The sequence below is a fragment of the Procambarus clarkii genome, chromosome 3 (genome assembly GCF_040958095.1).
Source record: "Procambarus clarkii isolate CNS0578487 chromosome 3, FALCON_Pclarkii_2.0, whole genome shotgun sequence".
Lineage (NCBI taxonomy): Eukaryota > Metazoa > Arthropoda > Malacostraca > Decapoda > Cambaridae > Procambarus > Procambarus clarkii.
Genome location: NC_091152.1, coordinates 49,756,092 through 49,823,078, shown reverse-complemented (window position 1 = coordinate 49,823,078; position 66,987 = coordinate 49,756,092). Strand labels below are relative to the sequence as shown.

General features: G+C 44.1%; 1 protein-coding gene across 3 annotated transcripts; it reads right to left on the bottom strand.

Annotated features, from left to right (window-relative positions):
• Window positions 1-16,119: 16,119 nt before the first annotated feature.
• On the bottom strand, window positions 16,120-65,831 carry LOC138367908 (leukocyte elastase inhibitor-like). Of its 3 annotated transcripts, none has more exons than XM_069330196.1 (7): window positions 65,683-65,831; window positions 57,035-57,206; window positions 46,005-46,328; window positions 45,730-45,868; window positions 40,775-41,018; window positions 34,651-34,904; window positions 16,120-17,983 (listed from the first exon to the last, which is right to left on the bottom strand). In XM_069330196.1, exons 3-7 carry the CDS (start codon window positions 46,325-46,327, stop codon window positions 17,717-17,719), a joined length of 1,227 nt encoding a protein of 408 aa, XP_069186297.1. In that variant the 5' UTR covers window position 46,328; window positions 57,035-57,206; window positions 65,683-65,831; the 3' UTR covers window positions 16,120-17,716. The 3 variants fall into 3 exon arrangements, with proteins under 3 accessions (XP_069186297.1, XP_069186303.1, XP_069186290.1); XM_069330202.1 differs by having other exon boundaries at window positions 57,035-57,079; XM_069330189.1 differs by lacking the exon at window positions 57,035-57,206 and having other exon boundaries at window positions 65,683-65,825.
• Window positions 65,832-66,987: the final 1,156 nt, after the last annotated feature.

Genomic DNA, 66,987 nt, shown 5'->3' with positions numbered 1-66,987 from the left:
CATAGCATTTCACCAAATCACCTCATTCTTTGGGGCACACGTGAGGAACACAAATGCGAACAAGCCTGAATGGTCCCCAGGACTATATGCGACTGAAAACTCACACCCCAGAAGTGACTCGAACCCATACTCCCAGGAGCAACGCAACTGGTAACTATAGGGCGCCTTAATCCGCTTGACCATCACGGCCGGACAAAAGGAAGTGATAGCCAAGGCTATTTGAACCACTTCCCCGCCGGCAACTCGGATGGTAATCTTGGGCATAGCATTTCACCAAATCACCTCATTCTTTGGGGCACACGTGAGGAACACAAATGCGAACAAGCCTGAATGGTCCCCAGGACTATATGCGACTGAAAACTCACACCCCAGAAGTGACTCGAACCCATACTACTAGGAGCAACGCAACTGGTAACTATAGGGCGCCTTAATCCGCTTGACCATCACGGCCGGTCAAAAGGAAGTGATAGCCAAGGCTATTTGAACCACTTCCCTGCCGGCAACTCGGATGGTAATCTTGGGCATAGCATTTCACCAAATCACCTCATTCTTTGGGGCACACGTGAGGAACACAAATGCGAACAAGCCTGAATGGTTCCCAGGACTATATGCGACTGAAAACTCACACCCCAGAAGTGACTCGAACCCATACTCCCAGGAGCAACGCAACTGGTAACTATAGGGCGCCTTAATCCGCTTGACCATCACGGCCGGACAAAAGGAAGTGATAGCCAAGGCTATTTGAACCACTTCCCCGCCGGCAACTCGGATGGTAATCTTGGGTATAGCATTTCACCAAATCACCTCATTCTTTGGGACACACGTGAGGAACACAAATGCGAACAAGCTTGAATGGTCCCCAGGACTATATGCGACTGAAAACTCACACCCCAGAAGTGACTCGAACCCATACTCCCAGGAGCAACGCAACTGGTAACTATAGGGCGCCTTAATCCGCTTGACCATCACGGACGGACAAAAGGAAGTGATAGCCAAGGCTATTTGAACCACTTCCCCGCCGGCAACTCGGATGGTAATCTTGGGCATAGCATTTCACCAAATCACCTCATTCTTTGGGGCACACGTGAGGAACACAAATGCGAACAAGCCTGAATGGTTCCCAGGACTATATGCGACTGAAAACTCACACCCCAGAAGTGACTCGAACCCATACTCCCAGGAGCAACGCAACTGGTAACTATAGGGCGCCTTAATCCGCTTGACCATCACGGCCGGGCAAAAGGAAGTGATAGCCAAGGCTATTTGAACCACTTCCCCGCCGGCAACTCGGATGGTAATCTTGGGCATAGCATTTCACCAAATCACCTCATTCTTTGGGGCACACGTGAGGAACACAAATGCGAACAAGCCTGAATGGTTCCCAGGACTATATGCGACTGAAAACTCACACCCCAGAAGTGACTCGAACCCATACTCCCAGGAGCAACGCAACTGGTAACTATAGGGCGCCTTAATCCACTTGACCATCACGGCCGGACAAAAGGAAGTGATAGCCAAGGCTATTTGAACCACTTCCCCGCCGGCAACTCGGATGGTAATCTTGGGCATAGCATTTCACCAAATCACCTCATTCTTTGGGGCACACGTGAGGAACACAAATGCGAACAAGCCTGAATGGTCCCCAGGACTATATGCGACTGAAAACTCACACCCCAGAAGTGACTCGAACCCATACTCCCAGGAGCAACGCAACTGGTAATTAAAGGGCGCCTTAATCCGCTTGACCATCACGGCCGGACAAAAAGAAGTGATAGCCAAGGCTATTTGAACCACTTCCCCGCCGGCAACTCGGATGGTAATCTTGGGCATAGCATTTCACCAAATCACCTCATTGTTTGGGGCACACGTGAGGAACACAAATGCGAACAAGCCTGAATGGTTCCCAGGAATATATGCGACTGAAAACTCACACCCCAGAATGTGACTCGAACCCATACTCCCAGGAGCAACGCAACTGGTAACTATAGGGCGCCTTAATCCGCTTGACCATCACGGCCGGACAAAAGGAAGTGATAGCCAAGGCTATTTGAACCACTTCCCCGCCGGCAACTCGGATGGTAATCTTGGGCATAGCATTTCACTAAATTACCTCATTCTTTGGGACACACGTGAGGAACACAAATGCGAACAAGCCTGAATGGTTCCCAGGACTATATGCGACTGAAATCTCACACCCCAGAAGTGACTCGAACCCATACTCCCAGGAGCAACGCAACTGGTAACTATAGGGCGCCTTAATCCGCTTGACAATCACGGCCGGACAAAAGGAAGTGATAGCCAAGGCTATTTGAACCACTTCCCCGCCGGCAACTCGGATGGTAATCTTGGGCATAGCATTTCACCAAATCACCTCATTCTTTGGGGCACACGTGAGGAACACAAATGCGAAACAAGCCTGAATGGTCCCCAGGACTATATGCGACTGAAAACATCACACCCCAGAAGTGACTCGAACCCATACTCCCAGGAGCAACGCAACTGGTAACTATAGGGCGCCTTAATCCGCTTGACCATCACGGCCGGACAAAAGGAAGTGATAGCCAAGGCTATTTGAACCACTTCCCCGCCGGCAACTCGGATGGTAATCTTGGGCATAGCATTTCACCAAATCACATCATTCTTTGGGGCACACGTGAGGAATACAAATGCGAACAAGCCTGAATGGTTCCCAGGACTATATGCGACTGAAAACTCACACCCCAGAAGTGACTCGAACCCATACTCCCAGGAGCAACGCAACTGGTAACTATAGGGCGCCTTAATCCGCTTGACCATCACGGCCGGACAAAAGGAAGTGATAGCCAAGGCTATTTGAACCACTTCCCCTGCCGGCAACTCGGATGGTAATCTTGGGCATAGCATTTCACCAAATCACCTCATTCTTTGGGGCACACGTGAGGAACACAAATGCGAACAAGCCTGAATGGTCCCCAGGACTATATGCGACTGAAAACTCACACCCCAGAAATGACTCGAACCCATACTCCCAGGAGCAACGCAACTGGTAACTACAGGGTGCCTTAATCCGCTTGACCATCACGGCCGGACAAAAGGAAGTGATAGCCAAGGCTATTTGAACCACTTCCCCGCCGGCAACTCGGATGGTAATCTTGGGCATAGCATTTCACCAAATCACCTCATTCTTTGGGGCACACGTGAGGAACACAAATGCGAACAAGCCTGAATGGTCCCCAGGACTATATGCGACTGAAAACTCACACCCCAGAAATGACTCGAACCCATACTCCCAGGAGCAACGCAACTGGTAACTACAGGGCGCCTTAATCCGCTTGACCATCACGGCCGGACAAAAGGAAGTGATAGCCAAGGCTATTTGAACCACTTCCCCGCCGGCAACTCGGATGGTAATCTTGGGCATAGCATTTCACCAAATCACCTCATTCTTTGGGGCACACGTGAGGAACACAAATGCGAACAAGCCTGAATGGTCCCCAGGACTATATGCGACTGAAAACTCACACCCCAGAAGTGACTCGAACCCATACTCCCAGGAGCAACGCAACTGGTAACTATAGGGCGCCTTAATCCGCTTGACCATCATGGCCGGACAAAAGGAAGTGATAGCCAAGGCTATTTGAACCACTTCCCCGCCGGCAACTCGGATGGTAATCTTGGGCATAGCATTTCACCAAATCACCTCATTCTTTGGGGCACACGTGAGGAACACAAATGCGAACAAGCCTGAATGGTCCCCAGGACTATATGCGACTGAAAACTCACACCCCAGAAGTGACTCGAACCCATACTACCAGGAGCAACGCAACTGGTAACTATAGGGCGCCTTAATCCGCTTGACCATCACGGCCGGTCAAAAGGAAGTGATAGCCAAGGCTATTTGAACCACTTCCCCTGCCGGCAACTCGGATGGTAATCTTGGGCATAGCATTTCACCAAATCACCTCATTCTTTGGGGCACACGTGAGGAACACAAATGCGAACAAGCCTGAATGGTTCCCAGGACTATATGCGACTGAAAACTCACACCCCAGAAGTGACTCGAACCCATACTCCCAGGAGCAACGCAACTGGTAACTATAGGGCGCCTTAATCCGCTTGACCATCACGGCCGGACAAAAGGAAGTGATAGCCAAAGCTATTTGAACCACTTCCCCGCCGGCAACTCGGATGGTAATCTTGGGTATAGCATTTCACCAAATCACCTCATTCTTTGGGACACACGTGAGGAACACAAATTCGAACAAGCCTGAATGGTCCCCAGGACTATATGCGACTGAAAACTCACACCCCAGAAGTGACTCGAACCCATACTCCCAGGAGCAACGCAACTGGTAACTATAGGGCACCTTAATCCGCTTGACCATCACGGACGGACAAAAGGAAGTGATAGCCAAGGCTATTTGAACCACTTCCCCGCCGGCAACTCGGATGGTAATCTTGGGCATAGCATTTCACCAAATCACCTCATTCTTTGGGGCACACGTGAGGAACACAAATGCGAACAAGCCTGAATGGTTCCCAGGACTATATGCGACTGAAAACTCACACCCCAGAAGTGACTCGAACCCATACTCCCAGGAGCAACGCAACTGGTAACTATAGGGCGCCTTAATCCGCTTGACCATCACGGCCGGACAAAAGGAAGTGATAGCCAAGGCTATTTGAACCACTTCCCCGCCGGCAACTCGGATGGTAATCTTGGGCATAGCATTTCACCAAATCACCTCATTCTTTGGGGCACACGTGAGGAACACAAATGCGAACAAGCCTGAATGGTTCCCAGGAATATATGCGACTGAAAACTCACACCCCAGATGTGACTCGAACCCATACTCCCAGGAGCAACGCAACTGGTAACTATAGGGCGCCTTAATCCGCTTGACCATCACGGCCGGACAAAAGGAAGTGATAGCCAAGGCTATTTGAACCACTTCCCCGCCGGCAACTCGGATGGTAATCTTGGGCATAGCATTTCACTAAATTACCTCATTCTTTGGGACACACGTGAGGAACACAAATGCGAACAAGCCTGAATGGTTCCCAGGACTATATGCGACTGAAATCTCACACCCCAGAAGTGACTCGAACCCATACTCCCAGGAGCAACGCAACTGGTAACTATAGGGCCCCTTAATCCGCTTGACCATCACGGCCGGACAAAAGGTAGTGATAGCCAAGGCTATTTGAACCACTTCCCCGCCGGCAACTCGGATGGTAATCTTGGGCATAGCATTTCACCAAATCACCTCATTCTTTGGGGCACACGTGAGGAACACAAATGCGAACAAGCCTGAAGGGTTCCCAGGACTATATGCGACTGAAAACTCACACCCCAGAAGTGACTCGAACCCATATTCCCAGGAGCAACGCAACTGGTAACTATAGGGCGCCTTAATCCGCTTGACCATCACGGCCAGACAAAAGGAAGTGATAGCCAAGGCTATTTGAACCACTTCCCCGCCGGCAACTCGGATGGTAATCTTGGGCATAGCATTTCACCAAATCACCTCATTCTTTGGGGCACACGTGAGGAACACAAATGCGAACAAGCCTGAATGGTCCCCAGGACTATATGCGACTGAAAACTCACACCCCAGAAGTGACTCGAACCCATACTCCCAGGAGCAACGCAACTGGTAACTATAGGGCGCCTTAATCCGCTTGACCATCACGGCCGGACAAAAGGAAGTGATAGCCAAGGCTATTTGAACCACTTCCCCGCCGGCAACTCGGATGGTAATCTTGGGCATAGCATTTCACCAAATCACCTCATTCTTTGGGGCACACGTGAGGAACACAAATGCGAACAAGCCTGAATGGTCCCCAGGACTATATGCGACTGAAAACTCACACCCCAGAAGTGACTCGAACCCATACTCCCAGGAGCAACGCAACTGGTAACTATAGGGCGCCTTAATCCGCTTGACCATCACGGCCGGACAAAAGGAAGTGATAGCCAAGGCTATTTGAACCACTTCCCCGCCGGCAACTCGGATGGTAATCTTGGGCATAGCATTTCACCAAATCACCTCATTCTTTGGGGCACACGTGAGGAACACAAATGCGAACAAGCCTGAATGGTCCCCAGGACTATATGCGACTGAAAACTCACACCCCAGAAGTGACTCGAACCCATACTACCAGGAGCAACGCAACTGGTAACTATAGGGCGCCTTAATCCGCTTGACCATCACGGCCGGTCAAAAGGAAGTGATAGCCAAGGCTATTTGAACCACTTCCCTGCCGGCAACTCGGATGGTAATCTTGGGCATAGCATTTCACCAAATCACCTCATTCTTTGGGGCACACGTGAGGAACACAAATGCGAACAAGCCTGAATGGTTCCCAGGACTATATGCGACTGAAAACTCACACCCCAGAAGTGACTCGAACCCATACTCCCAGGAGCAACGCAACTGGTAACTATAGGGCGCCTTAATCCGCTTGACCATCACGGCCGGACAAAAGGAAGTGATAGCCAAGGCTATTTGAACCACTTCCCCGCCGGCAACTCGGATGGTAATCTTGGGTATAGCATTTCACCAAATCACCTCATTCTTTGGGACACACGTGAGGAACACAAATGCGAACAAGCCTGAATGGTCCCCAGGACTATATGCGACTGAAAACTCACACCCCAGAAGTGACTCGAACCCATACTCCCAGGAGCAACGCAACTGGTAACTATAGGGCGCCTTAATCCGCTTGACCATCACGGACGGACAAAAGGAAGTGATAGCCAAGGCTATTTGAACCACTTCCCCGCCGGCAACTCGGATGGTAATCTTGGGCATAGCATTTCACCAAATCACCTCATTCTTTGGGGCACACGTGAGGAACACAAATGCGAACAAGCCTGAATGGTTCCCAGGACTATATGCGACTGAAAACTCACACCCCAGAAGTGACTCGAACCCATACTCCCAGGAGCAACGCAACTGGTAACTATAGGGCGCCTTAATCCGCTTGACCATCACGGCCGGACAAAAGGAAGTGATAGCCAAGGCTATTTGAACCACTTCCCCGCCGGCAACTCGGATGGTAATCTTGGGCATAGCATTTCACCAAATCACCTCATTCTTTGGGGCACACGTGAGGAACACAAATGCGAACAAGCCTGAATGGTTCCCAGGACTATATGCGACTGAAAACTCACACCCCAGAAGTGACTCGAACCCATACTCCCAGGAGCAACGCAACTGGTAACTATAGGGCGCCTTAATCCACTTGACCATCACGGCCGGACAAAAGGAAGTGATAGCCAAGGCTATTTGAACCACTTCCCCGCCGGGAACTCGGATGGTAATCTTGGGCATAGCATTTCACCAAATCACCTCATTCTTTGGGGCACACGTGAGGAACACAAATGCGAACAAGCCTGAATGGTTCCCAGGACTATATGCGACTGAAAACTCACACCCCAGAAGTGACTCGAACCCATACTCCCAGGAGCAACGCAACTGGTAATTATAGGGCGCCTTAATCCGCTTGACCATCACGGCCGGACAAAAAGAAGTGATAGCCAAGGCTATTTGAACCACTTCCCCGCCGGCAACTCGGATGGTAATCTTGGGCATAGCATTTCACCAAATCACCTCATTGTTTGGGGCACACGTGAGGAACACAAATGCGAACAAGCCTGAATGGTTCCCAGGAATATATGCGACTGAAAACTCACACCCCAGATGTGACTCGAACCCATACTCCCAGGAGCAACGCAACTGGTAACTATAGGGCGCCTTAATCCGCTTGACCATCACGGCCGGACAAAAGGAAGTGATAGCCAAGGCTATTTGAACCACTTCCCCGCCGGCAACTCGGATGGTAATCTTGGGCATAGCATTTCACTAAATTACCTCATTCTTTGGGACACACGTGAGGAACACAAATGCGAACAAGCCTGAATGGTTCCCAGGACTATATGCGACTGAAATCTCACACCCCAGAAGTGACTCGAACCCATACTCCCAGGAGCAACGCAACTGGTAACTATAGGGCGCCTTAATCCGCTTGACAATCACGGCCGGACAAAAGGAAGTGATAGCCAAGGCTATTTGAACCACTTCCCCGCCGGCAACTCGGATGGTAATCTTGGGCATAGCATTTCACCAAATCACCTCATTCTTTGGGGCACACGTGAGGAACACAAATGCAAACAAGCCTGAATGGTCCCCAGGACTATATGCGACTGAAAACACACACCCCAGAAGTGACTCGAACCCATACTCCCAGGAGCAACGCAACTGGTAACTATAGGGCGCCTTAATCCGCTTGACCATCACGGCCGGACAAAAGGAAGTGATAGCCAAGGCTATTTGAACCACTTCCCCGCCGGCAACTCGGATGGTAATCTTGGGCATAGCATTTCACCAAATCACATCATTCTTTGGGGGCACACGTGAGGAATACAAATGCGAACAAGCCTGAATGGTTCCCAGGACTATATGCGACTGAAAACTCACACCCCAGAAGTGACTCGAACCCATACTCCCAGGAGCAACGCAACTGGTAACTATAGGGCGCCTTAATCCGCTTGACCATCACGGCCGGACAAAAGGAAGTGATAGCCAAGGCTATTTGAACCACTTCCCTGCCGGCAACTCGGATGGTAATCTTGGGCATAGCATTTCACCAAATCACCTCATTCTTTGGGGCACACGTGAGGAACACAAATGCGAACAAGCCTGAATGGTCCCCAGGACTATATGCGACTGAAAACTCACACCCCAGAAATGACTCGAACCCATACTCCCAGGAGCAACGCAACTGGTAACTACAGGGTGCCTTAATCCTCTTGACCATCACGGCCGGACAAAAGGAAGTGATAGCCAAGGCTATTTGAACCACTTCCCCGCCGGCAACTCGGATGGTAATCTTGGGCATAGCATTTCACCAAATCACCTCATTCTTTGGGGCACACGTGAGGAACACAAATGCGAACAAGCCTGAATGGTCCCCAGGACTATATGCGACTGAAAACTCACACCCCAGAAATGACTCGAACCCATACTCCCAGGAGCAACGCAACTGGTAACTACAGGGCGCCTTAATCCGCTTGACCATCACGGCCGGACAAAAGGAAGTGATAGCCAAGGCTATTTGAACCACTTCCCCGCCGGCAACTCGGATGGTAATCTTGGGCATAGCATTTCACCAAATCACCTCATTCTTTGGGGCACACGTGAGGAACACAAATGCGAACAAGCCTGAATGGTCCCCAGGACTATATGCGACTGAAAACTCACACCCCAGAAGTGACTCGAACCCATACTCCCAGGAGCAACGCAACTGGTAACTATAGGGCGCCTTAATCCGCTTGACCATCACGGCCGGACAAAAGGAAGTGATAGCCAAGGCTATTTGAACCACTTCCCCGCCGGCAACTCGGATGGTAATCTTGGGCATAGCATTTCACCAAATCACCTCATTCTTTGGGGCACACGTGAGGAACACAAATGCGAACAAGCCTGAATGGTCCCCAGGACTATATGCGACTGAAAACTCACACCCCAGAAGTGACTCGAACCCATACTACCAGGAGCAACGCAACTGGTAACTATAGGGCGCCTTAATCCGCTTGACCATCACGGCCGGTCAAAAGGAAGTGATAGCCAAGGCTATTTGAACCACTTCCCTGCCGGCAACTCGGATGGTAATCTTGGGCATAGCATTTCACCAAATCACCTCATTCTTTGGGGCACACGTGAGGAACACAAATGCGAACAAGCCTGAATGGTTCCCAGGACTATATGCGACTGAAAACTCACACCCCAGAAGTGACTCGAACCCATACTCCCAGGAGCAACGCAACTGGTAACTATAGGGCGCCTTAATCCGCTTGACCATCACGGCCGGACAAAAGGAAGTGATAGCCAAGGCTATTTGAACCACTTCCCCGCCGGCAACTCGGATGGTAATCTTGGGTATAGCATTTCACCAAATCACCTCATTCTTTGGGACACACGTGAGGAACACAAATGCGAACAAGCCTGAATGGTCCCCAGGACTATATGCGACTGAAAACTCACACCCCAGAAGTGACTCGAACCCATACTCCCAGGAGCAACGCAACTGGTAACTATAGGGCGCCTTAATCCGCTTGACCATCACGGACGGACAAAAGGAAGTGATAGCCAAGGCTATTTGAACCACTTCCCCGCCGGCAACTCGGATGGTAATCTTGGGCATAGCATTTCACCAAATCACCTCATTATTTGGGGCACACGTGAGGAACACAAATGCGAACAAGCCTGAATGGTTCCCAGGACTATATGCGACTGAAAACTCACACCCCAGAAGTGACTCGAACCCATACTCCCAGGAGCAACGCAACTGGTAACTATAGGGCGCCTTAATCCGCTTGACCATCACGGCCGGACAAAAGGAAGTGATAGCCAAGGCTATTTGAACCACTTCCCCGCCGGCAACTCGGATGGTAATCTTGGGCATAGCATTTCACCAAATCACCTCATTCTTTGGGGCACACGTGAGGAACACAAATGCGAACAAGCCTGAATGGTTCCCAGGAATATATGCGACTGAAAACTCACACCCCAGATGTGACTCGAACCCATACTCCCAGGAGCAACGCAACTGGTAACTATAGGGCGCCTTAATCCGCTTGACCATCACGGCCGGACAAAAGGAAGTGATAGCCAAGGCTATTTGAACCACTTCCCCGCCGGCAACTCGGATGGTAATCTTGGGCATAGCATTTCACTAAATTACCTCATTCTTTGGGACACACGTGAGGAACACAAATGCGAACAAGCCTGAATGGTTCCCAGGACTATATGCGACTGAAATCTCACACCCCAGAAGTGACTCGAACCCATACTCCCAGGAGCAACGCAACTGGTAACTATAGGGCGCCTTAATCCGCTTGACAATCACGGCCGGACAAAAGGAAGTGATAGCCAAGGCTATTTGAACCACTTCCCCGCCGGCAACTCGGATGGTAATCTTGGGCATAGCATTTCACCAAATCACCTCATTCTTTGGGGCACACGTGAGGAACACAAATGCAAACAAGCCTGAATGGTCCCCAGGACTATATGCGACTGAAAACACACACCCCAGAAGTGACTCGAACCCATACTCCCAGGAGCAACGCAACTGGTAACTATAGGGCGCCTTAATCCGCTTGACCATCACGGCCGGACAAAAGGAAGTGATAGCCAAGGTTATTTGAACCACTTCCCCGCCGGCAACTCGGATGGTAATCTTGGGCATAGCATTTCACCAAATCACATCATTCTTTGGGGGCACACGTGAGGAATACAAATGCGAACAAGCCTGAATGGTTCCCAGGACTATATGCGACTGAAAACTCACACCCCAGAAGTGACTCGAACCCATACTCCCAGGAGCAACGCAACTGGTAACTATAGGGCGCCTTAATCCGCTTGACCATCACGGCCGGACAAAAGGAAGTGATAGCCAAGGCTATTTGAACCACTTCCCTGCCGGCAACTCGGATGGTAATCTTGGGCATAGCATTTCACCAAATCACCTCATTCTTTGGGGCACACGTGAGGAACACAAATGCGAACAAGCCTGAATGGTCCCCAGGACTATATGCGACTGAAAACTCACACCCCAGAAATGACTCGAACCCATACTCCCAGGAGCAACGCAACTGGAAACTACAGGGCGCCTTAATCCGCTTGACCATCACGGCCGGACAAAAGGAAGTGATAGCCAAGGCTATTTGAACCACTTCCCCGCCGGCAACTCGGATGGTAATCTTGGGCATAGCATTTCACCAAATCACCTCATTCTTTGGGGCACACGTGAGGAACACAAATGCGAACAAGCCTGAATGGTTCCCAGGACTATATGCGACTGAAAACTCACACCCCAGAAGTGACTCGAACCCATACTCCCAGGAGCAACGCAACTGGTAACTATAGGGCGCCTTAATCTGCTTGACCATCACGGCCGGACAAAAGGAAGTGATAGCCAAGGCTATTTGAAGCACTTCCCCGCCGGCAACTCGGATGGTAATCTTGGGCATAGCATTTCACCAAATCACCTCATTCTTTGGGGCACACGTGAGGAACACAAATGCGAACAAGCCTGAATGGTTCCCAGGACTATATGCGACTGAAAACTCACACCCCAGAAGTGACTCGAACCCATACTCCCAGGAGCAACGCAACTGGTAACTATAGGGCGCCTTAATCCGCTTGACCATCACGGCCGGACAAAAGGAAGTGATAGCCAAGGCTATTTGAACCACTTCCCCGCCGGCAACTCGGATGGTAATCTTGGGCATAGCATTTCACCAAATCACCTCATTCTTTGGTGCACACGTGAGGAACACAAATGCGAACAAGCCTGAATGGTCCCCAGGACTATATGCGACTGAAAACTCACACCCCAGAAGTGACTCGAACCCATACTCCCAGGAGCAACGCAACTGGTAACTATAGGGCGCCTTAATCCGCTTGACCATCACGGCCGGACAAAAGGAAGTGATAGCCAAGGCTATTTGAACCACTTCCCCGCCGGCAACTCGGATGGTAATCTTGGGCATAGCATTTCACCAAATCACCTCATTCTTTGGGGCACACGTGAGGAACACAAATGCGAACAAGCCTGAATGGTCCCCAGGACTATATGCGACTGAAAACTCACACCCCAGAAGTGACTCGAACCCATACTCCCACTAGCAACGCAACTGGTAACTATAAGGCGCCTTAATCCGCTTGACCATCACGGCCGGACAAAAGAAAGTGATAGCCAAGGCTATTTGAACCACTTCCCCGCCGGCAACTCGGATGGTAATCTTGGGCATAGCATTTCACCAAATCACCTCATTCTATGGGGCACACGTGAGGAACACAAATGCGAACAAGCCTGAATGGTTCCCAGGACTATATGCGACTGAAAACTCACACCCCAGAAGTGACTCGAACCCATACTCCCAGGAGCAACGCAACTGGTAACTATAGGGCGCCTTAATCCGCTTGACCATCACGGCCGGACAAAAGGAAGTGATAGCCAAGGCTATTTGAACCACTTCCCCCGCCGGCAACTCGGATGGTAATCTTGGGCATAGCATTTCACCAAATCACCGCATTCTTTGGGGCACACGTGAGGAACACAAATGCGAACAAGCCTGAATGGTTCCCAGGACTATATGCGACTGAAAACTCACACCCCAGAAGTGACTCGAACCCATACTCCCAGGAGCAACGCAACTGGTAACTATAGGGCGCCTTAATCCGCTTGACCATCACGGCCGGACAAAAGGAAGTGATAGCCAAGGCTATTTGAACCACTTCCCCGCCGGCAACTCGGATGGTAATCTTGGGCATAGCATTTCACCAAATCACCTCATTCTTTGGGACACACGTGAGGAACACAAATGCGAACAAGCCTGAATGGTCCCCAGGACTATATGCGACTGAAAACTCACACCCCAGAAGTGACTCGAACCCATACTCCCAGGAGCAACGCAACACAATACTAGAACACAATACTCGGCCTACTATGCAAGGCTCGATTTGCCTAATAAGCCAAGTTTTCTAGAATTTCAATGTTTCTATCATTTTTTTCTTATGAAATTGTAAAGCTATTCATTTAATTACGTATTAGGTAATTTTTCGTAAATATGAGTTAAAACTAACGTAGATATATGACCGAACCTAACCAACCCTACCTAATCTAACCTAACCTATCCTAAGACTGGAGTTTTTCTAGGTTCCCAGCCATATTGGTGTGTCCTTAAATGAGCGTGTGGATGCTGCCACTAAGGAAGCTATCCACAATTATTCCATCTCCCGTAAAGGTGTTCCTTATTCTGACTTCTACTCAGTTATTCATTTCTCAATCCTTGCCCGTTGGCAGGGTCGTTGGTCGTCTGTTACTGGTAACAAACTGCGTGAACTTAAGGGTAGTGTGTCCCCATGGCCTTCCTCCTACCTCCGTAACCGGGGGTGGGAAACGGCTTTGGCAAGGTTACATATTGGCCATACACGTTTAACTCACGGGCACTTAAAGAAGCGCCGCCCTGCTCCTTATTGTCCAAACTGCATTGTTCCTGTCATGGACGTGGTTATCCTTGTTGAATGTCTTGTCCTCCTGGACGTGCTTTCATCTTGCTTCCCAACTGTCCCTCGCGGTCACCTGTCCCTATATAGCATCCTTGGTGAATCAGACACATTTGATATCATTTGCCTTATGCACTTTTGTTCTTGTATTGGCATCCTAAGTAATATTTAGCCCCTTTTGAATATCCAGCATTTGATGATGCTACATTGTCTCCTCAGCTTGCTGCCATCTTTTGATAATTACTTACTGAAATGAATTACTTATTTCTAAATGAACATTAGAAATATTTAATAAATATTTCCAAAATCAGTGAATAATGATGCATATTTCTAAAATAAGTAAAAATAATTGATTTTAATTGATTATTTTCAAACTATTTACAGACTTAGCTGGCAGCCAGTGCCAAGAATCGTCGTGGGTGGGGGGTGGGGTCCGAATGTGACCCAACCTCGCTGTTCTCTTCTTAATTATGGCGACCCCGACAAGCCTATGTTCATCCCAAACCCCAGAACATTGTCTCTGCCAATTTGGGTGAACCTGACCCCAAACGTCTGGCCTCATACTTTGACGACAGACAATGTATCTTCTAGTATAGATTTGGGTGGTACCCAGCGTTGTCCGGGTCTGTCTGTCTCCCATCTGTCTATATATCTATCTATCCATCTACCTCTACTAAACTATATATATTCATCTATTAATCCATCCATCTATTCCTCTATACATTTATCAATCCATCCATCATCTATACATCTATTCATCTATCAATCCACTCATCTGTGTATCCATCTACCTATCGCTCTTTCTGTCCGTCTACCTAACGGCCTATTTACCACCAATCTATCCAACTGTCTGTCCACCTATCTATCCATCCACTTAAAAATCTATTTATTCGTCTATCCATCCTTCTACCAATCATGTCATCCTTATTTATTTATATATAGAAGAGTTCTTTTACTATTGTACAGCCACCAGCAACCATAGCGTTTCGGGCAGGTCCTTAATCCTATGTTCCCTTGAGTACGACCCACCAAGTCGTTTAACAACCAGGTACCCATTCACTGCTAGGTGAACAAAGGCTACAGTTAAGGACTGGCGCCCAGTCAATCCTCCCCGGCCATGATACAAACCCAGGCCTGATCGCTGGACAAGCGCGGGGCGAGGGTTTTAACACCGCGCCACGGGGATTTCGATCTATTTATCCATTTATCTACTCATCCATCTATGAATAGCTCTATCAATCTATTCATCCTTCTGTCCATCCATCTATTCATCTACCTATCCATCTATCTGCCAATCTGTCCATCACTTTGTCCATATATCCATATATCTAGCTATAAATTCATACTGCTATCTGTCCATCCATCTGTGCAGCCATTTATCCTTCAATCTATATATATCCGTCTAGCTTTCTATCTGTTCATCTATATATTCATCTATTCATAGATCTATCTATCTATCTATCCATCTATCTGTCTGACTCTGTCTTTCTTTGTGTCTGTCTCTGTCTCTTTATCTAACTCTAGCTGTGTGTGTCACTGTCTCTGTCCACCTGCCTGTCTCTTATAAACAATACAACTGTCTAATGTGTGGGAGTCCGAGAGCGAGAGGAGTTCAGTGGTGTGAAATACAAAACAATAATAGTTACTACTTACTGTGCCACAATGCCGTTGCTTGAGAAACCTCTGACTTTGTGTAAGGATCGTGTGGTTTATGCCAGTGCGGCCAAATTATTGACAGCACAAAATTCTCGTAATTTTCCCAAGATCAGTGAATAATGGTGAATATTACTTTAAGATTTTTTGGAGGACGAAAGGATTTTGTTTTGAAAATATAAATATGTAGATGTCCGCCAGTGCCCAAACCTATAGAGAAGGAGGAGGTGGCGTTAGCACGCTGTTCTCTTTTGACTTATGCGACCCCGACCAGCCTATTTTTATCCCTTACGCAAGACCATTCCCTCTGCAAATTTAATTTGGGTGACGGTAGCCTCAACCTTGTTGCCGCCAACTTTGAATAGACAGACATTATCTCTTATAGTATAGATGATATAGATACGAACAATAACTTGTGACAATACTTTATTTAACATGAAACTCGAGGACAACAATAAGTGAACGTTTACTAAGATGAACTTCTTCAGCGGTTAACTGTTACACATACGAGTGTTTACTCGAGCTATTGTTTACACTAACTAGTGTTTATCACAGCTAATGTTTACACTAACTAGTGTTTATCACAGCTAATGTTTACACTTCCTAGTGTTTATCACAGCAAGTGTTTACACTAACTAGTGTTTATCACAGCTAATGTTTACACTAACTAGTGTTTATCACAGCTAGTGTTTACACTAACTAGTGTTTATCACAGCTAGTGTTTACATTAACTAGTGTTTATCACAGCTAGTGTTTACACTAACTAGTGTTTATCACAGCTAGTGTTTACACTAACTAGTGTTTATCACAGCTAGTGTTTTCACTAACTAGTGTTTATCACAGATAGTGTTTACACTAACTAGTGTTTATCACAGCTAGTGTTTACACTAACTAGAGTTTATCACAGCTAGTGTTTACACTAACTAGTGTTTATCACAGCTAGTGTTTACACTAACTAGAGTTTATCACAGCTTGTGTTTACACTAACTAGAGTTTATCACAGCTAGTGTTTACTCTAACTAGAGTTTATCACAGCTTGTGTTTACACTAACTAGAGTTTATCACAGCTAGTGTTTACACTAACTAGAGTTTATCACAGCTTGTGTTTACACTAACTAGAGTTTATCACAGCTAGTGTTTACTCTAACTAGTGTTTATCACAGCTTGTGTTTACACTAACTAGAGTTTATCACAGCTAGTGTTTACACTAACTAGTGTTTTCACTAACTAGTGTTTATCACAGCTAGTGTTTACACTAACTAGAGTTTATCACAGCTTGTGTTTACACTAACTAATGTTTGTCACAGCTAGTGTTTACACTAACTAGAGTTCACATAAGTGAGTGTTGACACTTGAAAGTGTTGACACAAGTTACTGTTGTAGTAGAGAGAGGATGTATACATGTGCACATATGTATTATGAGAGAAAGAGGAAGTATACACCTACGAGAGTGTGAATGTGAGTAATATGTGTGAGGCAGGTATATACATGTGTGTGTGTGTATATATGTGTTGTCTATGATGGTTGCTGTGAAGAGACGTCATCCTTCACTTCTTCAAGCAACATATACTCGTCTGAAACTTAAGTTTGCGAGTTGTTCATAATTCCTTGACATCAAAGTTAAGGTCTCTGGAGTTAGGGCTTCCTGTAGACGCCCATGAAGAGTATGGTGCAAGGGTTTCCTGTAGACAACCAGGAAGAGTATCGAGTTAGGGCCTCCTGTAGACACCCCAGAAAGAGTATGGTGCAAGGGCTTCCTGTAGACGCCCGTGAAGAGTTTGGTGTTAGGGCTTCCTGTAGACGCCCATGAAGTGTATGGTGTTAGGGCTTCCTGTAGACGCCCATGAAGTGTATGGTGTTAGGGCTTCCTGTAGACGCCCATGAAGTGTATGGTGTTAGGGCTTCCTGTAGACGCCCATGAAGTGTATGGTGTTAGGGCTTCCTGTAGACGCCCATGAAGAGTATGGTGTTAGGGCTTCCTGTAGACGCCCATGAAGAGTATGGTGTTAGGGCATCCTGTAGACGCCCATGAAGAGTATGGTGTTAGTGTGGTTGTCCCTGATGAAGAAGACGAAGGGGCGGTCACACCTGAACACTAACGGGCCCCGTTCGATCGAGATGACTGTGGCAGCAGCAGCCTCGGAGCCCTCCTCGTTCACCTCCACCACGGCCTTGTGGATGACGGTGTTCACACTCAGGCTGGTGCCCCGGACATAGTTGGTGAGATCACTGCGGCTCGAGAACAGGTCTTCGATCCCCAGAGCTTCTAGGGCCTGTCAGGAAGATAGGAAGAGTGGTGAACACTAAGAACATGTCAGACGGGTGGGTGAACACTAAGAACACGTCTGTGAGAAAGGTGGGTGAGCACTAAGAACACGTCTGTGAGAAAGGTGGGTAAATACTAAGAACACGTCTGTGAGAAAGGTGGGTGACCACTAAGAACACGTCTGTGAGAAAGGTGGGTGAATACTAAGAACACGTCTGTGAGAAAGGTGGGTGAATACTAAGAACATGTCTGTGAGAAAGGTGGGTGAGCACTAAGAACATGTCTGTGAGAAAGATAAGTAGGTTCTTGAATACTAAGAACACGTCTGTGAGAAAGATATGTAGGTTCTAAAACACTAAGAACACGTCTGTGAGAAAGGTGGGTGAACACTAAGCACATGTCTGTGAGAAAGATAAGTAGGTTCTTGTACACTTAAGAACACGTCTGTGATGATGATGAAAATGCTGTTGAACACTAAGAACTTGCCTGTGAGGAAGAAAAGAAAGTTCTTGAACACTAAGTACTAAGTTCTTCCTTACATGTCTGTAAGGAAGATCAGAAGATTGTTAAGTACAAAGAACACGTCTTTGAAGAACACGAGAGGATTGGTGAACTCTAAGAAGTGGCTCAAACCAACAGTATGGAGCTGACAACATTTTTCTGTAAGACATTTTTTACAAAATTTTTAAATACAAAACATTTTTAACACAGGGTGTCACCAATCATGGTAGTGTTGTGTCCACTACACCAACAGTATACCACCACAGTCACCAATCATGGTAGTGTTGTGTCCACTACACCAACAGTATACCACCACATTCACCAGTCATGGTAGTGTTGTGTCCACTACACCAACAGTATACCACCACAGTCACCAGTCATGGTAGTGTTGTGTCCACTACACCAACAGTATACCACCACAGTCACCAGTCATGGTAGTGTTGTGTCCACTACACCAACAGTATACCACCACAGTCACCAGTCATGGTAGTGTTGTGTCCACTACACCAACAGTATACCACCACAGTCACCAGTCATGGTAGTGTTGTGTCCACTACACCAACAGTATACCACCACAGTCACCAGTCATGGTAGTGTTGTGTCCACTACACCAACAGTATACCACCACAGTCACCAGTCATGGTAGTGTTGTGTCCACTACACCAACAGTATACCACCACAGTCACCAGTCATGGTAGTGTTGTGTCCACTACACCAACAGTATACCACCACAGTCACCAGTCATGGTAGTGTTGTGTCCACTACACCAACAGTATACCACCACAGTCACCAGTCATGGTAGTGTTGTGTCCACTACACCAACAGTATACCACCAAAGTCACCAGACATGGTAGTTTTATGTCCACTACACCAACAGTATACCACCAAAGTCACCAGACATGGTAGTTTTATGTCCACTACACCAACAGTATACCACCACAGTATATCACCAGTCATGGTAGTGTTGTGTCCACTACACCAACTCAGACCCCTCAAACAAACTCAGCAACGGTATACCACCAAAGTCACCAGTCATGGTAGTTTTATGTCCACTACACCAACAGCATACAACCACAGTGTATAACACGTGTCATCACACCCCAGAAGTGACTCGAACCCGTGTGCCCCAAAGAATGAGGTGATTTGATAAAATGCTATGCCGGCGGGGAAGTGATACAAATAGCTTCGGCTATCACTTCCTTTTGTCCGGTCGTGATGGTCAAGTGGATTAAGGCGTCCCTGTATATACCAGTTGCGGTGCTCCTGGCAGTATGGGTTCGAGTCACTTCTGGGGTGTGAGTTTTCAGTTGTATATAGTCCTGGGGACCATTCAAGCTTGTTTGCATTTGTGTTCCTCACGTGTGCCCCAAAGAATGAGGTGATTTGATAAAATGCTATGCCCAAGATTACCATCCGAGTGCCGGCGGGGAAGTGGTTCAAATAGCTTCGGCTATCACTTCCTTTTGTCCGGTCGTGATGGTCAAGCGGATTAAAGCGTCCCTGTACATACCAGTTCCGTTGCTCCTGGCAGTATGGGTTCGAGTCACTTCTGGGGTGTGAGTTTTCAGTTGTATATAGTCCTGGGGACCATTCAGGCTTGTTTGCATATATATATATATATATATATATATATATATATATATATATATATATATATATATATATATATATATATATATATATATATATATATATATATATATATATATATATATATATATATATATATATATATATATTATTAAATATGACCGAAAAAGTAAGATTAATAATTCTAACACGAATTTTCTCAATCTTTCGTACATTACGCTTCACTGTTGGAGGTAAATCAAAAATCACTTCTCCAAAATTCATTTTTATTTCTAGTCTGACGCGACACGGGCGCGTTTCGTAAAACTTATTACATTTTCAAAGACTTCACAAATACACAACTGATTAGAACTTGCGTTTCTCTGATTTTATATCTACATTTGAGTGAGGTGGGAAGGGTGATGTGGCATTAACACAAGACAGAACAATAGGGGATATTAATAGGGTATTAAAAGTATCAACACAAGACAGAACAGAAACAATGGGTATTGAATAGAAGTGTTTGTAGAAAGCCTATTGGTCCATATTTCTTGATGCTTCTATATTGGAGCGGAGTCTTGAGGTGGGTAGAATATAGTTGTGCAATAATTGGCTGTTGATTGCTGGTGTTGACTTCTTGATGTGTAGTGCCTCGCAAACGTCAAGCCGCCTGCTATCGCTGTATCTATCGATGATTTCTGTGTTGTTTACTAGGATTTCTCTGGCGATGGTTTGGTTATGGGAAGAGATTATATGTTCCTTAATGGAGCCCTGTTGCTTATGCATCGTTAAACGCCTAGAAAGAGATGTTGTTGTCTTGCCTATATACTGGTTTTTTTGGAGCTTACAGTCCCCAAGTGGGCATTTGAAGGCATAGACGACGTTAGTCTCTTTTAAAGCGTTCTGTTTTGTGTCTGGAGAGTTTCTCATGAGTAGGCTGGCCGTTTTTCTGGTTTTATAGTAAATCGTCAGTTGTATCCTCTGATTTTTGTCTGTAGGGATAACGTTTCTATTAACAATATCTTTCAGGACCCTTTCCTCCGTTTTATAAAACGGAGGAAAGGGTCCTGAAAGATATTGTTAATAGAAACGTTATCCCTACAGACAAAAATCAGAGGATACAACTGACGATTTACTATAAAACCAGAAAAACGGCCAGCCTACTCATGAGAAACTCTCCAGACACAAAACAGAACGCTTTAAAAGAGACTAACGTCGTCTATGCCTTCAAATGCCCACTTGGGGACTGTAAGCTCCAAAAAAACCAGTATATAGGCAAGACAACAACATCTCTTTCTAGGCGTTTAACGATGCATAAGCAACAGGGCTCCATTAAGGAACATATAATCTCTTCCCATAACCAAACCATCGCCAGAGAAATCCTAGTAAACAACACAGAAATCATCGATAGATACAGCGATAGCAGGCGGCTTGACGTTTGCGAGGCACTACACATCAAGAAGTCAACACCAGCAATCAACAGCCAATTATTGCACAACTATATTCTACCCACCTCAAGACTCCGCTCCAATATAGAAGCATCAAGAAATATGGATCAATAGGCTTTCTACAAACACTTTTATTCAATACCCATTGTTTCTGTTCTGTCTTGTGTTGATACTTTTAATACCCTATTAATATCCCCTATTGTTCTGTCTTGTGTTAATGGCACATCACCCTTCCCACCTCACTCAAATGTAGATATAAAATCAGAGAAACGCAAGTTCTAATCAGTTGTGTATTTGTGAAGTCTTTGAAAATGTAATAAGTTTTACGAAACGCGCCCGTGTCGCGTCAGACTAGAAATAAAAATGAATTTTGGAGAAGTGATTTTTTATTTACCTCCAACAGTGAAGCGTAATGTACGAAAGATTGAGAAAATTCGTGTTAGAATTATTAATCTTACTTTTTCGGTCATATTTAATAATATATGTCTACAGGAAAGACTGCTACCAAAATATACTAATATATATATATATATATATATATATATATATATATATATATATATATATATATATATATATATATATATATATATATATATATGCATAGTACCTAGTTGCCAGAACACAGTACTCGGCCTACTATGCAAGGTGAGATTTTGCCTAATAGCAAGTGTGAGGTGTGTCACACTTGTAGGGTGTGAGTTTTCAGTTGCATCAATTCAGTTCAGTTTTCAGTGTCAGTGTATGTATAGTATGGTCATGTAAAGTGTCAGTGTAAGTATAGTATGAACATGTAAAATGTCAGTTTAACTATAGTATGATCATGTAAAGTGTGTCAGTGTAACTATAGTATGATCATGTAAAATGTCAGTGTAAGTATAGTATGGTCATGTAAAGTGTGTCAGTGTAGCTATAGTATGGTCATGTAAAGTGTCAGTGTAAGTATAGTATGGTCATGTAAAGTGTCAGTGTAAGTATAGTATGGTCATGTAAAGTGTCAGTTTAGGTATATTATGATCATGTAAAGTGTGTTAGTGTAGCTATAGTATGCTCATGTAAAGTGTCAGTGTAGCTATAGTATGATCATGTAAAGTGTCAGTGTAAGTATAGTATAGTCATGTAAAGTGTGCATTCAATACAGTATTCGACTATATATTTTAGTAACTAAATGGGGGAGGCCTTATCTTTATGGATGATACCTAGACAAGCAGATATGGACATGGATGAACACTCCTCGTGGTTGAGGCTGGCATCAACACATGTACTGGTTGTGCCAAGTAGTTGTTAACTGTGCTTCTTCTTCTTCAATTACACCTGTCATAGTGCACTCACAAATAATAGCAGTAACCTAATATGACAGTTATATCAGGGGACTATTATAATTATTTAAATAAAGATCTGAGAATATTGCTCACCCTATTTTGTCTCGACTAGTGTTCTAACCAATTCACCCTATATCTACCTAACATAAAGTGCTCAATTAGTATTAAGCTTGTCATTTAAGTTTTTCATGCCCGAAACGCTTTACGTAATAGTGGCTTTAGGCATTGTATGTACTAGCTCTACCTATAAGTCAACCAATTTTTGTAAAAATTTCTTGTATGTATGTACCTTACCTAAATAAACATTTATTTATTTATTTTATTTATAACTGGCCAGGAATGTAAAGATAATAAATGGGTTTCAGGTAAGGACACCTCCCTGATCTGTAGACAAAGATCGTGTTGATAATGGGAGCACTTTACAACCCATAACACAGTTTTCCAAGGGAAAATTTATTGGAGCTCGATTTGCCCTGGTGAGACTTGTTAGCTTTAAATGGTGATTCACTGTGGCCTTCTCCCACTGATGCCTTCTCTGTTTTGTCTAAATGTCTTCACGAAGGTTAGAGGGCCCACATTTTCTCTATTTTGGTACTGATAATTAAGTTGATTAAATGGAAATATTTTTATGATGTTTACTGTACAAAGGCTGATGTATTAAGAATGTTTCCCATTATTGGTGGTAAAATTAATAGCGACATGTGGCAATTATATTCCCCATTTTTTACTGAAGAAAATAATCTGTGCTACATCTTCTATGAGTTAATTTGTTTATTACAAAAAAGGCAGCAATATTATCTGCATAAAGTATTAAAAGTTAGTAAATGGTATCGGTTTTCCGACAAGTATACTAGGATCATGTAAAGTATGTCATTGTAAATATAGTATGATCATGTAAAATATGTCAGTGTCTCTATGCGTATTCTTAATATTTATTAGGCTTTTATTCATATCATCTATGTTGAGGTAACTTGTATTACAAGTCAGGTTTTGGGTCAGGATGGCTCAGAGTCTTTTAATCCTGTACACTCGTGACAGAGAATATGTTAATGTTTTAACATTAAAGCTTCGTTCCATCTGCTTGGCCAAAACATCTTTCCAGTTCAATTATGCAGCCCCTCTTCCTGTTTTAGTAGTACTTATAGTAACGATGTACAGTACATATATCGACTTACAACGCAAACCTAAAGTAGAAATCTGTTCTATTGAATTTCGACGAACCGGAAAGGTTTTTGTATTTATGTTGCTAAGACAACCTAAACTCACCTTATCAAACATTCCCAGGACTAATACACGCTAACTGAGGCCTAATATAGTACATATGTGTGCTATACTAGGCATAGGAATATTTAAAAAAAATTGCTTAATTTTATTATAACTATATAATGAATAGTACCAAATTCTACTATATAATTGCTTAGCACGTCAATATTTATACTATGGTGTACATAGCTACAATAACTACTGTCTAAACAGGTGGATGGGTTGAATTATGATATATTTTATTATTTTCTGTCTAAAATAACTATGTTTTAAATTTCAGGGAAATTGATTGGTTAATAGCAAAACTACACTTATAAATATATAGAATCGGGTCCAAGAACTAACTTCTGATGAACTTTTAAGAAATATCTGCTCAAGTCTGTAGAGTTTAATTATATCCGTAAGAACTCTTTTAAGACTGCAGCGAGGATTAAAACTGAAAAAAATCGGCCATAAACTAGTCGCTGACAAATTTCGGTCTTTAAATGGACTTAGAAAAAATTTGGTCTCAAATTGAACTCTGAAAAAAATCAGCCTGAAACTATGTGACAGAGCGATGACTTTTTTGGGAGTTTGCTGTATTTAGTGGTCTGCAGCAGTGACTTTTGGGAGTTCATTCAATCTGGTGGTCGGCAGCGAGAATTTTTTGGGAGTTCGCTCAATACCATGGTCTGCAGAAATGATCTTCAAAAAAAAAAAAAAATTATTGCTAAGCTGTCAATCCTACTACTATAGACCTCCAGGAAGTACCAATAAGTAGTGCTGGACCACCAGGGAGTATCAATATGTAGTGATAGACCACCAGAAAGTTAAATTTGTATTATTAAAGTTGGACAAACCTAAAACTTTTTACCCGCAACATAACTTTACCTGAATTTACTTGAGGAACACTAACACTCTAGTGGCCTCGACGAGGACAGGAAGCCGGTGACTTGTCAAAGGAACCCACAATGGTCCTGGTGATTTTTCAAGCTGGATTTTAGAGTTCAAAAGAGTTTTGGGATTTACGAATTCGGCAGGTAAGCGGATCCGTGGATTTATTACCTGAGGGTCAAAAAGCATCTCCAGTTTTGTGTTCCACAATGTGACTTATTGAGCTTGAACCCGTTGCTCCTTGTTTGTCTTACATCTGACCTTTTGAAGGAATTGTCTGGATAAACAGCATTTCAATTTGTTAAGTATTTTAAGTGTCGATGAGATCCGCCCCGCGATGCCTGGTCTGTAGTGTTGATAGCCCTGTGGCCCCTCAACCCTTACTGGTAAGACAGCTTCTGTCTTAGTATAAGACCTTACCAATACTAACCTCCACCAGCAATCCTAGGCCTAATACAGTACATATATATATATATATATATATATATATATATATATATATATATATATATATATATATATATATATATATATATATATATATATATATATATATATATTTTTTTTTTTTTTTTTCTTTTTTTTTTTTAAGAGTACCACCTCTAGCTGGAAGAAGGGGGACCCATAGCCTCGGAGGAAACCACGCATAACGCATTAGAGGGAATGTTTAGATCCCCTCCAATACAGTTTCTGTGTGCTTTTCTCCTACCACCCCTTCCTTGAATATTTTTTGTGCTTTATTATGCATTTGATGGTTACAAGATATACATGGGTTGATACAAAAATAATAATGCAAAAAGGTGCTTAAAGGTTATGGATCTCTTGAAGAACACAACAATGGGAAACATTGATGAATGTCACAGACGGGTTCGATCATTGTTGCAAGTCAAACACTTCTTCGAATTCCTCTGAAGTTGGACTAGTGCCCAAGACGCAACAGGCATTTCCCCTCTGAATCGCAACACTGAGGCGCTGGAACAAGAAACTTTTTGCTCTCTGGTCTTTTGTAGCGCTGATCAATTTGTCCCCCAACTCCTTCAGGAACTTCAATGCACATTTTCCCCACGAACCGAGGGTCTCCGAGCCGATCGGAACAAAGCTGTAGCAGTGTGCTAGACCTCTATATATATATATATATATATATATATATATATGTCGTACCTAGTAGCCAGAACGTCCTTCTCAGCCTACTATGCAAGGCCCAATTTGCCTAATAAGCCAAGTTTTCATGAATTAATTGTTTTTCGGCAACCTAACCTACCTAACCTAACCTAACCTAACTTTTTCGGCTACCTAACCTAACCTAACCTATAAAGATAGGTTAGGTTAGGTTAGGTAGGGTTGGTTAGGTTCGGTCATATATCTACGTTAATTTTAACTCCAATAAAAAAAAATTGACCTCATACATAATGAAATGGGTAGCTTTATCATTTTATAAGAAAAAAATTAGAGAAAATATATTAATTCAGGAAAACTTGGCTTATTAGGCAAATCGGGCCTTGCATAGTAGGCTGAGAAGTGCGTTCTGGCTACTAGGTACGACATATATATATATATATATATATATATATATATATATATATATATATATATATATATATATATATATATATGATTGACTTCGATATAGTTTTCCATGATATAGTTTTATCACTATATCATCATAACTTCACTATCCTTGGTGTTTAACACTTTGGTATCATATACCTGACAAACACGTCTGTATCACCATCAATGCTATATCATCTCAGTACTGTAACCTATCATTGCTGTATCACTATAGCTTCACTATCACCTCTATATATCACCATCACCTCAGGCCCCACACTTGGGGTCATATACTGACCATGTTGAGTAACAAATTGTTGGTGTCACCATATGACAGCTGTTGTCACTGTTATATCACCAACAGCTCACTATCACATAACACTGTCACTGCTACACCAACATCATTTCTCTTTTACCGCATTATCACCTCACACTGATATATTTCCTCCTTACATTCACTGTTATATCACTATTATTGCTACAGTACCACTACCGCACCATCACTACTATATCACCATCACTGTCATATCACCATCACCTCACTACCACTACTATACTACCATCACTTCACTATCACTGCTATAGTGATATATAAAACTATATACCTGGAAACCCACTTCGGCTAATGATTGGCCGAAGTGGGTTTCCAGGCTTGTGCGTCTTGACATTTCCATACGCATATCCAGGTTTATATTCCCCAATGATCTTTGGCAGGTGGAGTCCGGATTTCTTGGCGTTCACAGTTTCGATCAGTTTGTTGACCTTTGCTTTTAATTCAGCTGTAGTGTCCTTCGTTACCCTTTGGAACTTAGTTTGGTCAGAGAGTATGATGTTCATTTTCGCCAGATATTCGTCTTTTTTAAGAATGACATATATTGGCGACTTGTCACCTCTCCTGACAACTATCTCCTTGTTCTCACGAAGGCTTTTAGCTGCCGCTTTAAGCTCGGGGGACAGTATGGTGCTTCTGTAGTTGCCTCGATTCTTTCCTCCTTCTGCAATAAGTTCTGCTTGTAAGGTATCTTTGGTAGTGACCTTCTTTTGTGTCTCGAGGTCGAATATGTCGTTCAACAGAATTTCCAACTCTACTTTCCGGGCCATCTCACTCGGTCTGGACATGTATAAGCAAGTAGATGAGGTCGCCATGGGTTCTCCCCTAGGTGTCCTGTTTGCAAACTTCTACATGGGTACCATCGAGCAAAAAGTCTTAGTCGACATGAACTTGAAACCGGCCATATACTGCAGGTATGTAGACGACATTTTTACACAGGTACCTGATGTCAGACATCTGCAGGAGCTGAAGGAGGCATTTGAGCAGAGTTCCGTGCTGCGTTTCACTTACGAGATGGAAAAGGATGGGAAGCTGCCCTTTCTAGATGTAACAGTCATGGAAAAGGGCGGAGGTTTCCACACTGCAGTCTACACTAAGGAAACAAACATAGGAATGTGCCTAAATGCCAACAGCGACTGCCCAGACAGGTACAAGAGGAGTGTTGTTAACGCATATGTCGACCGTGCTCTCAGCCACAGCTCAGAATGGAAGCAAGTCGACGAAGAACTCTGTAGGGTAAGGCAGGTCCTAGTCAATAACGGCTTCTCCAATGGTTTCGTCGAAGACATCATAAGAAGGAAAGTGAAAAGCCATGCAACCTCTGAAGAGACAACTAACACAACACCTATACCCCCTATTACACTATTTTACAGGAACTTCTTTTCCACAGCTCATAAAACGGAGGAAAGGGTCCTGAAAGATATTGTTAATAGAAACGTTATCCCTACAGACAAAAATCAGAGGATACAACTGACGATTTACTATAAAACCAGAAAAACGGCCAGCCTACTCATGAGAAACTCTCCAGACACAAAACAGAACGCTTTAAAAGAGACTAACGTCGTCTATGCCTTCAAATGCCCACTTGGGGACTGTAAGCTCCAAAAAACCCAGTATATAGGCAAGACAACAACATCTCTTTCTAGGCGTTTAACGATGCATAAGCAACAGGGCTCCATTAAGGAACATATAATCTCTTCCCACAACCAAACCATCGCCAGAGAAATCCTAGTAAACAACACAGAAATCATCGATAGATACAGCGATAGCAGGCGGCTTGACGTTTGCGAGGCACTACACATCAAGAAGTCAACACCAGCAATCAACAGCCAATTATTGCACAACTATATTCTACCCACCTCAAGACTCCGCTCCAATATAGAAGCATCAAGAAATATGGACCAATAGGCTTTCTACAAACACTTCTATTCAATATCCATTGTTTCGTGTTCTGTCTTGTGTTGATGAAATTAATACCCTATTAATACCCTTGTTCTGTCTTGTGTTGATGAAATTAATACCCTATTAATACCACATTTTGTTCTGTCTTGTGTTAATGCCACATCACCCCTTCCACCTCACTCAAATGTAGATATAAAATCGGAGATACGTAAGTTCTATTCAGTTGTGTATTTGTGAACTAAAGTCTTTGAAAATGTAATAAGTTTTACGAAACGCGCCCGTGTCGCGTCAGACTAGAAATAAAAATGAATTTTGGAGAATTGATTTTTGATTTACCTCCAACAGTGAAGCGTAATGTACGAAAGATTGAGAGAATTAGTGTTAGAATTATTAATCTTACTTTTTCGGTCATATTTAATAATATATGTCTACAGGAAAGACTGCTACCAAAATATACTAATATTAAAGCGCACGACCCAGCAGCAAGGAATCAAGCCTTCACGATAAAATATCTCCAGGATCTGATTCGTGATCAGATATACAAGGCAGAGAATGAAATCAAAGACAACAAAACGCAACTACTTCATGCTACAAACGAGTGGAGAAATAGCAACATCGACGATAGTATCCGTACCCGCATTGAACAACACCTCGACATCCTCACAGACCAACATCACCTCAGCACTGAAACAAGGATTATCAAGAAACTAACAACATTATATGGAGGACCTATGGCAATTCCACGACCAAGAGATGGCTTCCTGAACCTTGCAGGAATTAACCTCACTGAGGACCAAGTCACTCTCCTAAATCTGGGCATAAACTGTCATGTTATGTCCAGACCGAGTGAGATGGCCCGGAAAGTAGAGTTGGAAATTCTGTTGGACGACATATTCGACCTCGAGACACAAAAGAAGGTCACTACCAAAGATACCTTACAAGCAGAACTTATTGCAGAAGGAGGAAAGAATCGAGGCAACTACAGAAGCACCATACTGTCCCCCGAGCTTAAAGCGGCAGCTAAAAGCCTTCGTGAGAACAAGGAGATAGTTGTCAGGAGAGGTGACAAGTCGCCAATATATGTCATTCTTAAAAAAGACGAATATCTGGCGAAAATGAACATCATACTCTCTGACCAAACTAAGTTCCAAAGGGTAACGAAGGACACTACAGCCGAATTAAAAGCAAAGGTCAACAAACTGATCGAAACTGTGAACGCCAAGAAATCCGGACTCCACCTGCCAAAGATCATTGGGGAATATAAACCTGGATATGCGTATGGAAATGTCAAGACGCACAAGCCTGGAAACCCACTTCGGCCAATCATTAGCCCGATACCCACACCCACGTACAGACTGGCGAAGCGACTCAACGGCCTGCTGACTCCTTATGTTCCTTGCGCCTTCAGCCTGAAGTCTCCAAAGGAATTTGTTGACTTACTGCGGGGCACACGGGCCACAGGGATAAGAGCCTCGTTGGACGTAGAATCGCTGTTTACCAACGTACCTGTGGACGAGACAATCGGAATGATAGCCGACAGAGTGTATCGTGATCCAGCCTGTACTCCTCTTGACATACCAGAAAATATTCTGAGGAAACTACTCCAAGCTTGTACTAAAGAGGCACCCTTCTTGAGCCCGGATGGGCACATGTATAAGCAAGTAGATGGGGTCGCCATGGGTTCTCCCCTAGGTGTCCTGTTTGCAAACTTCTACATGGGTACCATCGAGCAAAAAGTCTTAGTCGACATGAACTTGAAACCGGCCATATACTGCAGGTATGTTGACGACATTTTTACACAGGTACCTGATGTCAGACATCTGCAGGAGCTGAAGGAGGCATTTGAGCAGAGTTCCGTGCTGCGTTTCACTTACGAGATGGAAAAGGATGGGAAGCTGCCCTTTCTAGATGTAACAGTCATGGAAAAGGGCGGAGGTTTCCACACTGCAGTCTACACTAAGGAAACAAACATAGGAATGTGCCTAAATGCCAACAGCGACTGCCCAGACAGGTACAAGAGGAGTGTTGTTAACGCATATGTCGACCGTGCTCTCAGCCACAGCTCAGAATGGAAGCAAGTCGACGAAGAACTCTGTAGGGTAAGGCAGGTCCTAGTCAATAACGGCTTCTCCAATGGTTTCGTCGAAGACATCATAAGAAGGAAAGTGAAAAGTCATGCAACCTCTGAAGAGACAACTAACACAACACCTATACCCCCTATTAGACTATTTTACAGGAACTTCTTTTCCACAGCTCATAAAATGGAGGAAAGGGTCCTGAAAGATATTGTTAATAGAAACGTTATCCCTACAGACAAAAATCAGAGGATACAACTGACGATTTACTATAAAACCAGAAAACGGCCAGCCTACTCATGAGAAACTCTCCAGACACAAAACAGAACGCTTTAAAAGAGACTAACGTCGTCTATGCCTTCAAATGCCCACTTGGGACTGTAAGCTCCAAAAAACCCAGTATATAGGCAAGACAACAACATCTCTTTCTAGGCGTTTAACGATGCATAAGCAACAGGGCTCCATTAAGGAACATATAATCTCTTCCCACAACCAAACCATCGCCAGAGAAATCCTAGTAAACAACACAGAAATCATCGATAGATACAGCGATAGCAGGCGGCTTGACGTTTGCGAGGCACTACACATCAAGAAGTCAACACCAGCAATCAACAGCCAATTATTGCACAACTATATTCTACCCACCTCAAGACTCCACTCCAATATAGAAGCATCAAGAAATATGGACCAATAGGCTTTCTACAAACACTTCTATTCAATATCCATTGTTTCGTGTTCTGTCTTGTGTTGATGAAATTAATACCCTATTAATACCCTTGTTCTGTCTTGTGTTGATGAAATTAATACCCTATTAATACCACATTTTGTTCTGTCTTGTGTTAATGCCACATCACCCCTTCCACCTCACTCAAATGTAGATATAAAATCGGAGATACGTAAGTTCTATTCAGTTGTGTATTTGTGAACTAAAGTCTTTGAAAATGTAATAAGTTTTATGAAACGCGCCCGTGTCGCGTCAGACTAGAAATAAAAATGAATTTTGGAGAATTGATTTTTGATTTACCTCCAACAGTGAAGCGTAATGTACGAAAGATTGAGAAAATTCGTGTTAGAATTATTAATCTTACTTTTTCGGTCATATTTAATACTATATATATATATATATATATATATATATATATATATATATATATATATATATATATATATATATATATATATATATATATATATATATATATATATATATATATATATATATATATATATATATATATATATATAAATATATATATATATATATATATATAAATATATATATAAATATATATATATATATATATATATATATATATATATATATATATATATATATATATATATATATATATATAAATATATATATATATAAATATATATATATATATATATATATATATATATATAAATATATATATATATATATATATATATATATATATATATATATATATATATATATATATATATATATATATATATATATATATTAGTATATTTTGGTAGCAGTCTTTCCTGTAGACATATATTATTAAATATGACCGAAAAAGTAAGATTAATAATTCTAACACGAATTTTCTCGATCTTTCGAACGTTTCTTTTCACTGTTGGTGGTAATTCAAAAATATATTCTCCAAAATTCATTTTTATTTCTAGTCTGACGCGACACTTGAGCGCGTTTCGTAAAACTTATTACATTTTCAAAGACTTTAGTTTAAACATACACAACTGAATAGAACTTACACATCTCCGATTTGTTTATATCTACATTTGAGTGAGGTGGATGGGGTGAGGTGGCATTAATAGGGTATTAATTTCATCAACACAAGACAGAACACGAAACAATGGGTATTGAATGGAAGTGATTGTAGAAAGCCTATTGGTCCATATTTCTTGATGCTTCTATATTGGAGCGGAGTCTTGAGGTGGGTAGAATATAGTTGTGCATTAATTGACTGTTGATTGCTGGTGTTGACTTTTTAATGTGTAGTGCCTCGCAAACGTCAAGCCACCTGCTATCGCTGTATCTATCGATGTTTTCTGTGTTGTTTACTAGGATTTCTCTGGCGATGGTTTGGTTGTGGGAAGCGATTATATGTTCCTTAATGGAGCCCTGTTGCTTATGCATCGTTAAACGCCTAGAAAGAGATGTTGTTGTCTTGCCTATATACTGGGTTTTTTGGAGCTTACAGTCCAATACAGACCAATAGGCTTTCTACAATCACTTCCATTCAATACCCATTGTTTCGTGTTCTGTCTTGTGTTGATGAAATTAATACCATATTAATGCCACCTCACCCTATCCACCTCACTCAAATGTAGATATAAACAAATCGGAGATGTGTAAGTTCTATTCAGTTGTGTATGTGTAAACTAAAGTCTTTGAAAATGTAATAAGTTTTACGAAACGCGCTCAAGTGTCGCGTCAGACTAGAAATAAAAATGAAATTTGGAGAATTTATTTTTGAATTACCACCAACAGTGAAAAGAAATGTTCGAAAGATCGAGAAAATTCGTGTTAGAATTATTAATCTTACTTTTTCGGTCATATTTAATAATATATATATATATATATATATATATATATATATATATATATATATATATATATATATATATATATATATATATATATATGTTTAAGGCACAACTCTCCTAAACACGAGAGTGAAGTATACAACTTTAGAACACTTTCCCACCAGGAGACTCGAACCCTAGCCAGCACAGAAGCCTTCCAGCAACTGGCATAACAGGTACGCCTTAACCCACTCCACCACCTGCTCTTTTAAGGGTCTGAGCAGGTGGTGGAGTGGGTTAAGGCGTACCTGTTATGCCAGTTGCTGGAAGGCTTCAGTGCTGGCTAGGGTTCGAGTCTCCTGGTGGGAAAGTGTTCTAAAGTTGTATATATATGTATATATATATATATATATATATATATATATATATATATATATATATATATATATATATATATATATATATATATATATATATATATATATATATATATATATATGTCGTACCTTATAGCCAGAACGCACTTCTCAGCCTACTATTCAAGGCCCGATTTGCCTAATAAGCCAAGTTTTCATGAATTAATGTTTTTTCGTCTACCTAACCTACCTAACCTAACCTAACCTAGCTTTTTTTGGCTACCTAACCTAACCTTACCTATAAATATAGGTTAGGTTAGGTTAGGTAGGGTTGGTTAGGTTCGGTCATATATCTACGTTAATTTTAACTCCAATAAAAAAAAATTGACCTCATACATAGAGAAAAGGGTTGCTTTATCATTTCATAAGAAAAAAATTATAGTAAATATATTAATTCAGGAAAACTTGGCTTTTTAGGCAAATCGGGCCTTGAATAGTAGGCTGAGAAGTGAGTTCTGGCTACTAGGTACGACATATATATATATATATATATATATATATATATATATATATATATATATATATATATATATATATATATATATATATATATATATATATATATATATATATATATATATATATATATATATATATATATATATATATATATATATATATATATATATATATATATGCAATATTAGGCCTAGAAAAATTATGGTTTGGTTTTACGTATATTTGTTATTTACTCCTTAAATTAATAGTAGACAGCCTGGTGTAATGGTGCTCATTAGTTCTCTCGACCAAAACGTTACTTAAAGTACCTTCGCCTCAGGAGTCTGCGTTGCTAAAAACAATGTGTCATCTCCTTGTCTGTGTCACACTCACACTCACATTCCATAAATGTTTACCTTTACACTGACAACATTTATATAGAGATGCAAGTAAAACATCCTGACTACTCACCGCCTTAAGTTCCTCAGTGATTGTCTGCTCCAGTTTGAACCTTGGGAAGTGAAGATCTACTTCCTCCTCTTTCAGGTTGGTGAGGGCGTGGTGGAGGGTGTCTTGGGAGAGGCGCCGCAGCATGGCGTCCAGGGGCGTGGAGGTCTTGCCAGGGTCGCCACCGCGGGTGTTGTCAGGCAGCAACACCAACATGGACGCCGCCTTCCCCTTGTACGGCATCTCTAACACTGTCGCTCCCAGCTCACTCGAGAATCCTGCAACCACAGACCACTGTAACCAGTGTTAACACTATGGGATGTCACACTAGTCTACTGCAACCACAGTCCACTGTAACCAGTGTTAATTAACTCTGAGGGCTGTCACACTAGTCTCCTACAACCACAGTCCACTGTAACTGGTGTTTACTCTCAGGACTGTCACATTATATATATATATATATATATATATATATATATATATATATATATATATATATATATATATATGTCGTACCTAGTAGCCAGAACTCACTTTTCAGCCTACAATGCAAGGCCCGATTTGCCTAATAAGCCAAGTTTTCATGAATTAATATATTTTCTCTAATTTTTTTCTTATCAAATGATAAAGCAGCCCATTTCATTATGTAAGAGGTCAATTTTTTTTTATTTGAGTTAAAATTAACGAAGATATATGACCGAACCTAACCAACCCTACCTAACCTAACCTAACCTATCTTTATAGGTTAGGTTAGGTTAGGTAGCCGAAAAAGTTAGGTTAGGTTAGGTTAGGTAGGTTAGGTAGTCGAAAAGCAATTAATTCATGAAAACTTGGCTTATTAGGCAAATCGGGCCTTGCATAGTAGGCTCAGAAGTGAGTTCTGGCTACTAGGTACGACATATATATATATATATATATATATATATATATATATATATATATTTATATATATATATATATATATATATATATATATATATATATATATATATATATATATATATATATATATATATATATATATATATATATATATATATATATATATATATATATGTATATATCGGAGGGATGCTGTACTCCATGCGGTTCATAGTCATTTCCCATCCCTCTACCCTTTTGTACATTCATGCTACAGTATGGATCTTAAGCTACTTTTTGGCGAACATGAAATTGACTCGCGAGAAGGCGTCCAACAGGGTGACCCCCTTGCTCCTCTCCTTTTCTGCTTAGTCATCAAACAAGTCACAGAGGTCCTGTCCAGCGAGCTTAACATCTGGTTCTTGGATGATGGTACCCTAGCTGGTTCCCAAGACTCCCTCCTGGAGGACATCAGAAAAATCCAGGAGCAAGGTGCAGTTTTAGGTCTCACCCTGAACCCTTCTAAATGTGAAATAATATGTTCCAACCAGGGCATCGTAGAGAGAATAGATGGTCTTCTGCCAAATATCCATAAAACTAAACCTGAAGACAGCACACTCCTAGGAGCTCCCCTGGGGTTGAAAGCCATCGATGAGGTCCTTGATAAGAAAATCGCCGACCTTAAGAGGATGGATGGGAGGATTGAGGATATTGATGCTCATGATGCACTCTACTTCATCACCAGATGTCTGTCCCTCCCCAGGTTAACCTACTTTCTGAGGTGTTCACCATCTTACAGTAGCCAAAAACTAAGTGAGTATGACCGGTTACTGAAATCAATGCTAGAAAAAGCCCTTAACCTCTCTCTCGATTACCTACAGTGGAAACAAGCCTCTCTTCCCGTAAGACTTAGGGGCCTCTGATACTTGGGGATGTGAAGCTATCAGACTTGGGGATGTCTGATAGCTTCACAGTGACGACGTAGCGGCTGAGCCAATCCACCGGGAAGCAGTGAAAGAGATACTAATTGGGAATCCGTACGACTGCAGCCGAGAAGTAGGTTGGCAGCCGTAGTTGGGAGGAGAAGTTGACGGCTGGGAGACCGACTCCAACCCTACAAGACGTTAAGGAGGAGCACGGACCTGCGGAGGACAGAACACAGCGACGACGCGTTTATTTTGGGACGTTGATTGGGTTCCTGGAGGACACATCAGTGTGTGTGTGGGGGCGTTCCCTACACGAGGCGAGAGCCTGGACCAGGAGCAACAACTCAACTCTCACCGGAGGATAGGTGGAAGTAGGTGATTCTAGATTCCCTCCCAATTCCCCTTTAGTCAGCAATATATTTAGCCAGATTATCTTTCATGTCATGAGCAAGGCTCACTTATGTCCATGTCACAGTAAGGCACAGTAGTGCAGAGTGAGGCTGTATAGAGCACTCACGATATTTATTATATGTGGTGTGTGCAGGCACCTGGAATTACTGAAGAATTTATTGTGTCAATAATTTCTTTCATGTGTCTTTACTATGATAACTTAGAGAGAGAGAGTATATATATATATATAAGTGTACCAGTTATTGGTGTTAGGCTATGCCCAGTATATATATTATTACTATTATTGATATCTAGGATTTATCTATATATATATACATGCTTGTGTGTTGAATAATTGTTCATGTATGCAGTGATCAATTGAATATTCGCATACGAAAGGAATTACTGAGAACTCCAGTACTATATCTTGTTGCATTCGTTATCATCATGTGAAGTACAGTGTGTCACGCCATGATAGTGAATTATTATGTTCATTAATGTAGAAATGTTTGATTGAGCTCAAGATCAGTGCAGTGAATCATTTGCGTTCTATTGCCATTGTCGCAAATATTGTGTTGTGTGAACCTTTATTGATTCTTGAGAATTTAAAGAAACAGGCGCCTTTCGCCAACAAACAAGTGCAGTAAGAGATCACGCAGTGAGGGGGGAGCCGCCCAGCTGATTTTGATGTTGACGTGAGGGTGAGCATTGCCATCTTGGTGTGTTCCTGTTTATATGTGGAGATTGAGCGACTTTTGCATGAACTAGCTGTTTGCTTGTTGATATAAGAATATGATATATTGAGTTTTAAGTAAAATACCAAAATACCTCCGCATTTGTATCATCCCCTCCATATTTCTTGTGGCTATATAATACTTGAAAGGAGATAGAGTGATAGAAATAAATACCTGCCTGATATCAGATCTATTGAGTGTGCTCTTGCCACTGTTACCACAATTCCACAATACCACTGACGTGTTACTGGACACGGGAAACACCAGTTGGCGACCTTGTGGTTAGTAGTAGAGCCCTTGTCGGGACGGGCACACGGTTGAGAGAGCAAACTGCGTTCTCACTCATCTCTGGCTAAAAAGGCCGGCCAGGGATCGACTGGGATACTCTCCGGGCGTACAGTGGCCCCGTGAGGATTGAGTGAAGACCCGCAGGGCTACGGGGAGTGACCTTGTGTACACTGTGATATAGTAAGGAAGAGGGAACCCCGACAATATATATATATATATATAAATATATATATATATATATATATATATATATATATATATATATATATATATATATATATATATATTTATATATATTAACAATCTTTGGACAACACCCACCAGTGGACCTCGAACCCAGAAAGCACAACTACCTTCCAGTAGCTGCCATAACTAGTACGCCTTAACCCACTACACCATCAGACCCTACAAAAGAAGTAGAAACTTCGAGATATATATACACCTCAAATATCTCCACTTCCCGAGGGCACTAGACAAGTGATTACTATACGTTTTTTCATCAAGCCACTTTTGTAGGGTCTGATGGTGTAGTGGGTTAAGGCGTACTAGTTATGGCAGCTACTGGAAGGTAGTTGTGCTTTCTGGGTTCGAGGCCCACTGGTGGGTGTTGTCCAAAGATTGTTAATCTTCACTTGTGGTTTATGCAAGTATAGGCTTATAGCATGGACACGAGTTCTCTCACATTAACAGTGGCTTGATGAAAAAACGTATAGTAACTTCTCACTTGTCTAGTGCCCTCGGGAAGTGGAGATATTTGAGGTGTATATATATCTCGAAGTCTCTACTTCTTTTGTAGGGTCTGATGGTGTAGTGGGTTAAGGCGTACTAGTTATGGCAGCTACTGGAAGGTAGTTGTGCTTTCTGGGTTCGAGGCCCACTGGTGGGTGTTGTCCAAAGATTGTTAATCTTCACTTGTGGTTTATGCAAGTATAGGCTTATAGCATGGACACGAGTTCTCTCATATTAACAGTGGCTTGATGAAAAAACGCATAGTAACCTCTCACTTGTCTAGTGCCCTCGGGAAGTGGAGATATTTGAGGTGTATATATATCTCGAAGTCTCTACTTCTTTTGTAGGGTCTGATGGTGTAGTGGGTTAAGGTGTACTAGTTATGGCAGCTACTGGAAGGTAGTTGTGCTTTCTGGGTTCGAGGCCCACTGGTGGGTGTTGTCCAAAGATTGTTAATCTTCACTTGTGGTTTATGCAAGTATAGGCTTATATGTATATATATGTATATATATATATATATATATATATATATATATATATATATATATATATATATATATATATATATATATATATATATATATATGTCGTACCTAGTAGCCAGAACGCACTTCTCAGCCTACTATGCAAGGCCCGATTTGCCTAATAAGCCAAGTTTTCATGAATTAATATATTTTCTCTAATTTTTTTCTTATGAAATGATAAATCTACACATTTCATTACGTATGAGGTCAATTTATTTTTATTGGAGTTAAAATTAACGTAGATATATGACCGAACCTAACCAGCCCTACCTAACCTAACCTAACCTATCTCTATAGGTTAGGTTAGGTTAGGTAGCCGAAAAAGTTAGGTTAGGTTAGGTTAGGTAGGTTAGGTAGTCGAAAAACAATTAATTCATGAAAACTTGGCTTGTTAGGCAAATCGGGCCTTGAATAGTAGGCAGAGAAGTGCGTTCTGGCTACTAGGTACGACATATATATATATATATATATATATATATATATATATATATATATATATATATATATATATATATATATATATATATATATATATATATATATATATAACTTTAGAACACTTTCCCACCAGGAGACTCGAACCCTAGCCAGCACAGAAGCCTTCCAGCAACTGGCATAACAGGTACGCCTTAACTCGCTCAACAACTATAGGTTGTATACTTAACTCTCGTGTTTAGGAGAGTTGTGCCTTAATATATATATATATTAGTATATTTTGGTAGCAGTCTTTCCTGTAGACATATATTATTAAATATGACCGAAAAAGTAAGATTAATAATTCCAACACGAATTTTCTCGATCTTTCGTACATTCCTTTTCACTGTTGGTTGTAATTCAAAAATCAATTCTCCAAAATTCATTTTTATTGCTAGTCTGACGCGACACTTGAGCGCGTTTCGTAAAACTTATTACATTTTCAAAGACTTTAGTTTACACATACACAACTGAATAGAACTTACACATCTCCGATTTGTTTATATCTACATTTGAGTGAGGTGGATGGGGTGAGGAGGTATTAATAGGGTATTAATTTCATCAACACAAGACAGAACACAAAACAATGGGTATTGAATGGAAGCGATTGTAGAAAGCCTATTGGTCCATATTTCTTGATGCTTCTATATTGGAGCGGAGTCTTGAGGTGGGTAGAATATAGTTGTGCACAACTATATTCTACCCACCTCAAGACTCCGCTCCAATATAGAAGCATCAAGAAATATAGACCAATAGGCTTTCTACAATCACTTCTATTCAATACCCATTGTTTCGTGTTCTGTCTTGTGTTGATGAAATTAATACCCTATTAATACCACCTCACCCCATCCACCTCACTCAAATGTAGATATAAACAAATCGGAGATGTGTAAGTTCTATTCAGTTGTGTATGTGTAAACTAAAGTCTTTGAAAATGTAATAAGTTTTACGAAACGCGCTCAAGTGTCACGTCAGACTAGAAATAAACATGAATTTTGGAGAATTGATTTTTGAATTACCACCAACAGTGAAAAGGAATGTACGAAAGATCGAGAAAATTCGTGTTAGAATTATTAATCTTACTTTTTCGGTCATATTTAATATATATATATATATATATATATATATATATATATATATATATATATATATATATATATATATATATATATATATATATATACATATGCAATTACATATGCATATGCGTATATAACCTTACCAAATCTGAATTTTCGAAGTTGGGTCATCATGTCAACAAGGTTGTGTTGGCTCGGGGTGGTGAAGAACTTCTGCTTGGTTGTTTGGGTTAGGTTGAATTGACTCAACCAGAAACCTTTGAAGTAGACGGCGTTGACCAGCGCCATCAGTGTCGTGGCCACGTCGCTCTCTGTCACCACAGTTGGGATCTTGCCTCGCGTTGTTTTGTTCACGAACTGGTTGATTGTCGCAGCTGCTTTGGCCGCCTGTCAACATAACGATAAGATTAAGCTCAGTGCCTTTACGTGACTCTTCAATCCATCACATTATAAGCTGACAATTGTTCCTACCGACCTTTCAAGGGGGAGAGTTAGAGAAGTAACATAAAGAAGTTCTTTGGATTTTAAGAAAAAAGTTTTCTGAATCCAATTTCAGAGGATTGGAAGTTAACTGTTGTAGAGAATCTAAGCTCAGGTGTTCAGACAAGACCTTAGTGATAGTGCACAAGACACCATAACATGGTGGTGACCACAGCTCAGGTGTTCAGACAAGACCTTAGTGATAGTGCACAAGACACCATAACATGGTGGTGACCACAGCTCAGGTGTTCAGACAAGACCTTAGTGATAGTGCACAAGACACCATAACATGGTGGTGACCACAGCTCAGGTGTTCAGACAAGACCTTAGTGATAGTGCACAAGACACTATAACATGGTGGTGACCACAGCTCAGGTGTTCAGACAAGACCTTAGTGATAGTGCACAAGACACCATAACATGGTGGTGACCACAGCTCAGGTGTTCAGACAAGACCTTAGTGATAGTGCACAAGACACCATAACATGGTGGTGACCACAGCTCAGGTGTTCAGACAAGACCTTAGTGATAGTGCACAAGACACTATAACATGGTGGTGACCACAGCTCAGGTGTTCAGACAAGACCTTAGTGATAGTGCACAAGACACCATAACATGGTGGTGACCACAGCTCAGGTGTTCAGACAAGACCTTAGTGATAGTGCACAAGACACCATAACATGGTGGTGACCACAGCTCAGGTGTTCAGACAAGACCTTAGTGATGGTGCACAAGACACTATAACATGGTGTCGTGTGTCATCACGCTACCCTCCCCAAACATCGGGTGGGGTGATGATACACGACCATCACCATAACCCTACCCTCCTCCTCATACCATCACCCTACCCTCCCCCCTCATACCATCACCCTACCCTCCCCCTCATACCATCACCCTACCCTCCTCCTCATACCATCACCCTACCCTCCTCCTCACACCATCACCCTACCCTCCCCCTCATACCATCAACCTACCCTTCCCCTGACACAATCACCCTACCGTCCCCCTCACACCATCACCCTACCCTCCCTCTCACACCATCACCTTCCCCTGACGTAATAACCCTCCCTCCCCCACACTCCCTCTCTCTCTCCCTACCCCTCCCCCCTCACAGCATCACCCTACCCTCTCCCCTCTCTCCATCACCCTACCCTCTCCCCTCTCTCCATCACCCTACCCTACCCCGTCATACCCATCACCCTTCTTTCCCCTCACACCATCACCCTACCCTCCCCCTCTCACCTTTCACCCTACCCTCCCCCTCACACCCATCTCCCTACCATCCCCATCACCCTCTTCACCCTACCCTCCCCCTCACCCCATCACCCTACCCTCCCCCTTCACACCCATCACTTTACCCTCCCCCTTCACACCCATCACCCTACCCTCCCCTGTCACCCTCATCATCCTACCCTCCCTCCTCCCCCCATCACCCTACCCTCCCCCCTCACACCCAACACCCTACCCTCCCCTGTCACCCTCATCGCCCTACCCTCCCTCCTCCCCCATCACCCTACCCTACCCCTCCCCCCCTCACCCTACCCTACCCCTCCCCCCCCCTCACCCTACCCTCCCCCCTTCACACCCAACACCCTACCCACCCCCTCACACTCATCACCCTACCATCCCCCACCATCAAGTATCCTACCTTGCTCTCACACTGGTGACGAGTTTAGGAGATATTTTAGAAGTACTCTATTCTGCTGTCACACTGGTATCGAGGCCAGGAGATACTCTTGAAGTACTCTATTCTGCTGTCACACTGGTAACGAGGTCTTGAGAGACTCTGGCAGAACCCTACCCTACTGTCACAAAGGTGACGAGGCACCACTTGACAGCTTGTTTTCTAAAAATCACCACCTTCCTCGTCGCTTCCAGTTTGACCTTGCCTCCCTGAAATCTAACAATTCTATTCTTATCCTTCCTTCCGACAAAGGCAATTCGGTGGTTGTCCTTGACCGTGAGGACTACCTCCAGAAACCAGATGTCCTGCTCTCTTACTCCCGCACTTATGCCCACTGATTTCTAACCCTTTGGATCGCCTTAAAACTTCCTTTAACCGCAAACTAAGACAGCTCTCTAGTCTTTGTCCTCCTGACTTCGACCTCAATAAACGTTTCCGTGTCATCTGCCCTTCTCTTCCTTATTTCTATGGTCAATCTAAGACTCATAAACCTGGTGTTCATCTTCGACCAATCATTTATTCACGGGGCTCTGTCAGCTATCCTCTTGCCTACTGGCTCGCTAAAACCCTGACGCCTTACCTTGGCACTTTTTCTCCTCCCCACCTTCATCACGTTCAGGACTTAATAGAAAGACTGCGCCTGTAGCCGTCCTGTAAGATGCTTAGTCTTGATGTCGACTCTCTGTTCACTAATGTTCCCCTCGATGACGTTCTCTCTTTCCTTAGACAGAAGGCTACTGGGGTCCTTCTTCCTCTCCCGCTTCCCACTGACGTTTTCCTTAAACTCATTAGACTCTGTGTTGACTCTCCTTCTCTTTCAACGGTAAATATTACACTCAAACTCGGTGTCGCTATCGGTTCCCCTCTCTCCCCTGTTCTTGCCAATTTCTACATGGAATACTTCGAGACTGTTCTTCTTCTACTACTTTCTTCTGTTGATACTCGTCCCTCTCTCTGGCTTCGCTATGTTGATGACATTTTTTCTTCATCGCCTCATGACCTTCGTCTTTTCCAGCCTTTCCTCGCCTCTCTTAACAATCAGGCTCCTTCTATCCATTTCAAAGTTGAATGGGAATCTAATTTCCTCCTTCCTTTCCTTGACGTTCACGTTCACAGCTCTGTGTCCGGGTTCTCTTTCTCTGTCTACCGCAAACCCCTGCATAGCGGCATGTACATTCACTTCTTTTCCTACCATCCTCCTTCTGTTAAGAAAAGTGTCCTCGTCTCTCTCTTCCTCCGCGCTCTACGCATCAGCGACCCTCAGTTTCTTGATTCTGAAATTGCCTTTATCTACAAATCATTCTCTCGCCTTGGTTACCCTTTGTATTTTATATACTGTGCCTACTCTCAAGCTAATCGAAATTTCTTTCATGCTAAACCTGCTTCCAACACTAGTAGCACTGTACTCAGCCTTCCCTTCATATCTGAACTCAAAACGTTTACTAATACCTTTCGTCCTCTTGACATTCAGCTCACCTTTCGACAAACTAACACACTTCGCAGCAATCTAGTTCACACTGCTCCTCCTGCTTCTAATGCCGCTGGTGTCTAATCTATTTCCTGTTCGTCTTGTCCTCTCCAATACTTAGGTGAAACTGGCCGTATACTTTATGACAGACTTAAAGAACACAAAGAAGTGTTAAGTCTGCAGACACAAACAATGCTCTCGTCTGTCATGTTTGGGATTCTAATCATTCTATTGACTGGTCTTCCTTCAAAATAATCTTTCCTGCCTCTACAGAGACGCCGTCGTGTTGAATCGGCTCTGATACACAACATAACCAACATGAACTTGAGTCCTGGTTTTATTGCTGTTGACTCTCACCTTTCACAGTATATACTCAACTGCTCTAAACTTTCTAACAAGCGTGACCTAACGTAGGCTTACCCTTACATTTATCTAAGTTTGTTTCTTTTTTTTTCATGTTTTCTCTAACGATCCCTTTTTTTATTCCTTTATTATATTTTAATTATTTCTTATACCTTTATTTTTTAAGAATTATTCTTATTCCTTTATTATACCTTACCTTTCGTACCTTTTGCCTTGCTTTTTCCTCCTCTATGATTTCCTTCTCCTTATCTCTCTCTTGCCAATTTATTGCCTTCGCCTCCTTCTCTCATCACAATCGACTTGAGAATGGTATATCTAGGACATCTTGAGATGATTTCAGGGCTTAGCGTCCCCGCGGCCCGGTCCTCAATCAGGCCTCCTTTTTGTTACATACCCCCCAGGAAGCAGCCCGTAGCAGCTGGACTGCTACGGGCTGTTTCTGGGGGTATGGGGGCCCTGCGGGTACCTGGGCCCGTACCCAGCAGGTACTGGCCCAGGTGCCTATTTTCTGCTAGGTAACAGGGGCATCAGAGTGAAAGAAACTTTTTGCCCATTTGTCTCCGCCTCCATTGGGGATCGAACCCGGAACCTCAGGACTATGAACCCGAAGCGCTATCCACTCAGCTCTCTTGCGCCCGTACTGGACGGGCCGAAACGTCGTCGTCCCTTCACTTTCTAATGTGTGGGTTTGGTCAACATATTTCAGTCACGTTATTGTGACTCCTCGTCTGCACTCTTGAAGTTCTCTACCCTGCTGTCGCACTGTTGACGAGGCTAGGAGATACTCCTGAAGTGCTCTACCCTGCTCTCGCACTGTTGACGAGGCTAGGAGATACTCCTGAAGTGCTCTACCCTGCTGTCGCACTGTTGACGAGGCTAGGAGATACTCCTGAAGTGCTCTACCCTGCTGTCGCACTGTTGACGAGGCTAGGAGATACTCCTGAAGTGCTCTACCCTGCTGTCGCACTGTTGACGAGGCCTTGAGGGACTCTTGAAGTTCTCTACCCTGCTGTCACACTGGGGACGAGACCAGGAGGCTTCATGTGAATTATAATATTTCACAAATAAATATAGACAGAAGGTGATATGCAGAAATAGACTGACCTGTGAGAAGTCGATATTCTCCACCTCTTTCTTAAGGACATCTCTGATGCAGTCCCGAAGAGGGAAGCCGCTCTTCACATACACTTTGTTGGCCAAGTCTATCACATAGTCACTCGTGTTGCTCTGTCTCTCTGCGGTTCTGTAGGGGCATCTTAATTATTATATATAATACATGCGTTTATAAACACTCATAAATAACAAGTTAAAGAGGACTCAGATATTCAATTACACATATAATAATTAAGATGACAAGTAAGGAATGTGAGTGGACTCACAGACGGTCGAGGGCCCTGTAGGTAGCCAGAGTGGTTGAAGGGTCTCTGAGACGAAGGGTGTCCTTCAGCTGCTGACGAGTCCTGCCAGCAGACCCAAAGTAGGCCAGGACCAGGGCGGTCCACACGCTGTAGGGCGAGAAGAAAAAGTTTCCTGTGGCGGTGGGTGGATAGAGCTGCTTGAAGAGGTCCAAGCTGAAGGGGGTGATGTGGGCCAGGTCAGGTGGGGAGGTCACCACCAGCTTGTCATTGTTGGAGATACACTGAGGCCTCACCACACTCACCATCGTCACCACCAACACTGCTGCACACCACAGCTTCCTCATACTGTGGGGAAGAGGACTGTAGCAGCGGCGCTCCACCAACACTGATGACTACTTTATTATATTACAAATACCAATATCGTAATGAATTAAATATTTATACAAGTAGAAGCTCGCAGTCGTCTGAGGAAAGTTGTGGTGTAATAGTTTTGTTGGTGATGGGTGGTGGTGATGGAGGGTGGGGGGGGGGAGCTGGGAGCGGGGTGGTGGTGATGGATGGTAGTGATGGGTGCAGGTGATGGGGTGCTGGTAATGAACGGTGGTGATGGGTGGTGGTGATAGATGGTGGTGATGGGTGGTGGTGATGGGTGGTGGTGATAGGTGGTGGTGATGGGTGGTGGTGATGGGTGGTGGTGATGGGTGGTGGTGATGTGTGGTGGTGAGGCACTATACACTCACCCACTATGGACACTCACCCACTACACACACACACACACACACACACACACACACACACACACACACACACACACACACACACACACACACACACACACACACGCACACACACACACACACACACACACACACACACACACACACACACACACACACACACACATACCGACGTTGGGTGGTGATTGTGATCAGTGGTACAGTAAATTAGTGAACTGTAACACAACGATACAGTGACTGACTCCAGAGCTTTGTGTAGACAGAGCAAAACCGCCATCATCAATCTACTAGCACTTAGTGAATCACCAAGTGGGAGACAACGACGGATTACCTTCGTCATTCATACATCGTCATTACTCATCTGGTTGTTTGAGCGGGAGGCAGACTGGTATGTACCCCTCACTGGTCAACTAAATAGGTGTACAGACTGAGGTAAAATATTATCAAATTCTTGTTCATGATATCATATATATATTTAAAAATCTCAAAGTGGCTCAATTTAGGTAAAAGTTAACGCTTACGGGACCCCCCGTAACACACACACGCACGCATATGTACGTTTGCAAGCACACACGCACGCACACGCAAAAATAAACACACGCACACGCACGCACACTTGCTTGATCTGATATTTACCCTAAATGAGTCGGATATAAGGGAAGTTAAGTTGGAAGCCCCCTTGGGAATGAGTGATCATAGTGTATTGAGCTTTGAGTACCTGGTTGAGCTAGGAATTATCACCCCCCAAAAAAGAACTGGGAATCAAAGGGCTGGTGTACCGAAGGGGAAACTATGAGGAGATGAATAAATTCCTATGGGATATACATTGGGACACAGAACTCGGAACCAAGTCCGTACAAGACATGATGGACTATGTCTCCCAAAAATGTCAGGAGGCTGTAAGCAGGTTTGTGCCAGCACGACAGGAAAAAACAGAGAAGCAAAGGAAGAATTCGTGGTTTAATAGGGAATGTATGAAAGCAAAGGAGCTGAACAAAAGGGCATGGAGGAACTTCCGTAATAACAGAACACCAGAAAGCAGAGAGAGATACCAGAGAACCAGGAACGAGTATGTTAATGTGAGAAGAGCAGCTGAGTAAAGGTATGAAAATGATATAGCTAATAAAGCCAAGACCGAACCAAAGCTACTACACAGTCACATCAGGAGGAAGACAACAGCGAAGGAACAGGTGATGAAACTTAGGGTGGGCGAGGACAGGTACACAGAGAAAGACAAAGAGGTGTGTGAAGAACTCAACAAAAGGTTCCAAAAGGTCTTTACAATAGAACAGGGAGAAGTCACGGCGCTAGGAGAGGTGGCAGCAAACAAGGTGACATTGGAGAGGTTCGACATTACAAAAGATGAAGTCAAGAAACACCTATTGGAGCTGGATGTGAGAAAAGCTGTTGTGCCGGACGGAATCTCACCATGGGTATTGAAAGAGTGTGCAGGAGCACTTTGCTTGCCACTCTCCATAGTGTATAGTAGGTCACTGGAAACGGGAGACCTACCAGAAATATGGAAGACTGCTAATGTAGTACCAATATACAAAAAGGGTGACAGACAAGAGGCACTGAACTACAGGCTAGTGTCCTTAACTTGTATACCATGCAAGGTGATGGAGAAGATTGTGAGAAAAAACCTAGTAACACATAAGGAGAGAAGAGACTTCGTGACAACCCATCAACATGGGTTTAGGGAGGGTAAATCTTGCCTTACAGGCTTGATAGAATTCTACGATCAGATGACAAAGATTAAGCAAGAAAGAGAAGGATGGGCGTACTGCATTTTTTTGGACTGTCGGAAAGCCTTTGACACAGTACCCCATAAAAGGTTAATGCATAAGCTGGAGAAACAGGCAGGAGTAACTGGTAGGGCGCTCCAGTGGATAAGGGAGTACCTAAGCAACAGGAAGCAGAGAGTTACAGTGCGGGGTGAGACCTCAGAATGGCGTGAAGTTACCAGTGGAGTCCCACAGGGCTCTGTACGTGGACGTATCCTGTTTCTGATATACGTAAATGATCTCCCAGAGGGTATAGACTCATTTCTCTCAATGTATGCTGACGACGCCAAAATTATGAGAAGGATTAAGACAGAGGAGGACAGGTTGAGGCTTCAAGAAGACCTGGATAAGCTGCAGGAATGGTCGAACAAATGGCTGTTAGAGTTTAATCCAAGCAAATGTAATGTAATGAAGATAGGGGTAGGAAGCAGGAGACCAGATACAAGGTATCATTTGGGAGATGAAATACTTCAAGAGTCAGAGAGAGAGAGAAAGATCTGGGGGTTGATATCACGCCAGACCTGTTCCCTGAAGCTCATATCAAGAGGATAACATCTGCAGCATATGCCAGGTTGGCTAACATAAGAACGGCCTTTAGAAACTTGTGTAAGGAATCTTTCAGAACATTATATACCACATATGTCAGACCAATCCTGGAGTATGCGGCTCCAGCATGGAGTCCATATCTAGTCAAGCATAAGACTAAGCTGGAAAAGGTTCAAAGGTTTGCCACCAGACTAGTACCCGAGCTGAGAGGTATGAGCTACGAGGAGAGACTACGGGAATTGAACCTCACTTCGTTGAAAGACAGATGGGTTAGGGGGGACATGATAAAGACATTCAAGATTCTCAAGGGATTCGACAGGGTTAATAAAGACAGTCTATTTAACACAAGGGGCACACGCACTAGGGGACACAGGTGGAAACTGAGTGCCCAAATGAGCCACAGAGATATTAGAAAGAACTTTTTTAGTGTTAGAGTGGTTGACAAATGGAATGCATTAGGAAGTAATGTGGTGGAGGCTGACTCCATTCACAGTTTCAAGTGTAGATATGATAGAGCCCAATAGGCTCAGGAACCTGTAAACCTGTTGATTGACGGTTGAGAGGCGGGACCAAAGAGTCAGAGCTCAACCCCCACAAGCACAACTAGGTGAGTATAACTAGGTGAGTACACACACACACACACACACACACACACACACACACACACACACACACACACACACACACGGTGACACTGGAAGACAGAAGAGTAAAGGGAGACTTGATCACTACCGACAAAATTCTCTGAGGAATTGACAGAGTAGATAGGGTTAAATTTTTTAACATGGGTGGTATAGGAACAAGGGGACACATGTGGAGACTAAGTGCCAAAATGAACCATAGGGACATTAGAAGGAACTTTTCACTGTCAAAGTAGTTAACAGATGGAATGCATTAGGCAGTGATGTGATGGAGGCAGACTCCAAACACAGCTTCAAATGTAGATATTGATGAAGCCCAGTAGGCTCAGGAATCTGTACATCAGATTTATTTATTTATTTATTTATTTATATATATACAAGAAGGTACATTGGGTTTGTGAGAATACATTGGATAGTACAGTATTTACATTCTTGTAAAGCCACTAGTACGCGCAGCGTTTCGGGCAGGTCCTTAATCTAGCAGATAATTTTAAGTAGGAAATTTCTATCAGAATTGATAAATGATAAAGATACATTGCAAGAGAAAAATGAGATGAGAGAGCTTAGTAAGTATATTAAAGCACATTGTTATATTAAAGCTATGATTGATTACATTGACAGCTTGATTAGTAATTTAAACAAGATTAATAGACACCATACAGCAGATTGACAGCACATATAAGACAGCAATGATCACAATGGTAAAGATGTTCAGAATGGGTACATAAAGATTGGGAGACTGGGTAGCAAAAGATACAGATAAACAAGATTAATAAACACCATACAGCAGATTGGCAGCACATATAAGAAGACAGCAATGATCACAATGGTAAAGATGTTCAAATTGGGAACATAAAGGTTGGGAGATTGGGTAGCAATAGATACAGTGCAATTTTAAGGCAAAAAGTGAAAAACTATGAAGATGAAATTAGGTACTTTTTAGTATTGATTTTGAATGATGTAAAAGTTGGACAGCTTTTCAATTCAGTAGGGAGTGAGTTCCATAAACTGGGTCCCTTTATTTGCATAGAGTGTTTGCACAGATTAAGTTTAACTCAGGGGATATCAGAGATATTTATTTCTGGTGTGGTGATAATGGGTCCTATTACATCTGTCCAGGAAGAGTTTCAGAGCAGGATTTGAATTTAAGAACAGGGTTTTGTAAATGTAGTTGACACAAGAGAATTTATGGAGTGAGATTATGTTTAGCATGTTTAGGAAGTTAAACAAGGGGGCTGTGTGTTGTCTGAAAGCAGAATTTGATATTATTCTGATAGCAGATTTTTGCTGGGTGATGATGGACTTGAGGTGGTTTGCAGTGGTTGAACCCTATGCACAGATACCATAGTTGAGATAGGGATAGATTAGTGCATAATATAAAGAGATGAGAGCAGAGTTAGGTACATAGTATCTGATTTGGGAGAGTATACCAACTGTTTTAGAGACTTTCTTAGTTATGTGCTGCATGTGGGTACTGAAGTTGAGTCTCTTGTCTAGGAATAGGCCAAGAAACTTTCCATCATTTTTATTGCTAATGTTTACATTGTCTATCTGAAGCTGAATTGCATTTGTAGATTTGCTTCCAAATAGGATGTAGTAGGACTTTTCTATGTTAAGTGTTAGTTTGTTGGTTGACATCCATAAGTGGACTTTTTTTAGTTCATTATTAACAACATCATTTAGTGTATGTGGGTTGGGGTTGGAGTAGATGAGGGTAGTATCATCAGCAAACAAAATAGGTTTCAGAATGTTAGAGACATTAGGCAGATCATTGATGTATATAAGAAATAGTAGAGGTCCCAAGATGCTGCCCTGTGGCACTCCAACAGTTAATGGTAGAATGGGAGAGGTTATATTATTGATGGCTACACATTGGTGTCTAACACTAAGATAGGATTGGATATAGTCCAGTGCATGGCCTCGGTTTCCATAATGATGGAGTTTACATAAGAGGTAATCGTGATTAACAGTATCAAAGGCCTTTCTCAGGTCAATGAAGAGTCCAACCGGAAACTCATTTTTGTCAAGGGCTGAGTAAATTATATCAAGGAGACTAATAATTGCATCGTTGGTACTCTTTTGAGAGCGGAAGCCAAACTGACAGGGGGCTAAGAATGTCGAATTTTACGAGATAGAAGTAGAGCTGTTTGTAGATAATTTTTTCAAATATTTTTGATAGTATGGGTAGGTTCGATATTGGTCTATAATTCTTTATGTCTGCCGGATTACCTTGTTTATGAACTGGCGTTACTCTTGCTTTTTTAAGGATATCAGGGAAGGTATGACACTCAAGGGATTTGTTGAACAGCAGAGCTATGGGTGGCGCAAGGGCATGGGAGGCGCTCTTGTATACAATGGATGGGATTTCACTGATGTTCCCAGCTTTGGTTTTTAGTGAGTGTATGATGGACACAACATCTGGCGGGCTGACTGGTGAAAGGAGAAGAGAGTTTGGATAGCTGCCTGAGAGATATGTGTTGATATGTGTCTGAGTCTGTGGGATTTTACTTGCAAGGTTAGCACCAATCGATGAAAAGAAGCTTTTAAATTCATTCGCCATTTCTAAGTCAGATGACAGTGTAAGGCCATCCTTAGAGAGTATTATCTGGTTGTGGGAGTGTTGTTTAGTTCCTAGGATATTAGAGATGGTTTTCCATGTGCTTTTCATGTTGCCTTTTGCTTCTTAGAATCTAGTCTCATAATATGAAAGTTTTGCTTTTCTTATGATACTGGTAAGCAATGATGAGTACCTTTTAACTACTTCCTTTGAAACTAGGCCACTCCTAAATTTCTTTTCATATTCATGTTTTTTGTTGATTGATTTAATTATGCCACTTGTGAGCCACGGGTTATTTTTTCTTTTATCAGTTACTTGTTTGGTAAGGAGGGGACAGTGAGTGTTGTAGAGGCTTAGAGTTTTGGAGAGAAAGAGGTTAGTTGATGAGTTTATATCCTGTGAATTATTAAATTCAGATTCCCAGTTAATATTGTGAAGTGCATTAGAGAGACTGCCTAAAGCTGATTCACTATGTAGCCTGAATGAGAGTTTCTTGGTCTCTGGTGGTGATGTGTCCATGTTTCCTATGAGGAAGGTAGGTTAGTGGTCAGTTGTTCTGTCAAAATTACCCCAGATGTAAGGGGAGCTGTTATATTAGTCCATAGGTGATCCAGGGTAGTGGCAGATGTTTGAGTGACTCGGGTGGACTTGGTGATCGTGGGGATTAGCATACAGGAGTGCATGCTGTTACGGAAATAGTCAACTTGAGGGTTGTTTTGAAGACCCAGGTCAATATTGAAATCACCTCCCAGAATGATGTGATTTTTGTTGAGATTGTTATTTATGATAAGATTCCTTACATTGTCTGAGAATAAAGCTATGTTGGTATTAGGAAATCTATAGATGGCACCGATAGTCAGGGAGGATTTAAGGGATTTACTGGAGAACTTGGCAAAGGTATATTCACAATAGTCGTCTCTATCACTAATAACACTATTGCAAATGAAGGTATCTTTGTAATATATTGCTGTACCACCACCTTTTTTATTAGGCCTGCAGTTATGAATGGCTTTATAACCAGCTAAATTGTAGAGTTGGGTATAGTCATTACTTAGCCAAGTTTCTGTTAAAATGATGAATGATAATTTTGTACCTAGTGCTGTAAGTAGTGCATTTATATCATAAAAATGTTTACCAAGTGACCTAACATTTTGGTTGTAAACTGATAAGCAGGTGCTATTTAGGAGTTTGTTTTTTGCAAAATTTGCTGTGTAATACCTGCAATAATGATGATCAATGTGCTGATTTGTGTGGATATGGGACAGAAGATTTCGATCAGGATCAATATCAGTAAGCATATAGATAAAATAATGTCACGATACAATAAGATAAGCAATTACAGGAACAGATAAATACTAAATCTGCTGTAAAATAGAAAGTAATTATAGCAAAACACAACAATATAATAATATAACAATACAATAAGAGCTTACAAAGTATTAAGTCTACTAAAATTAGAGAATAATTATGGCAAAACACAACAATAAATGCAAGTAAACAAAAGAATTGAAACAATTAGAGGTAGAATTAAGGTCACTAGATAGCCATGGAGGATACACAAGTTTGGTGGAGAGAACAAAAAATCAGTAGAGACTGTCAAGATGAATATATAAAAAATTTGACAAATGATAATTGTAAAGTAAAATAATCTTATAGAAAATAAATTTTATTTAGCTTAGTTTTTAACTTATAATTAGTATAAACTTAATTAAGAGAACAAAATGAGATCAATAATTGATTTCAATAAATGACATAAATCAGTACAATTAAATTTAAAATTTAAAAGGAATAGGGTAAGATTAGATTTAAGAGTAACATTTTACAATGAAACTGAGGTAGATGCTTGCATAAGTGCATGGAGACTTGACGGATTATTTAGGAAATTATATGAATGAGAGAACATTAGGTAAATGGTAAGGCAGAGACAGCACCTTGGATTAAGTTAGGTTAGGCTCAGGCACTGAAAGAGTTATTTTAAGTACTGGCATTGGTCGGGTTCAGGTTTTCAGATATACCACAATCTCTAAAGAAGGCCAGTAGTTGTTGGTCACACTTTATTTCATATCTTTTTCCTGCACTTTCCTTCTTTGCAATAATCGTTCCATTCCTAGTGTAGCACTGCTTGATAAGACCAGGGTTTAGTTTGCGAATTTGACGCAGCCTGAAGAGGAGGGATCCACGCTGCTTTGTAAGGCACTCATTTATATAGAGGTTGGTTTTATGCTTAGCAGCTGATTGTATGAGGTCAAACTTAACAGAGGGATTTGCAAGTTTGATGAGCATTCTCCTACTGCTACGGGAACTGTTTTTATCTATCCTGATAGCTGATTTGATATCAACATTGACTTTGATCTTTGAATTAATTAGGGTGTGGGCTATGTTACAACAATTCTCACCTTGTTGTTCATCAGGTAGATCAGTAGAGCTAATTATCAGGGAGTCATGAAGTTGTTGTTGCTCTTGATCATCTTCGGAAGCCGCCTGGTGAATCTGAAGGAGATTGATCTGTTTTTCCAGCTTTTGAAGGAGGTCACTTTGAGCTGAGAGGGTTTCCTCGGCCTGAATCTTATGTATTTGATTCATTGCATCATTTGCAACAGTTTGTAAGTTGAGAATTTCTTGGTTGTTGTTCGTCGACGATTCAAGGAGGCGGTCTATGGTTTGTTGTTGTCGGGTGACTGTGGCTTGGAGGGCCGAAATAGCTTCTGATTGCATTAGCACAAGGTTGTGCAGTTTCTGAAGCCATGGGTTACTTCTGAGAGGTTTGAAGTTTAGACAGGGAGCCATAGATTGAATGAATTCTAGAGCTTGACATTCGAGTTGAGTTGAAGGGGGGGAGTGAGGAGAGGGAGCGGATGCTGTATTTACCAACATCGGCGAGGATTGCAGCGTTGCCAGTGTACCATTCAGATCTCTAGGAGTAATGGACGCAGAGCGAGAGGCACCCCTACCTTGCTTGTTGCTATGTTTGGGCATGTTTTCGGCGATAGATTCTTGGTAGTGTTCCTAGAGGTAGATACTTGGAGAATTATGGTGGGGATAGGCGTATAGTGAACGCTTGGCAGAAGGGTCGTAGATAGGCCAGGCGAAAATTGGTTAATTTTGGTTGATTACTGTTGAGGTTCGCTGTGAGTTATGGCATATTAAGTCTCCATGCACTTAACTCGTGCTGGGTAGCAGTTAGGCCATGCAACGTTGAGTGGAGACGAAATTACCACGAATTTTCTGCAGCAGTGTCGGTGCCGGTGCCACCCGCCAGCGTTTCCCGCCAATTATAATTTCCCGCACAAGATGATTGATGGTTGAGAAGCGGGACCAAAGAGCCAGAGCTCAACCCCAACAAACACAACTAGGTGAGTAATTAGGTAAGTACACACACCAAGAGCACAGGGAAAAGTCAAATTGACCTAATGAAGGAAATGATCTCCCAAGTTTGGGAGGAAATCAGGAAGGAGATGCATGAAATGAAGTATAAAATAAACAACCTGCAAAGCGAGTTGACCCAGCAAAGGAAGAGATAAAAACCCTCAGTGAGAACAATATGGAGACTGAACCCCAGATAATCATCTAAAGGGATGATGGCAATGGTTCATCGGAAAGGAATGCCTCTGGACGTGAAACATTTGCAGAAATACTGAAAAAGAGCTCAGAAGCAATGGCCACAGTGAGGGAGGTAGCCATGCAAGCAGCTACCTCACAGGAAGCAGCAAGGTGTACCAGTCAGCTGCTGGAAAGAAAAAGATCAGTGGTAGCTGTGGGCATCAGAGAACAGGAAGGCTCGTGAACAAATCCACAAAGGCCATGATGAGGGTTTGAACCTATGTCTGAGAGGATCTGACAGAGCCCGAGTGCATTGGGAATTGTATAAAACCCTGGGTTTGTGTCTTGGAGAGACTGCAGGATCCATGAGAAGGAAAATGAACTCCCGGTTGCAATTCTTTTGACCATGTCATGGCCTAATCGATTAAGGCAGCATCTGGGATTTGCTAAGATGTAGGTGCAAACCCTCATCACGGCCCTTGTGAATTTGTTCATTTGATGCATCACACTATTGTGATTTGTGTGTGTAACAGGAAGGCTCCAATAGGCAAGAATGGAATAGTAAGGACAGAGAGGCAGTGAATGTAATGCTAAAGGGGTTAAAGATGGAAGGGGCCAAAAAAACATTGAGGAGCTTTTTCAGGTTGGGCTGGTACAACAAGGACAGAGACCACCTGATAAAGATAGTGTTTGCAAACAAGACCATGAAGGAGGATATTCTAGAAAGGAAGAGTCATCTGCAATATGTGGGAGAATACAAAAAAGTATTCCTCCAGAGGGACAGGTCGAGGGAGGAGAGAGCCATGGCAACAGAAGCAAGGATGAAGTGCAGTGTGTGAGGAGAAAACCAGGAAATTACGGCCCCCAACACAACATTCCCAGAGGCAAGGGGGGAACCCACAACCAGCATCCCAGCAACACCAGAGGGAGGGCAATACCACCATCCTCCGCCACACAGAAACCATCCGTACCTCTCACCCTCCCTGCCCCCACTCAAATGCTCAGTCAACCCTCCCTTCCCCCTATTATAACCTCATGTAGCATGGTGGAGCGAGTCTACTCAGGGAGAGTTATTCTGCTTTCCAGACCTGAGATTAAGAAGTCAGAGAAAGAAAATATAAAATAAATGCCAGTGAATAATTTAAAAATACTAGCAGAGAATGAGCATCTGGTAATAAATAACATGAAATGAGATGTCGATACTTTGGTAACATGACATGAAGCTAGCAGGACGTTGTGGCCTCACCTGAGCTACAGCAGTTGTCAGAGATGGTTGTACTTTGTTGATCTCCTGAAAGGAGGAAGAAAATAGTTCCCTGTGATAGTGGTGGAGTGAAGGCTACTTGCTCGCAAGTGTGAGGAAGATGTTGGGGACACAGTACACCATTTCTCTGTGATTTGGATAAATTAGAGGCGACCTGAAAGTGAGCATTGGTTAGAGTTAGAAGAGTTAGAACAGGAGTTAGACCTTTGTGGAATTTTAATTGTGTGTGCTCCTTCAAGAGGAAGGAAGTAAGCAGGCATTTCTGTTGTGGAGCCTGCTGGGCTACTCAATGTACTCAAGTCAGGACTAGAAGAAGCCTTGTGAAGCAGTCTTATAGCGATTTTTGTGGGCAGCCTGTGTGAGTGCCATGTTGAGCACCAGAGAGTTAGCACCCTGTGTCATAGATCCCTGCATTAAGCCTGTTTAATCAGTTGTTAGATTAGCAATCAGTGTTTGATCATGTGCCCAACGATCATAGTGAACATATGTATATATGTTGGGTAGTAATTTTATTGAGCCAGTTAGCAAATATAGGGTATTGGAGTTGAGTGGACATGCTGGCGGGAGGAGCGGTGCACCCCTCACACTCCCGTGTCTGGTGAGCAACTGAGGAGCAACGACCCCCAGTGACATGGCCGGAGGGAAACTCCGTGGCATGTCAAGACATGTTTCCAATTTGGATCCGACCAGGATGGGGGAGTACCCATCACGGTTGGACAGCGCAGAGCGTTGTCAGAAAGCAAGTTTTAGTACTAAGATAAAGGTTTATTACTTATGTTTTGTCAGGTAAACATTTTTCTTGGCATGGTAATAGGATTGCAGGTTTGTTTGGGAAGAAGTGATTGGAGGAACTTCGAAGTTGAAAAAAAAGTTAATGGAGGAACTTCGAGGTCGGAGAAGAAGTGTATACTGAACTCTGTGGTAGAGCAGAACTCCATAGTGAGGAGTTGACTTCAAGCAGTGTAGGGAAGCTACACGTTTCCTTATAGAATCAGTGGAGAAGCATCACTGATGTTGGAGCAGGACTTCGTTTTGCAGTAGACTGGGAGAACTGCAGAAGTGTCTTTCCTGATGTTTTGGAGGACCCAGATATACGCATTGATTAAGGTGCCTCTAAGAGAAGAACAGAGGTTCATTGTGGACACATGATTGTATAAGGGAGTACTTGAATGCGTATTGGCATGTAAGACGCAGAGTAAGGCGAGAGATTGATTTCTTCTTTTGATGGGGGTACTTATATAGATGTTTCAGGTATTTCAGCCTCAAACAGAGTTTCATATAATTTTAGGGTTGAGGATACAGTAATGTTGTGACAGGATTTCCGCCTCAAACAGTGAGGGAGTAGTAAGTGGAAAGCCCAGAGTTGTGCAGCCACTTGCTATGGAGAGCTGGTGAAGCCAGGATATGATTTGGAGCGCTACTGGGTTGTAGCAGCTTAGACCGTTGTATGGTGATGTTCAATTTTATATGTCATGAATTATGTGCGTTTTTTTTGTATAATAAATGTTAGGTTGCTTTTGCCCTTGTGCTGGTGAGGTTTCCCAAAAAGGGAGAGAAAGAAAGAGGGTCATGGCTGCAGATATGTGACAGTAGACACTAATTCACAAAAGGGGTATTTAGGAGATCATTCTAAACAAGGAGAGAGTGGGGAGTCACGGCAGCTCGAGTAGGGTGTGTGTACACAAGACAACGAGGCCAGTTTGGGAGCCACACCGCTAAGTAGGTGACGCTGAACCCCTCCCCAAGATCAAGATGCATACAGAGTACTCTCCTGAGTAAATTACAAGCACCTAAGTGTCCATTGCTGGTCAACCGACGGTAGCTAGAGAGTGGCTGCCGAGGTTGGTTGTTTATTTCTGTCGGGGAGTGATTGAAAACGCTGTCCACCTGTATGCAAGTAACAGTCTGGTGCAATGACCAGAGATAATTTTTGGGTTTTAAAATCCACAACCAGCTCAAATACCCGTGATGTGAGACCTCTCACCCCGAACTGATCATGTCATCCCTACCCCATTCCAACCATGTCCCCCCTCCCCCTTTCCCTCCCTGTCCCCGCTTCCCCTTCATCCCATACCCTCCCTATCACCCCTCCCCCTCACTCCATATCCTCTATATCCCCCCTCCCTCCTTACCCCATTCCCTCCCTATCCCACCTTCCCTTGAACCCCCATCCCTCACCCAATATCCTCTGAGACCCTGTTAACCACCTCACAAATCCTCACACCAATGGAACAGCTTCCTCCATCAGCAGAACACTCACCAAGAAGGGAACATGAGAATGAACAGAAGAAAGTGAGCTTCAATGCAATGTACATTGACATAGATGGAATTACAAAGAAAACAAACGAACTTGGAGAATGGGCACTACAAGAAAACCCAGACATAATAGCACTCACAGAAGGAAAGCTGACGAAAACCATAGCAAATGCAATGTTTCCTCAGGACTACTATGTAGTGAGGAAAGAGAGAAGGAAGAGGAGGAGGTGGTGTAGCTCCGCTGATAAGAAAATACTGAAGTTTTGAGGAGATGGTTATTCAGGGCTGTGAAGATTTCAGTGACTGCATAACAGGTACCATAGCAATTGGAGGAAAACAAATTATAGTAGTAGTCATATATAACCCCCACCAAACGACAGAAGACCCAGACAGGAATATGGTAGAAATCACATGGCCACCATCAATATAATAGAGAGAGCAGCTTCTGTCGCTCTCAGGAACGAATCCAGACTACTAATCAAGAGAGACTTCAACCATGGGAAGATAAATTGACAACAGAGACCCACATGGAAGACCAGACACATGGAGAGCTAAGCTGCTGGACGTGGCAACAAGAAACTTTCTAAGCCAACACATCAAGGGACCGACAAGAATGAGAGGAGAGGATGAACCAGCCATGCTTGATCTGATATTTACTCTAAATGAGACGGATATAAGGGAAGTTAAGTTGGAAGCACCCTTGGGAATGAGTGATCACAGTGTATTAATCTATGAGTACTTGGTAGAGCTAGGATTTATCTCCCCCCCCCTAGGGGGGCCTCGTAGCCTGGTGGATAGCGCGCAGGACTCGTAATTCTGTGGCGCGGGTTCGATTCCCGCACGAGGCAGAAACAAATGGGCAATGTTTCTTTCACCCTGAATGCCCCTGTTACCTAGCAGTAAATAGGTACCTGGGAGTTAGTCAGCTGTCACGGGCTGCTTCCTGGGGGTGGAGGCCTGGTCGAGGACCGGGCCGCGGGGACACTAAAGCCCCGAAATCATCTCAAGATAACCTCAAGATAACCCCCCCGCAAAAAAAAAAATAGGAAATAAAATGGCTGCTATACCGAAAGGGAAATTATGAGATGAGAAAATTCCTAAGGGATATACCAAGGGACACAGAACTCAGAATTAAGTCTGTACAAGACATGATGGACTATGCTACCCAAAAGTGTCAGGAGGCAGTAAACAGGTTTATCCCTCACCAAAAGGAAAACCGAAAAGCAAAAAAATAAACTATAGTTTAATAGGCCATATATGGAAGCAAAGGAACTGAACAAAAGGGCATGTAAGAATTTCCGAAATAACAGAACAACAGAAGGCAGAGAGATACCAAAGAACCGGGAACGTTACTGCGAGAAGAGAAGCTGAGAAAAAGTTTGAAAATGATATAGCTAATAAAGCCTAGACCGAACCAAAGCTACTCCACAGTCACATCAGGAGGAAAACAACAGTGAAGGAACAGGTGATTAAACGGGTGAGGACAGGTACACATAAAATAACAAAAAGGTGTGTGAAGAGCTCAACAAGAGGTTCCAGGAGGTCCTCACAATAGAACGAGGTGAGGTCACTGCCCTAGGAGAGGTGCAGTAAACCGGGCGGCCTTAGAAGGGTTCGGAATTACAAGAGATGAGGTCAAGAGGCATCTGTTGGATCTGGGCGTGAGAAAGGCAATTGTCGCATGTGGAATCTCACCATGGGTATTGAAAGAGCGTGCAGAAGCACTTTGCTTGCTACTTGCTTGCCACATGTCATAGTGTATAGTAGGTCACAGGAAACGAGAGACCTATCAGAAATATGGAAGACGGCTAATGTAGTCCCAATATTTAAAAAGGGTGACAGACAGGAGGCACTGAACTACAGGCCAGTGTCCTTAACTTGAATATATTGCAAGATGATAAAAAAGATCGTGAGAAAAAACCTAGTAACACATCTGGAGAGAAGGGACTTTGTGAGAACCCATCAACAGGGGTTCAGAGAGGTTAAATCTTGCCTTACAAGCTTAATAGAATTCTACGATCAGGTGACAAAGATTAAGCAAAAATGAGAAGGATGAGCGGACTGCATTTTCTTTGACTGCCGGAAAGCCTCTGACACAGTGCCCCAAAAGAGGTTGATGCATAAGCTGGAGAAACAGGCAGGAGTAACTGGTAGGGTGCTCCAGTGGATAAGGGAGTACCTAAGTAATAGGAAGAAGAGAGATACAGTGAGCGGTGAGACCTCAGATTGGCGTGAAGTCACCAGTGGAGTCCCCAGGGCTCTGTACTCGGACCAATCCTGTTTCTGATATACGTAAATGATCTCCCAAAGGGTATAGACTCATTCCCATCAATGTTTTCTGACGACGCCAAAATTATGAGAAGTATTAGGACAGAGGAGAACGGCTTGAGGCTTCAAGAAGACCTGGACAAACTGAAGGAATTGTCAAACAAATTGTTGTTAGAGTTTAACCCAAGCAAATGTAATGTAATGAAGATAGGTGAAAGGAGCAGGAGACCAGATACAAGTTATCATTTGGGAGATAAAATTCTTCAAGAGTCATAGAGAGAGCGAAAAACTTGGGGTTGGTATCACGCCAGACCTGTCCCCTGAAGCCCATATCAAGAGGATAACATCAGCGCCATATACCATGTTGGCTAACATAAGAACGGCCTTTAGAAACTTGTGTTAGGAATCACTCAGAACATTATATACCACATAGGTCAGACAATCCTGGAGTATGCGGCTCCAGCATGGAGTCCATATCTACTCAAGGATAAGACAAAACTGGAAAAGGTTCAAAGGTTTGCCACCTGACAAGTACCCGAACTGAGGGAGGTATAAGCTACAAGGAGAGACTACGGGAATTAAACCTCACGTCACGGGGAGACAGAAGAGTTAGGGGGGACATGATCATCACATACAAGACTCTCAATGGAATTGATTGGGTAGATAAAGAAAGACTATTTAACACAAGAGGCACACGCACTAGGGGACACAGGTGGATATTGAGTGCCCAAATGAACCAAAGAGACATTAGAAAGAATTGTTTCAGTGTCGGAGTAGTTGACAAATGGAATGCATTAGGAAGTGATATGGTGGAGGCTCCATATAAACAGCATCAAGTGTAGATATGATAGAGCTCCGTAGACTCAGGAACCTGTACATTAGTTGACTGACAGTTGAGACACGAGACAAAAGAGCCAGAGCTCAACCCCTGCAAGCACAACTAGGTAAGTACCTACCACAGCCACCCACACACTCACCCACTATTCACACACACACACACACACACACACACACACACACACACACACACACACACACACACACACACACACACACACACACACACACATACACACACACACACACACACACACACACACACACACACACACACACACACACACACACACACACACACACACACACACACACATATATACACATACACACCATATATGGGTTCCCCTCTTTGCCCTGATCTTGCCAATCTCTACGTGGAACACTTTGAAACTGTTCTTCTTCTTCCTTCTATTGATACTCGTCCCTCTCTCTGGCTTCGCCATGTTGATAACATTTTGCTTCATGGCCTCATGACCTTAGTCTTTTCCAGCCTTTCCTCTCCTCTCATAACAATCTGGCTCCTTCCATCCATTTCAAAGTTGAATGGGAATCAAATTCCCTCCTTCCTTTTCTTGACGTGGCCTCCCCAGCCTCGCCACCCCAAACTGTCCTCTCAAGCTTGGCTTCCCCAGCCTGGCCTCCCCAGCCTGTCCTCCCAAGCTTGGCCTCCCCAGCCTGTCCTCCCAAGCTTGGCCTCCCCAGCCTGGCCTCCCCAGCCTGTCCTCCCCAGCCTGTCCTCCCAAGCTTGGCCTCCCCAGCCTGTTCTCCCCAGCCTGTCCTCCCAAGCTTGGCCTCCCCAGCCTGTCCTCCCCAGCCTGTCCTCCCAAGCTTGGCCTCTCCAGCCTGTCCTCCCCAGCCTGTCCTCCCAAGCTTGGCCTCCCCAGCCTGTCCTCCCAAGCTTGGCCTCCCCAGCCTGTCCTCCCCAGCCTGTCCTCCCAAGCTTGGCCTCCCCAGCCTGTCCTCCCCAGCCTGTCCTCCCAAGCTTGGCCTCCCCAGCCTGTCCTCCCCAGCCTGTCCTCCCAAGCTTGGCCTCCCCAGCCTGTCCTCCCAAGCTTGGCCTCCCCAGCCTGTCCTCCCCAGCCTGTCCTCCCAAGCTTGGCCTCCCCAGCCTGTCCTCCCCAGCCTGTCCTCCCCAGCCTGTCCTCCCAAGCTTGGCCTCTCCAGCCTGTCCTCCCCAGCCTGTCCTCCCCAGCCTGTCCTCCCCAGCCTGTCCTCCCCAGCCTGTCCTCCCCAGCCTGTCCTCCCCAGCCTGTCCTCCCAAGCTTGGCCTCCCCAGCCTGTCCTCCCCAGCCTGTCCTCCCCAGCCTGTCCTCCCAAGCTTGGCCTCCCCAGCCTGTCCTCCCCAGCCTGTCCTCCCAAGCTTGGCCTCTCCAGCCTGTCCTCCCCAACCTGGCCTCACCAGCCTGGCCTCCCAAGCCTGGCCTCACCAGCCTGGCCTCCCAAGCCTGGCCTCCCAAGCCTGGCCTCCCAAACCTGGCCTCCCAAGCCTGGCCTCACCAGCCTGGCCTCCCAAGACATTCCTCCCCAGCCTATCCTCCCCGGCCTGTCCTCCCCAGCCAGGCCTCCCCAGCCAGGCCTCCCCAGCCAGGCCTCCCCAGCCAGGCCTCCCCAGCCAGGCCTGCTCAGCTTGGCCTCCCCAGCGTGACCTCCCTAGCCTGGCCTCGTTAGCCTTACATCCCAAGCCTGCCCTCCAAAGTCTGTCATCCCAAGCCTGTCCTCCCCAGCCAGTTCTCCCCAGCCTGGCCTCCCCACCATGACATCCCAAGCCTAGCCTCCCCAGCCTGGCCTCCCTAGCCTGTCCTCACCAGCCTGACCACCCCAGCCGGTTCACCCCAGCCTGGCATCCACAGCCTGGCCTCCACAGCCTGGCCTCCACAGCCTGGCCTCCACAGCCTGGCCTCCACAGCCTGGCCTCCACAGCCTGGCCTCCACAGTCTGGCCTCCACAGCCTGGCCTCCACAGCCTGGCCTCCACAGCCTGGCCTCCACAGCCTGGCCTCCACAGTCTGGCCTCCACAGCCTGGCCTCCACAGCCTGGCCTCCACAGCCTGGCCTCCACAGTCTGGCCTCCACAGCCTGCCCTCCACAGCCTGGCCTCCACAGCCTGGCCTCCACAGCCTGGCCTCCACAGTCTGGCCTCCACAGCCTGGCCTCCACAGCCTGGCCTCCACAGTCTGGCCTCCACAGTCTGGCCTCCACAGCCTGGCCTCCACAGCCTGGCCTCCACAGCCTGGCCTCCACAGCCTGGCCTCCGCAGTCTGGCCTCCACAGCCTGGCCTCCACAGCCTGGCCTCTATAGCCTGGCCTCCACAGTCTGGCCTCCACAGTCTGGCCTCCACAGCCTGGCCTCCACAGCCTGGCCTCCACAGCCTGGCCTCCACAGCCTGGCCTCCGCAGTCTGGCCTCCACAGCCTGGCCTCCACAGCCTGGCCTCCACAGCCTGGCCTCCACAGCCTGGCCTCCGCAGTCTGGCCTCCACAGCCTGGCCTCCACAGCCTGGCCTCCACAGCCTGGCCTCTATAGCCTGGCCTCCACAGTCTGGCCTCCACAGCCTGCAGCGCTGATTATTTTTAAATATTATTTCCTGTTCAACTTAATACTTGGCGCTGCTCCCAATAATATGGTGGTGGTAGAATATTGTAGGGGTAGAATATTGTAGGGGTAGAATATTGTAGGGGTAGAATATGGTAGTGGTAGAATATGGTGGTGGTAGAATATTGTGGTGGTAGAATATTGTGTTGGTAAAATATGGTAGTGGTAGAATATGGTAGTGGTAAAATATGGTGGTGGTAGAATATTGTGGTGGTAGAATATGGTGGTGGTAGAATATGGTGGTGGTAGAATATGGTGGTGGTAGAATATTGTGGTGGTAGAATATTGTGGTGGTAAAATATGGTAGTGGTAGAATATGGTAGTGGTAAAATATGGTGGTGGTAGAATATTGTGGTGGTAGAATATGGTGGTGGTAGAATATGGTGGTGGTAGAATATGGTGGTGGTAGAATATTGTGGTGGTAGAATATTGTGGGGGGTAGAATATGGTGGAGGAAAAATATGGTGGTGGTAGAATATGGTGGTGGTAGAATATGGTGGGGTAGAATATGGTTGGGGTAGAATATGGTGGTGGTAGAATATGGTGGGGGTAGAATATTGTGGGGTAGAATATGGTGGTGGTAGAATATGATGGTGGTAGAATATGGTGAGGGCGGGGGGTAGAATATGGCCAAATACTCCGGCAACTGATCGTTTACAAGCCATGTATAATTACCTCACAACTGTATCGACGAGAGAACAAGTCAAGCAGACAACGGCAGCAGCAGAGACCGACAGCAGCAGACAGAAGCAGCAGCAGCAGCAGACAACAGCAGCAGACAGAAGCAGCAGACAACAGCTGACGATGGTATGGCCAACAGTGTCGGAAAAAACTAGGCAGCAGTTCTTATATACATCTCCCACCCAGACTCCTCCCACCCTGTCTCGTCCCTCCCCTGTCTCCTCCCACCCAGACTCCTCCCACCCTGTCTCGTCCCTCCCCTGTCTCGTCCCTCCCCTGTCTCCTCCCACCCAGACTCCTCCCACCCTGTCTCGTCCCTCCCCTGTCTCCTCCCACCCTGTCTCGTCCCTCCCCTGTCTCCTCCCACCCAGACTCCTCCCACCCTGTCTCGTCCCTCCCCTGTCTCGTCCCTCCCCTGTCTCCTCCCACCCAGACTCCTCCCACCCTGTCTCGTCCCTCCCCTGTCTCCTCCCACCCTGTCTCCTCCCACCCTGTCTCGTCTCTCCCCTGTCTCCTCCCACCCTGTCTCCTCCCACCCTGTCTCCTCCCACCCTGTCTCGTCCCTCCCCTGTCTCCTCCCACCCTGTCTCCTCCCACCCTGTCTCCTCCCACCCTGTCTCGTCCCTCCCCTGTCTCGTCCCTCCCCTGTCTCCTCCCTCCCTGTCTCGTCCCTCCCCTGTCTCCTCCCTCCCTGTCTCCTCCCACCCTGTCTCCTCCCACCCTGTCTCCTCCCACCCTGTCTCCTCCCATCCTGTCTCCTCCCACCCTGTCTCCTCCCACCCTGTCTCCTCCCTCTCTGTCTCCTCCCTCCCTGTCTCCTCCCACCCTGTCTCCTCCCTCTCTGTCTCCTCCCACCCTGTCTCCTCCCACCCTGTCTCCTCCCACCCTGTCTCCTCCCTCCCTGTCTCCTCCCACCCTGTCTCCTCCCTCCCTGTCTCCTCGCACCCTGTCTCCTCGCACCCTGTCTCCTCCCACCCTGTCTCCTCCCTCCCTGTCTCCTCCCACCCTGTCTCCTCCCACCCTGTCTCCTCCCACCTTGTCTCCTCCCACCCTGTCTCCTCCCACCCTGTCTCCTCCCTACCTGTCTCCTCCCTCCCTGTCTCCTCCCACCCTGTCTCCTCCCACTCTGTCTCCTCCCACCCTGTCTCCTCCCTACCTGTCTCCTCCCTCCCTGTCTCCTCCCACCCTGTCTCCTCCCACCCTGTCTCCTCCCACCCTGTCTCCTCCCACCTTGTCTCCTCCCACCCTGTCTCCTCCCACCCTGTCTCCTCCCACCCTGTCTCGTCCCTCCCCTGTCTC

Coding starts and splice junctions, on each gene's coding strand:
- LOC138367908 (XM_069330196.1), bottom strand. CDS start 46,327: ATGAGGAAGCTGTGGTGTGCAGCAGTGTTGGTGGTGACGATGGTGAGT. Junction 41,019..45,729: donor AGAATATCGACTTCTCACAG/GTCAGTCTATTT, acceptor TTATGTTGACAG/GCGGCCAAAGCAGCTGCGAC. Junction 17,984..34,650: donor TCACTGAGGAACTTAAGGCG/GTGAGTAGTCAG, acceptor TCTTCCTGACAG/GCCCTAGAAGCTCTGGGGAT.